At 39.9% G+C, this 72,089-nt stretch overlaps 1 protein-coding gene across 1 annotated transcript; it reads right to left on the bottom strand.

The window, feature by feature from the left end:
* Nucleotides 1–30,096: 30,096 nt before the first annotated feature.
* ICOS (inducible T cell costimulator) lies at nucleotides 30,097–50,325 on the bottom strand (the record flags this gene model as incomplete). The annotated part of the gene is made up of 5 exons (XM_082841127.1): nucleotides 30,097–30,137; nucleotides 32,461–32,545; nucleotides 33,823–33,929; nucleotides 34,650–34,988; nucleotides 50,268–50,325. The coding sequence occupies 5 exons, from the start codon at nucleotides 50,323–50,325 to the stop codon at nucleotides 30,097–30,099; spliced, it is 630 nt and encodes a 209-aa protein (XP_082697253.1).
* Nucleotides 50,326–72,089: the final 21,764 nt, after the last annotated feature.

Below are 72,089 nucleotides of genomic sequence, written 5' to 3'. Positions count from 1 at the left end.
TGAGATAACGTGTATAAAGTACCAAACATTGCATTTGTGTGTAGTCTAAGTGGTGGATCAATGTCAATTGCCATCCTTTCCTGGTCAGGGCTTTTTGGTTTTAAACTTTGAGAGATCCCTCCCAGGGAACTGACCAAAACTCATAGTGTTCCATTGCTTCCTCCTCTTCCAGAGCAAGGAGATGGGTTGGTCACCTGGCTGCCTAGGGTTACAACTCCTTTTCATGAGTTGCAACCTGGGTGTCAGTTATTGCAATGCCAGACTGAGCCTTGCTGGGCTGTAGTCCTGAAGCCAGTAGTCATGTCAATCTCTGTTTTGGTTGTCCCACCCTAAGAAGCTCTGGGAGACTCCAGGGAAGTATTTTGGATGGAAAGTAAAAGTTTATTTTTCCCGCTTTACATTTCCCAAGGGTGAGAATGAACCTAGAATGAAATCTGAACTCCCTCTTTGGCCCTAAACACATTACACTCTCAAATGCAAACCACTACTTGTAACTGAATCCTATTACTTTCTGTCACAGTTTTCCCACTAAAAAATATTGTCTTAATTTTAACTAGCATGCTTACGTTCAATATCTAGCTAAAAACTTTCCATGCTACCCAAATGTCCTAACTAAACAAACATGGAAGCTTGCGGTAATGCTTGTTCCAAACTTTTTCCTTTCCATAGATTATTGACCCAGGGTATTTTCACATTTTGCTACTCTCCCAGATATGGGTCTAACTGGATTCTGAAACATGTTTTCCTCATCTTACAATCTTTTACTCCACACTGGCAGGCCTACTGTTCTAGTACTAACTCCCCCTAAATCTCCTCAAGGCTGTTCCAGAGCCCACCCCAAAATTCTGCCTTCTCATCATTTCTGCTTCAGCCACTTGGAGGAAAGACAAAAACCAAAAGTTGAATTAATTAACTTTTGGAGGAGCCTATTATATGTAAAAACCAAGCAAAATGCTGTCATTTTATAGCTGACCTAATGCGAACTACTTAATATTTCTAAGCTTCAGTTTCCCCATCTGAAGAACAGCACCCATGATATTGGGTGGTTTTGAGTAATAAGAAAGAAAATGAATATAAAGTATTTGGTATATATCTAGCACACATAAGTAATCAACTAGTATTGGCTCTTAATATTGTTGTTGTTGTTGTCATTAGATAACAGAGAATACTATGATACATAAGACATATTGCCCACCCTTAAGAAGCTTACACGATACTTGAGATGACAAGACATGATCATGTGACAAGACAACAGTATTAGCAATATCCTAATAAAGAATGTGGTGCTATTATTTGTCAGGTGAGTGAGGGACAGAATACTGTGAGCTAGAATACAGCCTGGAAAGACTTCAGATTGATGGAGGAGTAATGAGATAGGCCTTGAAGGATGAAGTGCACTTAGGTAGCTAGTGAGGGAGAAGAGCATTAGGGTAGGACAAACAACATCCTGAGATAGGAAGGTGTAAGTGTTTAGAAAGCCGTGAGTAATGGGTTAAGTAGAGTATTCATGCCAATGTGGGTAAATATACAATTGTGTAAATTGTATATTGTAGACATTTGAGGTTTTAAGCCACAAAACTATGGAAGTTTAATGTGGTGGTGGTAGATGGGGTGGGTTTGCAGGGAGAGACTTCAAAGAGAGTGAATACAATGTTAAAATCATATCAGTTTAAGGTGAAGTGCAGAGATTCAGGTGACTGTCTAGCACCCGATGGAAAGGGAAGCCAACTCTGAAAGACGCCTAAAGGGAAGAATTGTGTCCCGATAGAATAGGCAAGGGGAGTGAGGGTGTTATGCAAGGAGAAGGAAGGCACAGAGCACTGGAAGGTTTTAATCCCAGGAGGCAGGGAGAATGGGGCATAGTACCATTAGTGAAATACGAAGGTCACACATTTAGTCATTTGTTCAATAATATTCTGCACTCTCTATGTCAGACCCTGTGCCGGGTCACTGGGATCCAGAGCTGAACACAGCAGTCCCTGCCTTCCAGGAAATAACAGTCTAGTCAGAAAGGGAAACTAGCTTGGGGAAGAAAGATGAACATTTACTCATAAGGTGATAGATCTGAGAAAACTTAAATGTCATCTAGAGTACTCCTCACTCTACCCCACCTGAAGCAAACTGTAAAGAGAAGAAAACAAGTCCAAACGGAGTAAAATTCATACCTCTAGTTACTGTCAGAGCCACCCCAGAATGTGAGGCCAGAATTCTTTTTTTTTTTTTGAAGGGGAAGTGGTTGGTGAAAGGAAGTGGGAAGATGGGGTTGCAAACCAGCAGGTGCCCTTCATGCTCATGTGATTCCAAAGGAGAGCTGGACCTTGATTTGGCCTTGAACTTGACCTGTGGAAGGGATAGACCTTGAATGAGGGAGTCTCACAAGGTTATGTTGGGAGTAGGAAGAGGGGCACGTGGAATCCTCTTTTCCAGGTCCACTCTCCCAGAACCTTCCTTTGAACCAACTAGGCTCTAGAGAAGGGAGGTGACTGAAGGTGTGAGGTGATATCTCATTGTGGTTTTGATTTGCACTTCCATGGTGATTATTGATGTTGGGAAATTTTTATGTAGCTGTTGGCTGTTCATACATCTTCTTTGGTAAAATATTTATTCAGATTCTCTGCCCATTTTTAATCTGGTTGTTTGTTTGTTTTTCTATTGTGTTGTATGACTTCTCTATGTATTTTGGATATTAACCCCTTACCAGATATCTGATTTGCAAATATTTTCTCTTTTTATGGCTGAGTAATATATGTACCACATCTTCTTTATCCATTCATCTGTTGATGGACACTTAGGTTGCTTCCATGTCCTGGCTATTGTAAATAGAGCTGCAATGAACATTTTGGTACATGACCCTTTTTGAATTATGTTTTTCTCAGGGTATATGCCCAGTAGTGGGATTGCTGAGTCATATGGTAACTCTATTTTTAGTTATTTAAGGAACCTCCATACTGTTCTCCATAGTGGCTGTATCAATTTACATTCCCACCAACAGTGTAAGAGGGTTCCCTTTTCTCCACACCCTCTCCAACATGTATTGTTTGTAGATTTTTTGATGATGGCCATTCTGACTGGTGTGAGGTGATACCTCATTGTAGTTTTGATTTGCATTTCTCTAATGATTAATGATGTTGAGCATTCTTTTATGTGTATATATGCAATCTGTATATCTTCTTTGGAGAAATGTCCATTTAGGTCTTCTGCCCATTTTTGGATTGCGTTGTTTTTTCGATATTGAGCTGTATGAGCTGCTTGTAAATTTTCAAAATTAATCCTTTGTCAGTTGCATGATTTACAAATATTTTCTCCCATTCTGAGGGTTGTCTTTTCGTCTTGTTTATGGTTTCCTTTGTTGTGCAAAAGCCTTTAAGTTTCATTTGGTCCCATTTGTTAATTTTTGGTTTTATTTCCATTTCTGTAGGAGGTGGGTCTAAAAGGATCCTGCTGTGATTTATGTCATACAGTGTTCTGCCTATGTTTTCCTCTAAGAGTTTGATGGTGACTGGCCTTACATTTAGGTCTTTAATCCATTTTGAGTTTATTTTTGTGTATGGTGTTAGGGAGTGTTCTAATTTCATTCTTTTACATGTAGTTTGGTGTTAGGGAGTGTTCTAATTTCATTCTTTTACATGTAGTTTTCCCAGCACCACTTATTGAAGAGGCTGTCTTTTCTCCACTGTATATTCTTGCCTCCTTTATCAAAGATAAGGTGACCATACGTGAGTGGGTTTATCTCTGGTCTTTCTATCCTGTTCCATTGATCTATATTTCTCTTTTAGTGCCAGTAGCTTTCTGGTATAGTGTAAAGTCTGGGAGCCTGATTCCTCCAGCTCCGTTTCTCTTTCTCAGTATTGCTTTGGCTATTCCGGGTCTTTTGTGTTTCCATACAAATTGTGAAATTTTTTGTTCTTGTTCTGTGAAAAAATGCCAATGGTAGTTTGTTAGGGATTGCATTGAATCTGTAGATTGCTTTGGGAAGTAGAGTCATTTTCACAATGTTGACTCTTCCAATCCAAGAACATGGTATATCTCTCCATCTATTTGTATCATCTTTAATCTCTTTCATCAGTGTCTTATAATTTTCTGCATACAGGTCTTTTGTCTCCTTAGGTAGGTTTATTCCTAGATATTTTATTCTTTTTGTTGCAATGGTAAATGGGAGTGTTTTCTTAATTTCACTTTCAGATTTTTCATCATTAGTGTATAGGAATGCCAGAGATTTCTGTGCATGAATTTTGTATCCTGCTACTTTACCAAATTCATTGATCACCTCTGGTAGTTTTCTGGTAGCATCTTTAGGATTCTCTATGTATAGTATCATGTCATCTGCAAACAGTGACAGCTTTACTTCTTCTTTTCTGATTTGGATTCCTTTTATTTCTTTTTCTTCTCTGACTGCTGTGGCTAAAACTTCCAAAACTATGTTGAATAATAGTGGTGGGAGTGGGAAACCTTGTCTTGTTCCTGATCTTAGTGGAAATGCTTTCAGTTTTTCACCATTGAGGACCATGTTGGCTATGGTTTTGTCGTATATGGCCTTTATTATGTTGAGGAAAGTTCCCTCTATGCCTACTTTCGGGAGGGTTTTTATCATAAATGGGTGTTGAATTTTGTCGAAAGCTTTCTCTGCATCTATTGAGATGATCATATAGTTTTTCTCCTTCAATTGTTAATATGGTGTATCACATTGACTGATTTGCATATATTGAAGAATCCTTGCATTCCTGGGATAAACCCCACTTGATCATGGTGTATGATCTTTTTAATGTGCTGCTGGATTCTGTTTGCTAGTATTTTGTTGAGGATTTTTGCATCTATGTTCATCAGTGATATTGGCCTGTAGTTTTTTTTCTTTATGACATCTTTGTCTGGTTTTGGTATCAGGGTGATGGTGGCCTTGTAGAGTGAGTTTGGGAGTGTTCCTCCCTCTGCTATATTTTGGAAGAGTTTGAGAAGGATATGTGTTAGCTCTTCTCTAAATGTTTCATAGAATTCTCCTGTGAAGCCATCTGGTCCTGGGCTTTTGTTTGTTGGAAGATTTTTAATCACAGTCTCAATTTCAGTGCTTGTGATTGGTCTGTTTATATTTTCTATTTCTTCCTGGTTCAGTCTCAGAAGTTGTGCTTTTCTAAGAATTTGTCCATTTCTTCCAGGTTGTCCATTTTATTGGCATATAGTTGCTTGTAGCAATCTCTCATGATCCTTTGTATTTCTGCAGTGTCAGTTGTTACTTCTTTTTCATTTCTAATTCTATTCATTTGAGTCTTCTCCCTTTTTTTCTTGATGAGTCTGGCTAATTGTTTATCAATTTTACCTTCTCAAAGAACCAGCTTTTAGTTTTATTGATCTTTGCTATCATTTCCTTCATTTCTTTTTCATTTATTTCTGATCTGATATTTATGATTTCCTTCCTTCTGCTAACTTTGGGGTTTTTTTCTTCTTCTTTCTCTAATTGCTTCAGGTGTAAGGTTAGGTTGTTTATTTGAGCTGTTTCTTGTTTCTTAAGGTAGGATTGTATTGTTATAAACTTCTCTTTTAGAACTGCTTTTGCTGCATCCCATAGGTTTTGGGTCGTCGTGTTTTCATTGTCATTTGTTTCTAGGTATTTTTTGATTTCCTCTTTGATTTCTTCAGTGATCTCTTGGTTATTAAGTAGTATATTGTTTAGCCTCTATGTGTTTTTATGTTTTACAGATTTTTTCCTGTAATTGATATCTAGTCTCATAGTGTTGTGGTCGGAAAAGATACTTGATGAGATTTCAATTTTCTTAAATTTACCAAGGCTTGATTTGTGACCCAAGATATGATCTATCCTGGAGAATGTTCCATGAGCATTTGAGAAGAATGTGTATTCTGTTGTTTTTGGATGGAATGTCCTATAAATATCAATTAAGTCCATCTTGTTTAATGTATCATTTGAAGCTTGTGTTTCTGTATTTATTTTCATTTTGGATGATCTGTCCATTGGTGAAAGTGGGGTGTTAAAGTCCCCTACTATGATTGTGTTACTGTCAATTTCCCCTTTTATGGCTGTTAGTATTTGCCTTATGTATCGAGGTGCTCCTATGTTGGGTGCATAAATATTTACAATTGTTATATCTTCTTCTTGGATTGATCCCTTGGTCATTATGTAGTGTCATTTTTGTCTCTTGTAAGAGTGTTTTAAAGCCTATTTTGTCTGATATGAGAATTGCTACCCCAGCTTTCTTTTGATTTCCATTTGCATGGAGTATCTTTTTCCATCCCCTCACTTTCAGTCTGTATGTGTCCCTAGGTCTGAAGTGGATCTCTTGTAGACAGCATATATATGGGTCTTGTTTTTGTATCCATTCAGCCAGTCTATGTCTTTTGGTTTAAGCATTCAATCCATTTACATTTAAGGTAATTATCGATATGTATGTTCCTATTACCATTTTCTTAATTGTTTGGGGTTTGTTATTGCAGGTCTTTTCCTTCTCTTGTGTTTCCTGCCTAGAGGAACTCCTTTAGCATTTGTTGTAAAGCTGGTTTGGTGGTGCTGAATTCTCTTAGCTTTTGCTTGTCTGTAAAGGTTTTCTTTTCTCTGTCATATTTGAATGAGATCTTTGCTGGGTAGAGTAATCTTGGTTGTAGTTTTTTCTCCTTCATCATTTTAAATATGTCCTGCCCCTTCTGGCTTGCAGAGTTTCTGCTGAAAGATCAGCTGTTAACCTGATGGGGATTCCCTTGTATGTTATTTGTTGTTTTTCTGTTGCTGCTTTTAATATTTTTTCTTTGTATTTAATTTTTGATAGTTTGATTAATATGTGTCCTGGCATGTTTCTCCTTGGATTTATCCTGTATGGGACTCTCTGTGCTTCCTGGGCTTGATTAACTATTTCCTTTCCCATATTAGGGAAGTTTTCAACTATAATCTCATCAAATATTTTCTCAGTCCCTTTCTTTTTCTCTTCTTCTTCTGGGCCCCTATAATTCGAATGCTGGTGCATTTAATGTTGTCCCAGAGGTCTCTGAGACTGTCCTCAATTCTTTTCATTCTTTTTTCTTCTCTGTGGTAGTTATTTCCACTATTTTATCTTCCAGGTCACTTATCCGTTCTTCTGCCTGAGTTATTCTGCTATTGATCCCTTCTAGAGTATTTTTAATTTCATTTATTGTGTTGTTCATCACTGTTTGTTTTAGTTTTTCTAGGTCCTTGTTAAATGTTTCTTGTATTTTCTCCTTTCTATTTCCAAGATTTTGGAAATCATGTTTACTATCATTACTCTGAATTCTTTTTCAGGTAGACTCCCTATTTACTCTTCATTTGTTAGGTCTGGTTGGGTTTTGCCTTGCTCCTTCATCTGCTGTGTGTTTCTCTGTCTTCTCATTTTGTTTAACTTACTGTGTTTGGGGTCTCCATTTCGCAGGCTACAGGTTCATAGTTCCCGTTGTTTTTGGTGTCTGTCCCCAGTGGCTAAGGTTGGTTCAGTGCGTTGTGTAGGCTTCCTGGTGGAGGGGATGGGTGCCTGTGTTCTGGTGGCTGAGGCTGGATCTTGTCTTTCTGGTGGGCAGGTCCACATCTAGTGGTGTGTTTTGGGTTGTCTGTAGCCTTATTATGATTTTAGGCAGCCTCTCTGCAAATGGATGGGGCTGTGTTCCTGTCTTGCTAGTTGTTTGACAAAGGGTGTCCAGCACTGTAGCTTGCCAGTCGTTGCATGAAGCTGGGTCTTGGTGTTGAGATGGACATCTCTAGGAGATTTTTGCCATTTGATATTATGTGGAGCTGGGAGGTCTCTTGTGGACCAGTGTCCTGAAGTTGGCTCTCCCACCTCAGAGGCACAGCACTGACTCCTGGCTGGAGCACCAAGAGCCTTTCATCCACATGGCTCAGAATGAAAGGGAGAAAAAATAGAAAGAAAGAAAGAGGATAAAATAAAGTAGGATAAAATAAAATAAAGTTATTAAAATAAAAAATAATTATTAAGAAAAAAAAATTTTTAAGTAAAAAAACAAAACAAAACCGGACGGTCAGAACCCTAGGACAAATGGTGAAAGCAAAGCTATACAGACAAAAATCTCACACAGAAGCATACACATACACACTCACAAAAGGAGGAAAAGGGGAAAAAATAATATATCTTGCTCCCAAAGTCCACCTCCTCAATTTGGGATGATTCGTTGTCTATTCATGTATTCCACAGATGCAGGTACATCAAGTTGATTGCAGAGCTTTAGTCTGCTGCTTCTGAGGCTGTTGGGAGAGATTTCCCTTTCTCTTCTTTGTTCGCACAGCTCCTGGGGTTCAGCTTTGGATTTGGCCCCGCCTCTGCGTGTAGGTTGCAGGAGGGCGTCTGTTCTTCTCTCAGACAGGACGGGGTTAAAGGAGCCGCTGATTCGGGGCTCTGGCTCCCTCAGGCCGGGGGGAGGGAGGGGTGCAGATGCGGGGCGAGCCTGTGGCACAGAGGCCAGCATGACGTTGCACCAGCCTTAGGCGCCCCGTGCATTCTCCCAGGGAAGTTGTCCCTGGATCACGGGACCCCGGCAGTGGTGGGCTGCACAGGCTCCCGGGAGGGGAGGTGTGGAGAGTGACCTGTGCTCGCACACAGGTTTCGTGGTGGCGGCAGCAGCAGCCTTAGCATCCCATGCCCGGCTCTGAGGTCCGCGCTGATAGCCGCAGCTCGCGCCCGTCTCTGGAGCTCCTTTAAGCAGCTCTCTTAATCCCCTCTCCTCGCGCACCAGGAAACAAAGAGGGAAGAAAACGTCTCTTGCTTCTTCGGCAGGTCCAGCCTTTTTCCCGGACTCCCTCCCGGCCAGCTGTGGCGCACTAGCCCCCTTCAGGCTGTGTTCACGCTGCCAACCCCAGTCCTCTCCCGGTGCTCCGACCGAAGCCCCAGCCTCAGCTCGCAGCCCCGCCCGCCCTGGCGGGTGAGCAGAAAAGCCTCTTGAGCTGGTGAGTGTCGGTCGACATCGATCCTCTGTGCAGGAATCTCTCTGCTTTGCCCTCCGCACCCCTGTTGCTGTGCTCTCCTCCGTGGCTCCGAAGCTTCCCCCCCTCCACCACCCGCAGTCTCCACCTGAGAAAGCGGCTTCCTAGTGTGTGGAAACATTTCCTCCTTCACAGCTCCCTCCCACTGGTGCAGGTCCCATCCCTATTCTTTGTCTCTGTTTTTTCTTTTTTCTTTTACCCTACCCAGGTACGTAGGGAGTTTCTTGCCTTTTGGGAGCTCTGAGGTCTTCTGCCAGTGTTCAGCAGGTGTTCTGTAGGAGTTGTTCCGCATGTAGATATATTTCTGATATATTTGTGGGGAGGAAGGTGATCTCCACGTCTTACTGTTCCACCTTCTTGAGGCTCCTCCTTTAATCCATTTTGAGTTAGTTTCTGTGTGTGGTATAAGAGAGTGGTCCAGTTTCATTCTTTTGCATGTGGCTATCCAGTTTTCCCAGCACCATTTATTGAAGAGACTCCATTGTATATTCTTGGCTCCACTGTCATAAATTAATTGAACGTATATGCATTTATTTCTGGGCTCTGTATTCTGTTCCACTGATCTGTGTGTCTGTTTTTATGTCAACACCTCATGTTTTGGTTACCATAGCTGTGTAATATAGTTTTATTATTTATTTTATTTATATTTTAATTTTTGGCTGCATTGAGTCTTCGTTGCAGCAAGCGGGGGTTACTCTTCATTGCAGTGCCCAGGCTTCTCAATGCGGTGGCTTTTGTTGCAGAGCACGGGCTCTCAGCATGTGGGCTTCAGTAGCTGTGGTATGCAGGCTCAGTGGTTGTGGCTCGCAGGCTCTAGAGGGCAGGCTCTGTAGTTGTGGCGCACGGGCTTAGTTGCTCCGTGGCATGTGGGATCTTCCCGGACCAGGGCTCGAGCCCATATCCCCTGCATTGGCAGGTGGATTCTTAACCACTGAGCCACCAGGGAAGGCCTGTGTAATAGTTTTAAATCAGGAAGTGTGATGTTGCCCACTTTGTTCTTCTCAAGATTGTTTTGACTATTCAGGGTCTTTTGAAGTTCATACAAATTTTAGGATTGTTTGTTCTATTTCTGTGAAAAATGCCATTGAAATTTTGATAGGGCTTACGTTGAATCTGTAGACTGCTTTGAATAGTATAGACAGTTTAAGAATATTAGCTCTTCTAATCCTTTTAGTCTTGGTAGGTTTTATGTTTCTACGAATTTATCCATTTCTTCTAGATTGTCAAATTTGTTGGTGTATAATTGTTTGTAGCAGTCTCAGGATCTTTTGTATTTCTGTGGTATCAGTTTAATGTCTCCTCTTTCATTTCTGATTTTATATTTTTGAGTCCTGTCTCTTTTTTTCTTGGTAAGTCTAGCTAAAAGTTTTATTTTTAAAAAAATCTTTTCAAAAACCCAGCTCTTAGTTTTATTGATCTTTTCTACTGTCTTTTAGCTTCTGTTTCATTCATTTCTGCTCTGATCTTTGTTACTTCCTTCCTTCTACTAACTTTGGCCTTAGTTTGTTCTTTTTCTAGTTCCTGGAGGTGTAAAATAGTGTTTATATGAGATCTTTCTTGTTTCTTAATGTACACATTTATCGCTATGAACTTCCCTCTGAGAACTACTTTTGCTATGTCCCATACATTTTGTTATGTTGTATTTCCATTTTTGTTTGTCTCAAGCTTTTTTAAATTTCCCTTTTGATTTTTCTTTGACCCATTGGTTTTTTTGGTAGCATGTTGTTTAATTTCCACATATTTGTGAATTTTCTAGTTTTCTTCTGGTAATTGATTTCTAGTTTTATACCATTCTGGTAGGAAAAGAATGCTTGATATGATTTTTAATCTCCTTAAATTTATTAAGATTTGTTTTGTGGCCTAACAAATGATGTGTCTGGAGAATGTTCCATGTGCACTCGAGAAGTATATTCTGTTGCTTTTGGATGGAACGTTCTGTAAATGTCTGTTAAGGTCATCTGGTTTAATGTGTCACTTAAGTCCAATGTTTCCTCATAGATTTTCTGTCTGGATGATCTGTCCATTAATAGTCCCCTACTATTATCATATAGCTGTTTATTTCTCCCCTTAGGTCTGCTAATATTTGCTATATATATATAGGTTTTCCTATGTTGAGCACATGAATATTTACAAATATTGTATCTTCTTGTTGGATAGTCAAGAATTCTTTATGTCATACCATTTCTACCACACAGCCCTCACTGTCAGGAACACATGCTTGGCACTCAATCATGCATTGCCTTGTGACATCATTCACAGGGTATCAAACAAGGGAATGGAATCCATGGCAATCTGTATTATGTGAGGGAAGGTAAATTATTGCTAACTCACTTCTCATGTGCTGGTGACTTTTTGCCCCCAAAATATTCTAAGTTACTTCCAATGACCATGTATTCAATGTCTGTGAGAATGAGGACATGATCTACCATCCACAGGAAAGCCTGCCTCTTCTCTCTCCCCCACTGGCTGTACACAAACAGTCTGGAAGTCATGTCGCTCTGATTCTTCAGTATTGCTCAGATTGGTTATTTCATTTATACCACTGCCACTATTGCCTTAGTGCAGGCGCTCACTGCATCTTCTTCTAATTTTTTGCCTCCCTCACTCCAATCCATCTTTTTCACTCTGCCATTACGTGTCACTCCTCTCCTTAAAAACCACCAGTGTTTCTTCACTGACTACAAGATAAAGTCCAATCTCCTTAGTATGACCAGAAGTTCTTTTCCTTCCAGAAGTTCCTTGCCACTCCTGCCACTCCAGGTGCTCTATGATCCCACAAAAACCTACCTACCTTTATCTGAACATCCCAAGATTTTCATCCCCTTGTGCATTGGCACATACTGTATATTCTGCTGTTTTTTCTCCTCTCACTGTTGAGAACATTGAACTCCATGTTTCAATGCTTACCTCAAAAACCACCTCCCTTGGGGCTTCCCTGGTGGCAGTGGTTGAGAATCTGCCTGCTAATGCAGGGGACACGGGTTTGAGCCCTGGTCTGGGAGGATCCCACATGCTGCGGAGCAACTAGGCCCATGAGCCACAACTACTGAGCCTGCACGTCTGGAGCCTGTGCTCCGCAACAAGAGAGGCCATAACAGTGAGCAGCCCACGCACCGCGATGAAGAGTGGCCCCCGCTTGCCACAACTAGAGAAAGCCCTCGCACAGAAATGAAGACCTAACACAGCAAAAATAAATAAATTAATTTTAAAAAAAAGATTAAAAAAACCCACCTCCCTTAAATATATACTTCTATTAATTTTATTTATTTATAACACACACCATGACAAAAAAATAAGATGATATAATGTCACATACAGAGATACATACTATATAGCAAAGTGAAATATAGTCTAAAATTTAGCAAGTGATAGGAAATTAATACAAAGACAGGAGTCATGTTAGGCCACAAAGTGCTTCTCAAACAATCCTACACATCTGATAGCCCCTCAGAGTTATTCACTTCAGTCTCTGGGGGTCTTTATGTGTTTATGTTTCTTCCTTCTCTCCTAGATGTTGAGTCCTTGAGGACAAGAAATTCATATTATTTATTTCTCTATTTTCAATGTCTCGAACAATGTAGCACTTGTTAAGCACTCAGTAAATGGTTATTGGATAAATGAGTAAATGAATGCTTCAGGGGCTGTCATACTCATCTTTATTCCCTCCCACTACTGAATAATTTATATATAATGTATAAAATGATAGAATTCAAAGAAAAATATCCAAGTACATGGAAATACAGTCATCCTCTTTGGAGAAAATAGATTAATTTGGGGGAATGCACTGAATATCAAGAAAGAAAACTTGGAAATAAAAGAAATGGAGAAAGGAACCAGTGAAAGAGAACAAAAGAGTGTCAAAAAGGAAGGAGCAGTAAGGAGGCAGGGAAGACAGAAAGAGTGATGAGTTAATAACTACGAATGTTCAGGCTCAGTGAGCGCGTCTTGAGCCTGATATGTTTTGCATTCACTCTGCCCTCTACATATTTTGTACTAAATAAACATAGTCGTGTCAGAAGTTGGGCAGAGAATGTTAAAGTCCCAAGTCTGAAGCACAGCAGGGTGAGTGACTTCCTTGTGCTCAGATTTAGTCTGTGCCCTCATGAACACATCTTCATACTATTTGCTATGTTTATATTTACATCAGCTTTAACCACCTTTGGCTACCTTTTCCTCTAGACCCTAGAGCTGTCGGAAACAACCTGTTTGTCTACACTTACCCACCCTGCTTGTTGACTCTTGAGGAATAGGCATTCTTTCCAGATCCTGGTTGATTTCTCATCTGCCTAGGTATTCCTGACTTCCTCATGCTCTGGGATGTAACCTATGGGTCTTCCTATGCAGTCCTGAGTAATCTCACCTAACCCTTCAAATGTGCGTTTGCCAACCTGGGCAAATACATGGCTCAGAAATTCTCATCTTCCCCATTCCCAGCCTTGACCTCTCTTGGCTCTGACGGACTCAGAGATTAAAATGTTCTTTGTCTCTTGGACTAAGTTTTTGAATTTACTGAAAAAGAAGACTGTTGCTTTGGTTTTTTTCCACTATAGCTTTACTGAAAATCACTATAAATTCTTAAAAGACTGACAGCTGGTAACAAAAGACAGTGATTACATTGAAATACTCTGTATAAAATCTGTACCATGTTTTGTGAGAAATTTCATCCAACTGTTTCTGCTTTTGAAATTGCTCACTTGTAATTTGCTATTTAAGTCCAGGAAGCATTTAAATTGCCGTCTATAACATTTTTAGTTTTTCTCTTTAAAATCACTTAAAAGAAGCTTTTACCACATATATTCATATTCTGCAAACCTAAAAATTAAGTGGTTGCTAATTCAAACATATTACCCACATAGAATTGCCACAAATAAAACTGCTTGTTTTAGTTTGCAAAGTCATTCATTTCCACCCATTCTAATAGGGGCAATCCTTTTCTCTCCATCTAACTTTCAAGGGGGAAAATACTCACAATATAAAAATACTAAAAATGGGGAAATTGGCACTTCCAGATTGAAGAAAACCAAACTACCTCTTCTCTAAACAAGTTGTCAAAGGGTAGAAGGTGGAAGTAGAAAATATCTTGTGATTTGGGTGATTTCTGAAAGCTTCGGAGCTTTCAGAGTTTCCCAGAAATTAGAGAAGTAAATTGCAGAATGCCTGACTATACAGCTTTAAGAAGTACAAGGCCTTACCAAAAAAAAAAAAAAAAAAAAAAAAAAGGAATGCATCTTGCCAATGTAATTTATGATGCTTTACATACAAGCATGGTCATCTCACCCACCTGAGGAAAACCAAGAGCTGAAATATACATTTTCAGCAGTGAACTGATAGACTCTGATAACTTCCAAAATGATCACCACAAAAGGATTTTAAGAAATGCTGAAATTCAAGTGCTGGGGATGGAGCTAAAGATTCTAAAATGCTAGAATAGTAAAATTATAGCAATAGAAGAGACTTCAGAAGCTATTTTGTAAATGAGGGAAAGGAGACCTTGAGTGTATTTGACTGGCAGTAAAGTGACTACTCAGTCACTTTGAAGATAAATGCACAAATAAAAGACAACACGCTTTGAGTAATAACAAAAATTATGTGCGAAGGTTAAAACTAAATGGGATTGGGTAAAATTGGGGTGGGATACGGTGGCTTCATCTGCAAAAACCCCAAGCTTCAATCCAGGATCACCTATAGCACACTCTGAGCTTCCTCCCCCGTGAGTACAAAGAAGTTGGCAACAGTGAAAGTGGTAATATAAAGAAACTGAAAAATTCAAAGCTAGTGATAACTGTGAGAAAATGAAGAGGTGTGAGGTATGAAAGCCAAAAAGCTCACAATAATTATGAGAAGAGAAAATTGACTAATTTTAGACAAATTATTAGTGAAAATTGTATAATTACATTCTAAACTTTCTTTCAATCATGTAATTAAAAAAGGTGTCCTCACCTACTTTTTAAGGGTCATTTTTGAATTCAGGTTTGTCTTTTTTAAAGATTCTTATGTGAATTCATTCTACAGCAACACTAGGTACCACTTCTTTAGAAAAGCAAATTATACTTGGAAAAAGTGCTTAGCAAGAGCTTCTGTTTTGTTCTTTGTGGCGGTGACAACGTTTGTAGATCATAAGCACCAGAAGTCAATCTCATTTCCTCTCTGAGCACGACGGGGTCTGAACTTTGCTCTGCCTTTAAGTAAATATGGTTCCCAAATGGCCCCAAAAGCCACCGTGGTTAAAGGTACTTTACAAGTAAGCTGGGTGGGGCGCTTGAAATTGTAAAATTCAGTGCCTCCAGGCACCAGAGATTGCTGTTGATAATGAAGATAATAAAAGGAGGGGAAAACCCAGATGACTTCAAATAAGCCTAAACTTCAAATGTTCAAAACCTAGAGGCTGGTAATTTGAGTTAAGGATCTTCTGTGGGTTGACCCTGACTTAATTAATGCCCTGGCCCTGCCTTAACCAATAATATATTCAAAAAAGGAAATTGAAGTTGTCTTTTGGAAATCAGAGGAAGGAAAAATTAGGTCCATTTGGCCTAAGAAGAGAAGGTGGAGAAAAGGTTTACTAACCACCTTCAAGGATATAACATGATATCATGAGAGGGTTGGTGGACTTGTCCTAGCAGGCGTTCAGTGATAGTTACTGAATAAGTTATTTTCATTAATGGCAGGAAGAAATGAGTTTAAATTTCAACAAACAAATACATTCTAGTGAGAACTAATGAAAAATAACTATATGGGAAACATCCACCTCGAATATTTTAAGAATAGAGTAGAAGGCAGAAGAATAGATTACATGTTCTCAAGATCATATCATACTTGAGCACATCAAAGTTCATCTTATGTATTAATTGCTCTTGTAATATCTCTAGTATTATTTCAAGGGAAATTAATGTATTTGTCTGTGTGCTCCCAAATTCCTATGTATAGGTTTTACACAAGGAAGAGAGAAAAGCTTTCTGAGGCTACATGCTTACCTTGTTAAACCTACAAGCAGCAGAGAATGAAGGAGGTGGGCTGAGAAGCCTGGGAGGGAAGGAGAGATGAGAATGCTCAGAATCAGAGGACCATCTCAAACCCAAGGAAGCACATGACTGCTGAGTCAAAACAGAAATCAGGGATTCCACTTCCACCAGAGCCCAAGCTGAGGGATAGGCTTCTGGGAACACTGATTATAAGGTGAATATAGTAGCTACCAACTCGGACTGTCCTACACCATGTTAACTGAAACCAAGTTTGTAGAACTCCTGTCAACCCCTAGGAGATCACCCTTCCTTGAAACATCCCAAGTCAAGACAGAAAACAAAGTTTTCACAGTTGATTCCTTACTAAATTGACCAAGATATATCAATATTTTCCAAACTTCTCCATCTCTTCTGAAGCTACCAGACTTTCTAAAACTTGGGAAGAATAATATCTGACGAAAACTCTCAACTATCAGTTCTCTAGAAGATCACCAGAAAAACCTGTAAATCAAGCAAAGCTAAATATACTAAATGTATTGAAGTAAGGGAGGACACCACTTTGACAGGCTCAAAATAGAATACTGAGACAGGTTATCAATAGTGTTTTAGGGCCTAGACTAGATGACTTTAAGGTAGGTCTTCCAAGGCAGGAAACTGGTTGGGATTGGAGAGTTTATGACAAAATAAGTTGATTTAGTAGGCACAGTATGCAAGGTCGTGAAAACAGGTCTTGATGAGCAAGCAGTTAGAAGTAAGCTATAGAGTTGACATTATAGGTTGGGCTCTCCATGAAGCAGATTCTGGGGCAGTTTAGTATTTCAGATGGTCATTAGGGTGTGCCCTTGAGGTCAACACCTGTGAAATGGGGAGTGGGGGAGGAGAGCCAGAATGGCCAGGAGGAGAAGTCAAGCTGTGATGCAGGCTCCACAATCCCAGCCAATCCCCCATAGGGAGCTCTATGCATTTTAAATGACTCATCAGAAATGTCCCTCACTGGGCCATGTCACTGTACATAGCCTACCCCTGGAAAGAAGTCATGGTTAAGGCAGTTTTGACCAAGTAATTAATGGTCAATTGCAGCTGAGGCAATCTTGGAAAGGAATGACAGATAAAGACATTTAGCCAACAACATTCTCCAGCAGCCAGGGGAGCAGTCTTTCCTTAAAGAGGGATCTGGACTGGGTGGCCCACAGTCTCATCATACATGAGCACACACTCCCTAAAAAGCAGCCATTGTTATTGCTTGGTCTCAGCACTAATTAGCATAGGAATAGGAAAATATGTCTCATCCCACTATTGTTTAACACAGGAACAAGGAATTAGGAGAGTTTGTTTTCAAGACAAGTTCAGCTTCTCTCCTCCCCACATGAAATTTGTCTGGATCTCAGAAGAGGAAGTACCCTTCCTTTGTATCAGTTGGGCTCTCTATCCCATCCCTCCTCACCCACTTTTCTCCACTCATGTGTTACGTGTGTTATTCCTTTATCCTCTGCGTATCCCATTGTCTTTCACCATTGATAACATTTCTGCCAAAAGTTTTCCTTATAAATGAATAAAATTTGATTTATTTGGGCTTGTAGATCTCTATATAATCACCCATCTTCCTTTCACCATCAAATGGCTTCACTTAAAAAAGAAAGAAAAAATAGTTCTTATTGGTTTCATTTCTCTTACCAACCCTTCCCGTTCTAACTTTGCTATTCTTTGGAAACTACTCTTTGGGAAGTCATCGGTAATCTCCCTTGATATTTACAGTATTTGTTCATATTGACCACCTTCTTCTTAAAACTTCCTCTTGACTTCTTGTATTCTGCAAGTTTTCCTTCTGCCTCTAACACAATTCTTTCTTTGTCTTGCCTTTTCTTCCTCTTCGTCATTTCTCTCAAAAATGAAGATGGTTCCCATTTCTATCTTTCCTACTCTAGCTATACTTTCCTAATTGTTGATCTCTACTCATATAAACAGCACCTTCATGTGAATACTATATCCCTGTTTTTCTTCAATCTCCATTTGCTAGAAATCTAGAAGTGATTCATTTGTGAGTACTCCAAACTCATCATTTCTATAAGTAGACTTGACGTATACTCCTTCAAGACTACACTTCTCGTATTTCCTATCTATACCCCATGTATATCCTTATTCTATACAGAATATAGTACTGTGTGGATCTGAGTTCAGTGAGGGAAACAGAAATCACACCAATTATTCCAATAGAGAAAATTTAATACAGGAAGTAATTTAAATAGACTTTGGAGGATTGAAAAGGCAAAGTAAAGGGGAATATTCTGAGGTAACTCAAAGATAGTAATTCCAGGAAGCAGCTACTACTCAGTAGGGCTGTTGGAACAGAGGGAAGAAGTTAGGGTTATTAGAACCTAGAACCTTGGATCTGAGAAGAGGTCTCTGCCTGGCTGGCACTGATGCCTCAGGAGCTCAGAAGAAGATGCTCGTGTTGCCAAGACTCACGTCCCTGTGGAGGGGGTGCCAGGCAGCGGGTGTTCATATCTCTGAGGCTGGTCCTAGGAGTGTGGGAAGAAACTGGAAATCAGAACCCACTGCAGCTTCCAGGGTAAAGAACCATTGTAATGGCCTTGATGGGAACAGCAAGCAAAACAGGAAGGAGTGTGTCCCTTCTCCCTGCTCCCGACCTCACAGAGAGCAGCAGGCAAAACAGAAAAGTGGTTTGCAGAGTCCCAGCGCCAGCATCCCAGGAGGGTGAGTTTACAGCTCAGAGGTGATAGCTTAATTCCAGCACTGGTGCCATAACCTTCTAAGCCAGGGATCAACAAAGCACAGCCTGCAGGCTGCATGTTTTAGTAAATACAATTTTACTGGAATACAGCCTTGTTTGTTCATTTGTGTATTGTGTGTGGTTGTTTCATGCTACAATGGCTGAGTTGAAAATTGCCATGAAGACTGTATGGCCTGTGGAGCCTAAAATGTGAATCTTGTCCTTTACAGAAAAAGGTTGCCAACCCCTGCTCTAAACTTCCAAAGCTGAACAACTGTATTATTTTGGCAACTACACTTCTTTCACCCTCAATAGAGAATCATCTGTCAAGCTACACTTCTATGATATTATTCTTCCTTCTCACCCCTGTTTCCTTGGCCGTTACCTTCCTCTTTTTTTTTTTTTTTTTTTTTTTTTTTTTTTGTGGTACGTGGGCCTCTCACTGTTGTGGCCTCTCCCGTTGCAGAGCACAGGCTCTGGACGCGCAGGCTCAGCGGCCATGGCTCATGGGCCCAGCCGCTCTGCGGCATGTGGGATCTTCCCGGACCGGGGCACGAACCCGTGTCCCCTGCATCGGCAGGCGGACTCTCGACCGCTGCACCACCAGGGAAGCCCCATTACCTTCCTCTTGGTCATCTTCTTTCATCCGTCTTCAGTCTATTTGCATGCAGATTATTCTCTGGAAAATTCATCTCGGAAATGTTTCTGCCCTGCTCAAACACCTCCAATGCTTCCTCTTTTTGTGAAAAAATATAAGTCTAAAGCCGTACCCATGTTTGACCCCAAAGTACATTTCCTGGCTTGTTTCCCACCACTTTCATGCATAGTCAGATCACTGACTTGTCTCTAACAAATTCTACTCTTTACTCTCTTTGTGATTTTTGCACTGATACCTCTGGTTTAACAGAATCCAAAAAAAAATAACACCTCTACCCCACACCTGAGTTAAAAACCAATTGAGAAACCCTCTCAATTGAAGTCAGGAAAAAGGAAGTCAAAATGTTAGACATTACTATGAAATCTACGGTGGAATATGTGGTTTATTTATGCAAGAAAAATGGTGTACCGACACTCTCTACTATACTACCTCCCATTCATACCCCAGTTAGACCTTAGGAAAGCCAACTCAAGGGGAAAACTTTGCAAAATAAAACAATATCTTTGTTTTATTGTTTGCAAAATAAAACAACATCCAGTATCTCTGTCTCACACTGATCCAGGATGGAGAGGACATAATAGAAATTAACACCACAGTGCTTGGAACTGTGTGATAGATCAGCTCCATTAAATAGATCAATGTGGACAAATGGATGTCTCCTACCACCAGAAAGGATGGAGTAGGAAAGAAGATGGGTAAAAGATGAGGGTGTTAGTTAAGGACTCCCATATAAAATTTGAAAACAGAGTAGATTGAGAAAGGAGGATGAGTTAGTTCCCCCCAATATTTCCCATGTTATTTTTCTCTCATCCTTTGGGATTCATCATGAATTATATCAACCAAAACAGTGACTAACCTCCGAAAGGGAGGAGACCAGCTGTTGATCAAGGCAGTCTTGTTTCCACCTTCATGGGTTGCTTCCTCAACACCACCTATTGCTCCTTTGGTATCCTCCTGTGGAAACATAAAAATGCTCCCAGACAGTATATTAATTTGATTAACTCCAAATCTACACAGTATCCAAGGCTGAGACTTTGCTTCCTCTTCTATTTCACATCCCAAATGATGCCCAACTACACTGCCCACTACAGCTCACCAGAGGTTAGGCAATACAATTAAAATGCTACACCAACATATTTCACTCATAAATTTCCAACAACATAAAGATGCCTGAACTTTGCATAGAAACTCCCTCCCATTGTGAAATTCCCAGAAGAAACTGAAGTCCAAAGATTAAATTCTCTTGCCAATTAAGGTCCAAATAATTGAACGTGCAAAAGAATTAACATCCTTAATTCTTCCTCCCCAAGTTCTTATTCTACTTGGGCTCAGCTAAAGGATTTAAGCTCAGATATCTGATGGAGTCTAGGTTCTTTCAACCACTACTGCCTGCAATTTTTATCACTGAAATGAGCATCATTTTTGTTGTTCCCCCACGTTTAAAGAACCCAAAGTCATACTAAGATTATTGCTGCTGCAGCACTGCACTAGTGAAACTGAAAACAAGACAAAACCTAGAGAGCTCATCTCAGGCAAAACTGCTCCATGAACACAATACTTAGTCTAGACTCACATTCATGTGGCCAAAGATCATGGCAGTGAATCAGTGGTATTGAAGGGCAGCCAGAGAGGAGACGTTCTCAGTTTTAGTCTTGCCAGGATGTCAGTCAGCTGATGTCAGTTATCTAAAGTTCATGACTATGAACTTAAGCCCACCTGGGAGAAATTCCTCATAAGAGGTTAATATCACATCTGAGGAAAAATCCAAGAGCATACTCCCTTTTTCCTCGGAGAGAGGCGTTGAAGATTCAGTCACAAGGTCTTATTTCCATTTCCCTTTTTTAACTTTAATTTAATTTTATTTTATTTTATTGTGGTATGCGGGCCTCTCACTGTTGTGGCCTCTCCCGTTGCGGAGCACAGGCTCCAGACGCGCAGGCTCAGCGGCCATGGCTCACAGGCCCAGCCGCTCCGCAGCATGTGGGATCTTCCCGGACCGGGGCACGAACCCGTGTCCCCTGCATCGGCAGGCGGACTCTCAACCACTGCGCCACCAGGGAAGCCCTCATTTCCCTTTTGAGTGTTATATTTCTGGTGCCCTAGAGATATGGTCTCAGAAGTCAGGGATCTAGCCCTCATTTCCACTGACCTCTTCATTCAAAAACAGTTTTTGGCCAGACTTCTCATGTATGGTTAGAAGGAGAAGGATCTTGGATGAAGAAGAGGGTTACACCAGTGTCTCTTGGGTCAAGGGCAGAGTGCGATATTGGGAGGACCCTGGCCCTGGAGGGCAGGCAAAGGACTTGGAGGTGGGGACAAGTCTTGGTGAAGAGGGAGGAGAATGAAAAGGAAACTGGAATTGACAAAATGGTCCCCATAGAGGCTCTCCACGGGCTGCCCACGCATCCTCCTTCCTTGTCTTTTTCAGTATCCCTCCAGGGGCGGAGAAGATGGGAGATAAGAGGGGTGAATCAATGTATAGGGAGAGGATATAGGGTCTATGAAATTGGGTTGTGTAAGATAAAGCAGGTGGGAAAACAGATAAGCAATGGTGTCAAAAATAAGAGGTGTAATTTCTAGTGCTTTCCTGATACTCACTAGGAATGTAACCGTGAGAAATCATTTTACTTCTTTAGCCCATCTACAAAGTGGACAGTGGTTGCAGAGCCTGTGGAGATTCTGTGGTTGTTCTTTTTTTTTTTTTTTTTTTTTGAGGAAAGCTTCCACAATTTATTACGGAAAATGTACAGTGACCGAAGCACAGTGATGCAGCCCAGCCGGCGTCTGCCCCTGAGGAGGATGTAAAACGACATTGTTCTGCCCTCAATCCTTGGAGTCCCTACTTCATCCATAGGTGCCCCTTTATTGTATTGTAGTTTAGTGGTAAAAACTTGGGTCAAGAAGAGCTACGTGAACATTTATGTTTAATTCTGTGGTTGTTCTGTTGAGCTTTATAAATACCTTTTCTTGTGATCAGATTTGATACCTCAGACCTGGCCTTCACACACATAAAATTGAATATTCTAGACATTTAAAAAATCTGGACAGTTGGATTTCTATAACATTGTGCTTAAAATCCAGAATTTTACATAAAGTTCCTTTAAGATGACAGAGTGGGATTAGGCAGGGAAGAGAAGGGTGGAGGGAAAATTCTGACCCCAAACAATTTAATTAAGTCTAGCCCACTTCCCACATTAATAAAGTGAACAGACATTAAAAACTAGTGTCAATTTCTTTTAGGATTCTGGCAGGCCCTGCCAGAGGACGCAAGAAAAAAACTTTATTTCACAGTAATGGGGACAGAGTGACACAAAGAACAGGACACAGTCCTGGCTCACTGAGGCAATTGTGTCTTTTCTTAACCTGAGTTTAAACTGCACTGACTCCCAAGTATAGTTTGTTCTTTGGGGATGTGCTTACTATAATGGACCAACGAGTAAACAAACCAGTAAGTCAGCAGTCCCTGTTGGTGAATGTAATGGAAAGGAAACTGGAATTGACAAAGCTGCCTTCACCATTGCCCACTGGACTGAAACCCCTACCGGCCTGTGTTCCTTCCATCTCAACACCTGTTCTGCTAAGGGTAATGAGCCTCAGCCTTCCAGTGGGTTGAAGCCTAAAACTAATCACAACTCTAGGACTTAGACTTGGAACACAGTCCACTGGATGGGGAAAGAAACTAAAGGAGGCAATAACTGGAGCTTTGTCAAAGAAGGACTTGCAGTCTTAGAGAGAATAGAGAAAGGGTGAGGCATCCTAAATATAGAGACCCAAGTTGGGAGTGGAAGGAAAGTTTCCTAAGGGGTTCCCCACCACCAACACCCTGATGGTTAGGGGACTATGGTAGACTGAATAATGGGCTATGAAAGGTATCCCAGTCCTAAGCCCTGGAATCTGTGATGGACTTTACGTGGCAAAAGAGACTTTGCAGATGCCATTAGGGAAGGATCTTGAGATGGGAAATTATCTTGGATTATCCAGGTGGGCCCTCAATGTAATCACAAGTGTCCTTCTAAGAGAAAGGCAAAAGGAGATTCCACAACAATGTAGCTACAGAAGCAGAGATTGGAGTGATGACGAACCAAAGATCACCGGCAGCCGCCAGAAGCTTTGGAAAAGCAAGAAAATGGACTCTTCCCTGGAGCCTCCAGAGGACCAGCCTCGGTCCATACCTTGACTTTAGGCCAGCAGAACTGATCTTGGACTTCTGGCCTCAGAACTCCGGTCAAGAGAATAAATCTGTGCTGTTTTAAGCCCTCAAGTTCATTGGGATTTGTTACAGCAGCCCCAGGAAACCAATACAGGGACGAATGTGAACTAGGAAGAAAGAAAGAGCTATTTTTTCAGGCGCTGTGCATGGGAAAATGTGGGGAGGAGATGGAAGAGATGTGCAGGCTGCTGGGAGAGGGCTCTAGGAGGAGAAAGGAGGGGCTGCTGCTTCCAGAGCCACCTCCAGGCATGTAAGAGGCACTGATGATAAGGACAAGGGTATTTTTAATGAACTTTTGCTGTGCTTTGTGAATGAAACCCATCCCTATTTGGGCATGTTCTCAAAAGACTGGGAAGAGGTATATTTTCAGTTAACATTTACTTATGATGGAAAGTCATTTTTTTTCAATTAATTCTGAGTAAGCTCAGAGATATCTGGATTCTATACTGTGGATTTTAGGAGAACTTATCTGATGTTTTGGACTTGAAATGGGGGGTATTCAGCTGCATTTTGAATTTGTCGTCTTCCGAGCCTAGTTCAAGAGAGCATTTCACTATGACTTCCAAACTTAAGGGATAATAATTGAAAAGAGTGTCGTGTCCATTAGACACGCTGCAGTCATTTTGGACTATGGCCATAAAGCCAAAAGGATATAGCAGAGAGAAACCATACTGAGGAGAAGTCACAAATAGGATTCAGTGTTTTTGTCAAAGAACCATACTTAGATGCCATTATACTCTTCATTTACATGAAAATTAAAAATTCTTCGATGCGAAATGAGATTCATTTTTAACCCAACCTCAGTGGAGACCCTTTCTTTCTTTATTTATTTAAAAAAATATTTATTTATTTATTTGGCTGTGCCCTGTCTTAGTTGCGGCACCTGGGATCTTCATTGCAGCATGCGGGATCTTTAGTTGCAGCATGCAGACTCTTAGTTGCAGTATTTGGGATCTAGTTCCCTGACCAGGGATCAAACCCAGGCCCCTGCATTGGGAGTGTGGAGTCTTAGTCACTGGACCACCAGGGAAGTCCTTGAATACCCTTCCTTAATAAGATAGGTCCGTGGCAGACATCCTGGTTTGGTTGAAGGCTTTTGTCCAGCTCTACCGGCAGAGACCAGGTTCCTGGAGAATCTCCCTGACAATAGCTATTAGCTTCTTGAAAATGAAAAAATTCATAGGAAGCACTATGCTAAGGAGACCTGGGGACAAAGGATGATGTTTAGTCATGGTTAGAGCAGTCCCTGAAATGAGACAAGAATGAATAGACCTGGAAGACAAAGTGAGAGTCTGCAAGCGTTGCTTTTAAGGGTTATTTCTAGCTTTGATGATAGACTGTCTCACTGCCTTTAGATGGACTATATGGCAAGGTGGAGAATAGCTTAGAGTCATACACTGAATCATAAATACTAATCAACAAGAGAGAAATAAAAGGTGGCATATAGTGAAGGACATCCAAGGGTAGCTTGCCTTTATGTAGGAAAGACTTGAATTATCTTCTTACGGAGAACGTAGACCCTGGAAGGGGTATTAAATGTTGATACTGATGAGGTCAACCTCTTAGAAAATTTCAAATTTCCCAGTTCCTCATTTTCATAGAACAAAGGTTGACAAGCAAGTAGGCTGAGCATAGCCTATCTTCCATGGCGCAAAGAAAAATCTTATCCACCCAGTACAAGAGAAAAATTTTTAAAGGGAGTAGGCTGGAAACGGGAAGAGGACTTGGATTACACAAAGCTGTGGTCCCGTCTCATAAAGAATGTGAATTTAGGGCTTCCCTGGTGACACAGTGGTTGAGAGTCCGCCTGCCGATGCAGGGGACACGGGTTCGTGCCCCGGTTTGGGAAGATCCCACATGCCGCGGAGCGGCTGGGCCCGTGAGCCATGGCCACTGAGCCTGCGCGTCCGGAGCCTGTGCTCCACAACGGGAGAGGCCACAGCAGTGAGAGGCCCATGTACCGCAAAAAAAAAAAAGAATGTGAATTCAGCAAAGAAAAACATGTAACCAGATGGAGAATTGTATTCATCAGAGTTCAAGATGACACTCTTAAGCAAGGAGGTCAGATCCTAGGAGGACCCTGTGTCCCAGGGTACTGGACGCAAGAGAAAGGGACCAGAAGGAGCGATAGGTAGCAACTTAGAGGCTAAGTGAAGAGGGTGATGACAGGATTTTCCCAAAGGTGTAGGCAGATTCAAGGAGCAAACAAGGGAGGATGAAGCACCAGGGACGAGCAACAGTGGGAAACCAGGCTTTCCCCTAGCGCTGGTAGGAAAAAAGGGTGTCTGAACTGGAGTTACTGGAGACATAAGGAAGTGAGACAGGGAAGGAGCAGCTGGCAATAAAGGGTATCGAACCAGTAATCACTGTAGGCAATCAGAACTTAACACAAAGGGCAATCTCTGGGAATCAGTACAAAACACAGGCCATAGGTTAGGCATCCCAGGCCAAGGGAGCCACTGTGGCCCCCAGCTGAGGATGAATGAACCACCCAGCCTGGGCTGTTAGAGCCCAAACAGGGTAAAAAGGGCATACATGGCGTGGGAGCACGCAGAGTGGGGAGTCAGAGCCCTGGCAGAAAGAGGAAGCTATCATGGGGGGCAGGGGATGCCACCGAGATGGGAGATTGGTTTCATACTGAGGCATTGATCAAATAAGTGAACATATTAAGGATAATAAGAGGCAGGTTTCTCAATGTCATAAGAGGAACAAATAATAGAAAGGAATAAATCTAGAATGACCTCTGTAGTGTTGTATTAGAATTAAAGGCATAGGTATGAACTCATGGATTTCAACATATACAGATATAGGTACAGAAATCAATACAATTGTAAATGTGTATGCATATATATGTATATACATACACACATTTACATCTATACTTAAATATACATATTATATATACATGTATATTTAAATCCACACGCATACACATATGCACACACATTTACCTCTGAATTTGTGTGTGCGTGGTTGTGTGTGTCCCAGTTCTGTCCACTGAGGATCCCGGAGCAGGGAAATCGCAATAAGAATGAGCATTTACTAATGCTTAAATCTTGGCTTCTAAAAACCATTGTTCACTCAAAGAAACCAGGACCCCTTCGGAAAACAACTGATTCCAGCACTGGGACAGGGAAAAACACGAGCTGAGCCTGGAGGATCTTGTTCTGCCAGAAAGCAAGGAAGTGCTGAAAGAATGATGGGGCCCTGGTCAAAGGATACCAGAGCCAGTTTGAATAGGCTCCTGCTGGCCAAGGATGGGACAGTTTAAGCATCAAAATGGATCATGGGCTCTAACTCCCAGGACAATGCTTGACAGTGAAAGGTGGATTTCTTTGTTCACAATTTTAGCATGATCTCCAAAAATAGCCTAGAACAATAACAAATGTTTTCCCTTTGAATAAAATAGGAAATCATACATACATATATATATATATATATATATATATATATATATATATATATGGACAAATGAATAACTTGACACTTTGCTGAGGGACAGATGACTCACAAAATTTCAAAGTACCTCCCTATAAACTGTTACTATAAAGAGGAATAGAGTTGGGAGGGTGGGAGGGAGGGAGACGCAAGAGGGAAGACATATGGGAACATATGTTTATGTATGACTGATTCACTTTGTTATAAAGCAGAAACTAACACACCATTGTAAAGCAATTATACCCCAATAAAGATGTTAAAAAAAAAAAAGAGAAATAGAGTTACTTTACAGAGGAGAAGCTTGACAGATACTAACTTAGTCAAGTGATCAAAATGAATGTTATCAGTAACATAACAAGTTGAGATTTTGAGCCACCTGATAAGATGTAATTAAAAGAAAGTAGCATCGTTTCTGTGTTATTTTGGCTAAAGATCAATAACCTGATTTTAATTATGGAGAAACATCAGACTGATACAAATCAAGGGACCTTCTGCAAAATAACTGCTTGTAATCTTCAAAAGAGCCAAGGCCATAAAAGCCTAGGCTGAGGAACTGTACAGACTGACATTCACAACAGAGATGTGATAACTAAATGCAAAGGGAGATTCTGGATGGAATCTTTCACATAAAATACATTATAAGGACACCTGGAAAAACTTGAATGAAGTCTGAGAATTAGGGGCAGCAATGTATCCATGTTAATTTTCTGATGTTAATGATTATATTGTGCTTATGGAGGAGAGTGTATTGTTTATAAGAAATATATACCAGTCAGAGGTGATAGGGCCTTTAGGTCAGAAACTTAGAAAAATAAGTCCTTCTGCTGGCCTTCCAACTTTTTTATATTTGTAGTTGTCTCAAATTAAAAAACAAAAAAAGGGCTCCCCTGGTGGCACAGTGGTTGAGAGTCCGCCTGCCGATTCAGGGGACATGGGTTTGTGCCCCGGTCCGGGAAAACCCCACATGCCACGGAGCGGCTGGGCCCGTGAGCCATGGCCGCTGAGCCTGCGCGTCCGGAGCCTGTGCTCCGCAATAGGAGAGGCCACAACAGTGAGAGGCCTGCGTACCGCAAAAAAAAAAAAAAAAAAAAAAGAAAAGAGGAACTGTTCCAAGCAGTGTAACGATCTTTAAGAACAAGGTCAAATTTGCAAGTGCTGGCTGCAGTAATCATTTCCCTCCCCCAAGAAAACAGATATTTTCAGCTGAACATCAAATGTTTATTCTTTAGTTTCCTACTACTACAAAAATGTATTTCATAATTAGCTCCTCTTAAAACCAGTTTTTATTTCACAGAAACTGTAATCTTTAATAATTCACTTTGAAATGTACAGGGCTAAGGATGAGGATGCTTCAGGGCACAACTTGGACAATCAGGAGACGCAGACCACATGAGAGTGGTCCTCCCCACTTGACACCCACGCAGAAACCCGCAAACAACTCAGAGAACACCTCTGCCAAGACAGCCAGGTTGCCCAAGTCAGCGAAACACCGTACTTGATTCAAATTACACGTTCAGTACTGTACTGTACATATCCAGCATTACACATGCTTAAAATAAGTATGTATAATGACATATCAGGTCTCACTTTTAAAGTAAACTATAAGCAGGCAACTACAAGTTTTAAAACTACTAAATAATCCCTTTTTTACCTAAGTTGGAAATATCGCTGCATACACATTGGCTGCTTCAGAAGCCTTGGGTATGCAGACAGGAAGTGGAGAAAGTATTTCAGCTAAGAATAATCGCATGTCACATGTACTTAAGAATCCTTCCAGCTAAACCAAATTCAAAGGAAGACTGCCTTGAAGGGCCAGGGTCGGTTTCCAGGCTGAATGGTTTCTAGGAGACGGAATCATACAGATGTTCCTTGACACATCTGTGCTTCTTCACAGATCCTGGAGGAAAAGGCAGGCAAACCCACTCTGGTCCCCAGGGTGACTTCAGCCTTTGGGGGCAAGAGCACCTGTTTGTCCTGGCTAAGCGGAGTTTCTCAATTCTGGGAATTCCACCCAGGTCTGGATGGCTGCTCCAGGCTGATGGGGGCTGTTTCAACCTATACAGCCCAGAGGCAGCGCGGCTACAGTTTGGCAGTGACCTCTAGGAACTGCAGGTTTCATGCTGAATGGATCATGGGTTCTATCTCCCAGGACAATGCTTGACAGTGAGAGATGGATTCCTTTGTTTGCTTGCAATTTTAGCATGATCTCCAAAACTAGCCTAGCTTGTAATTAATAGCACCATGAAAACACAGATAACGGTAGAAAAGAATATCAAAAAATGAAGTCACTTTTGATTCTGGGCAATGTTTCCTACTACTGGTGTCAAAGAGTCAGCAAAGTAAACCATTTGAACTGAATTTGGGAAAATAAGATATCTTTCTGGAGCAAAAAATATGCTTATTTAGGGAGAATATAGGCAAGTTATATTCACTAGGCTGCAGCTATATATATGAAACTAAGCAGCAGAAGGAAAAAATGTAGACATATATCCCAACTCAGCGTATCTGTCAAGTACTTATGTGGAAGTATTTCTAAAAGGAAAATTGAGGGCAGAAGAAGGCACCTAAATTGCTTGTGCAGTGGTCAACTGGGGTTCAGAAGTTGGAGAAGGGTACTGTGTTCCACTGTATTAGTAGGCTATCCTTACATAGCCACACCTCAGAGATAAAATTACTGCAGTTTTGAAGCATCTCCCTCTACTGCCTGATTATAAAAGGAATGCTCCTCCCTACAGAAAGAAGAGGTAGTCTGTTAGTGAAATGCAGACAGACTCTGGCCCTCAGCTGTCCATTTGCTTTGCAGATTCCATACCCTTGACATCTTTAAAACATTTTTATAGATGTGTTTGTTCTCCTGGCTGATGCATTGCTTAGAAGCAGATCTGAAGACAGGGTTTCCATCCCAGTGGGGTCTGTTTGTTGAGCACACACAAGCTGGGCTTTCTATAAAGCTAGTTGCAAGAGGGTATTTGTTTTGAGAGAACTCTAACGGTACTAAGGCAGTCTGTTAAAACCCCTATTGACTGATATAGTCACTGGTCCAGACGGAACAAAACATCGGCAAAAGATGTATGTAGTCAAATCAAGTCAGACTCTCTGTGGTCCAGGAAATAGAGAATCTTGCTCTTCAAGTTGGAGGGAAATGGCCAGTGCGGCTCATGCCTGGGTGCCAGAGAGTTCCAAATTGCGGGTCACATCTGTAACAAAAATTTAGCATAAATTCTTTAAAAGCTCTCCATGTGCCAATCCCCTTCAGCAAGGCTTCCCCTTTCCTCTGCCTCTTGTAAACACGCACACACGCATGCACACACACACACAGGCAAACACATACCCCGTCCAAACTCTTCTTTATGCTTCAATACCGAGCACCATTTCCACATTTTCCATGGAGTTTTACCCAGCCCACTCTTTTATTTTTTTTTTTAATTCATTCATTTATTTATATTTTTGGCTGTGTTGGGTCTTCGTTTCTGTGCGAGGGCTTTCTCTAGTTGCGGCGAGCAGGGGCCACTCTTCATTGCCATGCACGGGCCTCTCCCTGTCGTGGCCTCTCTTGTTGTGGAGCACAGGCTCCAGACACACAGGCTCAGTAGTTGTGGCTCACGGGCCCAGTCGCTCCGTGGCATGTGGAATCTTCCCAGACCACGGCTCGAACCCATGTCCCCTGCATTGGCAGGCAGACTCTCAACCACTGCGCCACCAGGGAAGCCCCCCAGCCCACTCTTGACTCTTTTTGCAAACTTTGTCTGAACTCTACCGCTTTGCAATTAATTGAGGACTTTTAACGCTATCACGTGACTCCACCCTCCATGCAAACATATTACCTCTCCCAGTGACATTATAAACTGAAGACAAGGACTGTCTTAGGGCTTCCCTCCCTCTACCCTCTATACACATTACTCAGCACGGTGTTATTCACATAATAACAAATATTTGACAGAGGTGCTGAGTCATGCTCTGCCTGGAATTGTTTATGTGTAATGCTGTCGGAATACAGAAGAAAGACCCTGCCTACCCTCAAGAAGGTAGCCCTACACGAGAGCTACACTCTGGCCTACACTCTGGCCATTTTCAGTTACTATTTGTTTACATGTAATTGCAAGATATATGCTAGGCTTGGTAGATCGGGCATGAAACTACCCCTCTCTGATTTCAGCTGCACCACTTCTGAGTATGCTGACTATTCTAGCAAAATAGCCCCACCCTGCATTTCTCTGCTTTTCTGCCTCAGGGCTTTCTCTGAAGGCTTAAGAGCAGCCTCATGGCATGCACAGAGCAAGACTCAGGAACAAAGGAGATTAATGCATCCTGCAGGCAACCCCAAGCCAGTGGGGATGGGAGCCGATGGATAAATGCCCCATTTGCCATCCTTCAGAAGAACAATTCTGGGAGACATCTGTATACTTCTCAGAAGTCCTGTGGCCTCTAGCTGAGATCTTAGTAATGCAACCTTCATCTGCTTTTCTGCCTTTCCTGTCTCCCTCTCCCTGTTCCCTCACCCCTTCTTCCTTCCAAATAAACTACTTGCATCCAAGTGTCTGTCTCAGGGTCTGCTTTCAGGGACCCAAATTAAGAGAGACACATTATTACAAGCACAGAGATTGAGAGAAAAGATTTTTTTTTTCCAATAGCAGAATAATGAAACACAAGCTCTTTGCTAGTGTCAAAGCTATGGTATCAACTCTCTGGAGAACCAAAGAATCACTGAACACCAGAAGAAACATCAATTTCTTTCATCTAAAAAAAAATGAGGGCTAAAGGAGATTTAGCCCCTGCCCGCGCTTTAATTCCATGGTTACAGGTGTTTTGTGCATCCCTTTTATACAAGTCCTTTACCACTGAGTGGTGGCAGAAATGCAGTGGCTTCTGTCTCATTATACACCTTCCATCACTGCAACCTCAAAGGCATAAGATTTACAAGAATGGATATTTCAGACTTTCTGGGATGGTCCTCAACTTAAGAACACTGCAGTTGACAACACTCACTCTGAATGAAAAAGGTCAAAGTCCCACCTAGCTGACTTCCACAGCCATCCAATTTCTCTAACCATGCACATTTTTTACGTTGAAATAACAATAGCTTCACCAATTTCTCCTTCTTCCCCTTGGGAATACCAGCCCAGATCTTTCTTCCAAATCTCAGTCGAAAACCTTCATATCTTTGTATCCCCCACAGTGCCTCACTCAGTAATTTACACTAAAATGATATTCGATAAATCTCATCGTATGACTTAATGAACTTTTTAACAAGGAAGACTTAGAATCACCCCAATTTTTAAATATCGATTGGAAGATTGCCTTGATACCATAGGGGTTTATGAACTTTTTGGTTTTTTTAATAGTGGTTTACAAACATGTTTTCAATGAACTAGAGAGAGCATAAATTCAGTTAAAATGAAAATTTGACTTTTTACAGAAAATACTAGAGACATTTTCCCTTCCTTTAAAATAAAAAATTAAAATTGTAGGCTTCATGTAAAGAACGCTCTTCCCTTCCCAAGCCCCCATGTGTCACTGTACCTGTGGGTCCAGGCTTTTTAGCAGTGTTCACTGCTGCCATGAACATGTATTCACTATTAGGGTCGTGCATGCTGGAAGGATACTTCTGCAAGAAAAGTCAGAAACGTGGTTTGTCATCTGCTCTTCCCCATCTCCATTCCTGTGGGGGATGTGTTTGTGTGTTTGTTCCTGTTTTCTATTCTTTGTTGAAGCAGTATATGACAAAGTGTTATAATGTGACTTAGGCTCCTGACTTTAGGCTAAGTAGGAGAACAATATGAAAAGGGCTTTAAATAAAAACTGTTTCTGCTCAATGTCTTTTCTCATTTATGCCTTTACTGTTCCTTCCCCAGTAGACTTAGACCACGGGGCTTATCTTCCTCTCTTCCTTCTTTATCTCTCTTTTCAAATTCCCTTCTGACACAGATATACACACTGTATGGCCAACCGTCGCACTATGGATATACTTGAGGATGCTAACACCCTTGCATAATATGCAAAATGGTATAGGTTCTTTGATTGAGAACCCGTTTTGTGATAGACTAAAAAGAATATCCCCTGGCACAGAGAGATTTTGGTTGTTATCGGTGTTGTTATTCTTTCATCTTTCTGCCTAGCTTTTCAGTGGTTTTCTTTAAAAGCAAGGAGTCCTAATAAGTTACCATGTAAAGAAGCTGTCAATTTCCTTCTCAACTACTGATGGTGCCCTACGAGACTTTCTCACTGACTGTTTTTTAATTGACTGGTTGTGGAAAATTTTGTTTCATCTGCCCTGACTTTGGAAACTTAGAATCAAATTTGCAGCCCACATGTAATAATTTTTAAAAGTCAGAAGCATCTATTTTTATCTTTTAACCCTCCTCCCTCCTCCCTGCCTTTTTGTCTTTCTGTGGCCCCAATTTCCTTATCTTTTTTGAATAATAATAATGACATATCTCTTTGTAAGCCACTGAATTCCTTTTGGAATGAAGTGGCTCTAAAGTAAAAGAGCTTCTGTTCCAAGTTAGTAGTTTAATTAGTAGGCATATCTGGAGGAAAAGAAATCATCTACCTGTTGATCAAATTACTCTGGCAAAAGCAATACATACTTTGATGAGTAAATAACTGCTCATATTCCTCAGTAAAGCCAGTGCAAGAAAAGATCAATGTTGCTCACCTTTTTTTTTTTTTTTTTTTTTTTTTTGCAGTACGCGGGCCTCTCACTGCTGTGGCCTCTCCCGCTGCGGAGCACAGGCCCCGGACGCGCAGGCCCAGCGGCCATGGCCCACGGGCGCAGCCGCTCTGCGGCATGTGGGATCCTCCTGGACCGGGACACGAACCCACGTCCCCCGCACCGGCAGGTGGACCCCCCCACCACTGCGCCACCAGGGAAGCCCTGCTTACCTTTTTTGTAAGCCAACATGTAAGGACACATCCAAAAATGCACACTACAACAAAAGCCGCACATCCTATGGGTAACCAGAACTTCAGCTGGCAACAAACCTGTGATTCTGGGTTGGAAAAAAAATTAAGGTGAGGAAAAACTCTCAGAATCAAATCTTCTCTTTCCGTGCTGAATCACAAGTTCACTTAACAAATTTAAAAGAGCTGTTTAAATTAAACAGCTTGCCATAAAGCTTGCCTTCGTTACAATCATGAAATCCAGTAAACAGTAAATAAATAACATCATCTCAGTATGATAGCAAGGATCCAGAAACTAAAAACGAAAAGACTCTATGCACGTATATGTCTATAAATGTGGTTAATAGAAAAGACTTCGCTATCTATGTTTTTGAAAAAGAATAAGTAGGAAAGTAAAGGTATAAAACTATTGTTTTCAATCATCTCACTTAATTCCACGATTCCCAGCACAAAACCCAAACCTTAAACTTTAGGTGAATAGAAGCACAGCCATTAAGCCATGGGTTTGGATATTTCTCTTAATTTTTTTTCCTGATTTTCAATGGCATGTGTGTTTTAGAGACAACATAACCTATTTCTAACTCAGCAGTCTATATGATTAAATTTCATATTACTGATTAATATAATTATTTTTATTATTAATAAACATCCTTGTATTGATATATTTCATCATAAATTATTGCCTTCAGTTGCACCGAAATGAACTCCAACACAAGAGATATTTATTTGTTTAACTGTTTTCATTAGTGAGAAAAATTTTTTAAACGCCTATATACTCTTAAGTCTGGAAGATTAAAACAATGTCTTACCGTAAATATTCAAATATTCTTTGCTTAGAATATCTACTTGAAAAGGAGGAGGATCAAAAATTGATAGTTTGCAGATGTAATAGCTGGCATGAGAACTGTCCAAGTTATACAGAAAAAAAGAGACACTGTTATTGGATAACTGAAATTGACAGACGTTCAGATTCGTGATGGACACCTTGTCTCCGCTTCCCTTTGTTTTAGTGAGATCACAGAGTATATTATTTCCTTTCAACAACTGCATTTTAAATTGTTGGACAGTATCAGGGTATTTGCATAAAATTTGTACACCTCCATTGTGAAATATAAACATCTCAGACGTGGCAGAAGCATTGAATTCTCCTGGATAAAAAAAAAAAAGCAAAAGTGACATTTTATGATTCTGTTGACCTAATCATTATATTTGAGCACAAAAGTCATCTCTTCTCTTCATAAAGTCACCTTTATTGCAACAAAATGAAGGAACTTCACAACCAAAAAATAGAACATGAAGGTAAAACTGTGTCTTGGGAAAAAACCTAACCGGAGACTTGTTTATCATATATGAATATATAATATGTAATATATTAAATAACATATTTACATAGTATGAATCAAACAGAAATTGTTCCTGCCTTTGGGCAGATTTCATATTGGAGACAGATGATGGATAAATATGAAGTTATGCACCATAATTCATGCTAGGAATGGAGTACTATTCAAGTAAATGTAGATGGATTCACATTTTGATTGGAGAATCAGATAATGCCACTTGGAGAAAGCGACTTTGAAAATTGAAATTGAAGGAGGATTAGCACTTTAGTCAAACAAAGAGAGATTTGGGGAAAGACATAGTTTAGGGAAGAAACATTTTAAAACACAAAACAGCTTAAACTAAAAATGAATGGTTATATAAGAGTATATATTTACACTATACCCTCCCGCTAGAGAGTGAAAGAACAGATGAATCATTTTCAAATGATAGAAACATGCCTTCTCTGAACCTCATCCATTGAGAACTGAATCAAAGTCTGATGATAAAGGTAAAGACCCAGATTTTTGTTTACTTTTTCATTTTTTAAAATAAATTTTAGCTTATAGGAAACCAAGGTTGTTTTTACAAGCTACATGGGGATCACAGAAGAAGGAAACTGAAATGGATTTGTCCTGGTTGCAGATTCTGAGTTATTCAGTTACAAGTTCAAACAACGCTATGCCTTCCTTTTTCTTTTTCTTTTTTCTTTTTTTTTTTTTTTTTGCGGTACGCGGGCCTCTCACTGTTGTGGCCTCTCCCGTTGCGGAGCACAGGCTCGGGACGCGCAGGCTCAGCGGCCATGGCTCACAGGCCCAGCCGCTCCGCGGCATGTGGGATCCTCCTGGACCGGGGCACGAACCCGTATCCCCTGCCTCGGCAGGCGGACTCTCAACCACTGCGCCACCAGGGAAGCCCTCTTCTTCTTTTTTAATATGACTTTTAATAAGTCTCATGCTGAAATTGTTTGGGAAAAATTATTAGCATGACAGTTTTTAGCTTAAATTTTGAAATTCCTGTTTTTATTCTTGAGAAAACTATGTAACAAGTACAAAGAAGTTTTAAGGAAAAATATTACCTACTCCTCCTTCTCCAGTGAAATAGAAATACCATTTGTGCATTTTTGCTCTTTACCTTCCAGACATATACTTATTTTATATAGCAAACCTATTCCTTTTGTTCTTCTGTTGGCAGTTAATGTTATACCATAAACATTCCATTTTTTATGTAGTCATCATACTTATCCTTTTTAATGGCTATATAAAAGGGCATAATGTTCATCTATCATAACTTGTTAAAGCATTCTACCAATGTTGACTGTTGGGGTTATTTTCAGCATTTTGATTTTATGTAAATATTTTGACATGTGGGCAAAATATTTAAAGACTCTGAAAACACTCTGTACCGCCATGTTGCTTTTGGAAAGAACTGTTCCACTTTATAACAGGACTAGCATTACCCTCCTGGATTCACTTGTCATGGCTCTGCTTACACCAGTGCGTTCATTTTATTTAAAATTTACCATAGTTACTTATTTTTCCTAGTACCTGTAGGCTTTAATTTATATCTCTCATATTGCTAGGGAATAGATTTCAACTTGGGGATTTGACTGTGAAAACACAAGCTTTCTAGTTTTCAGTATGGTGGTCCAGATTATTCAAACTAATTCCCACACCAAAACAACCAAAAATGCTGAATGAAATGTCTAAAAATATTAATGTAAAGGATTAAAGAGCTGAAAAAAAGAAGAAATTACTAGATTAAATTTGAAGAACCAGAATCCAGAGAGATAAGCAAAGGTTAGAAGTTGCTTTTACTTCGAGAGCATGTGCTGTTCTCCCAGATTCACACTTCTGTTTTCATGTCTCAACTCCCAGAGTCTGAAAGTGAGAAATCTAGTAAAAGACATTCTCCTCAATAAGCTCCTCAAAATCCCAAAGGACTACATCCTTGGAATACAGGTTAAACTAGAAGTAAACCGGCCTTCATGCAGATCATAGCCCACCTTCAAATCACTTCACTGGTCCAGAAAATCTCAATAATTGAACTTTGTCTAAGGTGATTTTGGATTATTATTACCCCTAAGCTTTTGAAAGTAAAAATGCAAACTATTACAGAAAGAAAAGGTTTACATCCTAGGCTTCAACTCATATCTACAAATAATAATTATAATGACAAGCATACCATAAAAAATAATCAGACATGCAAGGAAACAAAACAGCAACAGAAAAAACAGACTCCAAAAACAAATACACAATTATATATTTAAATTATCAGATCCCCCAAATAAAACAATTGAGCCTTCTGTGTTTAAGGAAATAAAAGACAAACTTGTAATAATATCTATAGATCACAGGAAACTTAAAGAAAAAAAGTCAACTAATTTGAAAAAGAATCAACTAGAATTGGCAAAAAAACCCACACTGAGATTAGAAACTCAGGAGATAAGTTAAGAGCATATTAGATGGTTAAACAGAGCTGTTGAACTGGAAAATAAAACACAAGCAGATTTTTAAAAAATATGCACATCTAGACAAATCATAATAAAAATCCTAAAAACAGCCAGGGAAAAGAGACTGACTACCTTCTAAGAAGCAACTGTGAGACTGACAGGTGGTATCTCAACATCAACAGTAAAAGTCATGATACAGTATAATTACACCTTATATCTTTAGAGTACTGAAAGAAACTGTCAACCTAAAAAACATTGTCTAGGAGGGTAGAAAAGGTGTATGTAACTTGAGACTTTGATAAATGAAGTATGCATGTTGTGATTTCTTGCATAATGACCAAAAGAATAGAAACAGAATATATAACCCAAATGAATATCTCAAAATTCCGTATGATGCTTCTGTATAAAGGGGAAAAGGAATTGGAATCAGGAAGGAAAACACAGGGTGGAGAGGCTTCTGTGGGCTGACAATGTTTTACCTCTTGACCTGTGATAATTGTAGGAGTAAGGTAGTATGTTTTGTAACTATTCGTTCAATTGTACATTTATATTTTTTCACTTTTGTGAGTAGATGTTTTGTTCTAGAATAAAATAGTTTTCAAGTATAAAGAAGAAAAATAATGCTTGTTTCATTTAAAGAACTGAAAGTAAATATAAGCAAAAGGGAAAGGGGAAAAACTCATCACATGAGAATAGGTGCAACCTACATTAGATTAAAGTGAAAGATAATTTGCATGGGGACTTATTTGTCTGAAAGTAAATTATGTTGCACTACTATTGCTTTGATGCTTGTCTTTACTGTCTATTGCAGAAGATAAAATCAGTGAGCTGGTTCACAGTTCCTTTAGAAACGTTCAGAGCAAATTTCCCAAGGACTTTAGAATGGCAGCGTGTAAACCACAAAGAGATCTTGGAACAAAAGTGTCTGCGGCCTCCTTGTGCACACACAGACATAGAGGCATTGTCTTCTGCTTCTGAAGATGATTTTGTCAGCAGCTTTTTCTCCTTTGGGGCCCACACTATGACCTATAACCCAATGCAAGATGAAATATAATGGTTAGCGGTGCAGGGTGATAGAAGTGCAATGCAGTGGTTCCCAAGGAAACCAGAGGAAAATTCTGGCTTTGCCATTAGCAAGTCTCTGTGACGAGGATACCTCTCTAGACTTTAGTCTCTTCAGCTGTGAAATAAGGAAGTAAGACCAAGACATCTTAAAGTTCTTTCCAACATTTACTCTCTATGGATTCAGGATGAGAACATATCTAGATGAGACCATGAACAACTAAGAGAGCTACTAGTTTGCTGTTGGGTTCTCCAGAGGAGAAACCATGTTTCCATAATACTCTCTCTGTCCCAGCATCTTACTGGGCTTTTCCATGAAGTCAGGAGGAATGAAAATTAATGAGACAATCTTCCTGGTCCATAATAGCATTTAGGTATGGCAAGGAAAACACTCCAAGTTTTTCTTGAGTGACAGTGCCATTGACATCAGAGGAGTAACTGGAGATCCCAAAGTGTCATTTCTACTGGACACTCTTAGTTATTCATTTTACCCTTTTTAATCTAAAAACTGCCTAGGTCACCTTTTTATTATTAAATGTGGTGACAAGAAGGCTGACTTAAGTGTCCACATACCCGATGCTTAAACTTTCCATCTGGAAAACGATTTGGCAATTAGTTGAATGTTTTCAACTAAAGGAATCAGATAGGGGATTTAATCAATTGCTTCATAATTATTTTGGCACCTGTAGAACAGATATGCTCAAATACCTAATCACAAAATCTCCTTAGTCTTTGATGATATTTGAAAAATAGTATCAAAAGGAGATCATCCCTATAATCATGACTAAAACATTTAATGGATAGACAGACAATTTAAGGAAAATCTGAATATGTTCGTTCCTTATAACTGCTGAAGCAGCTAGAATCTTTTCTACACCTTCCCTGGATGTTCTTATCTCCAAGTCTAATATTCAGTCAGGAGTACTGGTACGATAGCACCATTTTTTATACCCTGTGTCTGCTTTGATTGGGTGTCAAATCTCTTTGGTCAGTTCCCCTGTCATACCAGTAGTTGAAAATTGTGACTATTCCCCTCATCAATCTCTTTCTTCTTGTTCTTTCTTCCCTTATATCAAGCTTAAAATCACTCCACATACCACTTTTTAATATAAAATTATCCTCCAAAATATTCTCTCACACTATCTTTGATATGTTCCTCACTCTCCCTACCATAACAGTCCCCATTTCCAATCCCCATAAGCTCTCATATACAGTCTGTACATGTTTCAGACATCCTGTAAACACCCCTACCTTCACACTTGTGTTTCCTGTAACATGATTCAACTTCTGCCCAGCGTCATACACAGTCAAGCCTAGCAAACACACAAATCATACAGCAAGTCCAATTTTTCCACATACAGACAGCTGATGACCCAGACAGATTAGATTATTTGTCCGAGGTCACACAACTTCTTGGGCAGATGAAAGATTTGGGGTACAGTCTGAGGTTGAAGTGTCGCTAGCAACAACAAGAGGAAGTATAAAGGAAGCAGGAACCACGTGAAGCTACAAAGTGGTCACTATAGACTGAGTCTTAGAGGATCACTGTTGAAATCCTTCTACAGGAAGAAAGTCTAATTTCCTGGCCCTCTCTTCTATTTCCAGTAGAATCTACCCATTTCTCCATCTAAGCTGCAACTGGTCCAAACCAGCATTATCTCTCTCTGGGATGAAAAGAGCTTCCTAACTTTCTGCTCTCACTCGTGCCCATTCACCATCCACTCTCCTCAGGGGAACCAGAATAATCTTCTTTATAATCAGATAGTGTACTTGCCCTGTTTATAAAACACCCAGGGCCTTCCCATCTCATTTAAAAGAAAATCTAACTCTTTACGCTACTTTCCATGACTTGCGTGATCTACCCTGTCCCCCTAACACCATTTTATACCAGTCACTCACCACACTGCAGTCACACTGTTCTCCTTTCTATTCCTCAAACACAAGAAGTTGGTCCCCAGGGCTTTGAATGTGTTGTTTCTTTGTCTAGAATGTTATCTCTGATTTTCACATGGCTGCTTCTTACTTCTCCAGCAACCACTGACCACTCAATCCGAAACACACCACAAGTCATTTTCTAGCATGTTACCTGAGGTTACTGTCTGCTTTGTTTTCTTGTTTACTGTCTGGCTACCCCACTATAACATAAGCTTTAAAATGAGAGACCTTGTTGATTTTATTCACAGATTCATCCCAAGTATCTACAATAGCACCTGGTAAGTAGTAAGTCACAATAAATATGTACTGGATGGTTGGATGGATGAATGGATACGTAGATCTCAGTGATGTTATAAATCTGGGGAGATAAAGCATAGACTATAGAATATAAGAATCAAAAGGGCTCTTAAAATTATTCAGTTAAGTCTTTCATTTTAAATTGTACCCTTAAATTTATCAAGCTAAACTGGGGCCAGAAAACTGAGTATCTTTCCCAGGATTACATAGCTCATAGCTGGGACACGATCCCAGGGTTAGCTACGGCATGTTGCCTTTCTTCTGCAGACAAGTCCGTGCAAATATACAATCAAGTTCAAAAGACACCTCCTCGACTGGGATGTCAGGTTCTAATGAATATTATCTGGCTGAGTTATAAAGAAGCACGTTCTTTAACTATTATAAATATCTACCAGGTTCATAAAGACTTGTTTAGATGGTTGACTATTCTCTTGGCTCTTTTGTGTCTATAGAAGGGAAGACAGGTTTAAACCTGGTTATTATTTGTATCCTCTAAAGTGCAGAATCATTAAATTTGCCCAATGGATGTCCAGGACAGGTGCCTCTGAACCAATGATTGTTTTAATACATCCAGATGTTTCATAACCAGAGCATGTTAGTGATTTGCAATAGAAACACCATGCTATAAAATTTAGCATTTAATGCGTTGCTAAAAACACAAACAGGAATATGTTCTCTTGAATCCTGGTGATGAGTCTAAAAATCTGAATATTCAGACTTCATTTTCGCTTTGCTACCATATCTGTTTACTTCTTGCTGGTGCTCCTAGATAATTAGTACTCTAGAAAATAGCTGCTATATCTTAATCACATTGACTACCATGTCTAAGGGGTGCAATCTTTCCAATAGAGGTTCAAACCTGTTAACTGCTGCTATGATTTTTATAACATTACTGTTGATATCAGCAGACTAAGGTTTCAGGAGTAAAATCAGAATGTTTATATCAGATGATTTCTGTAGATCTTCAAAATTTTTAAAAGATAAAAGCATTTGCGTATTCTTTGGTGGGAGCTGTTAAGAAAAAAATCTCTGAAGAAAAGGGTCATTCAGCTGAGAATCGCATTATGATTCAGAAGTTTATTTACAAATTGATTCTTTTACGTCTAAACTATTTCATTTCTTCAGTGTAAAATTGCCTTGATAGAACCCATCCTGCCAGGACTCTTTATAAGCAATTGTGTCATGCCTGGTTGAAAATCTTTTAGCAAAAGCACTTAGAAAACCCACACAGTGAAGGGGATATGAGACCGATCAGCAATTTCACTTTATTCTCCTTAACTCAGACTTCTAACCACAAACCTCCACAAAGGTCTGAGTGATCGAAAGATAAGAGTTCCTGAGTTTGCAATTATTGATAGTGTTTATTAAAAATATTTTCTGTAATCCAACAATCATAAGCTTTAGCTTAGCACAGCACATGAATGTGACATAAGAAGTGAAGTTCTAAAAATTGCAATGTTTATATTAGGGTTTTGTTACATTTGATCTTTTCCTAAGAAATTCTGGCATTTAAAAAATATGCTTTCTACCACTTTTTTTTTTACCTCTCATAAAACCACTGTCATTTCTTATGCGTCTACTAGCTAAAACTTTTGGAATCCTGATTAGCATATTTTTATATATGCATAATTTCTATATTTACATTATTATTCAAAGGCATCCATAATCTAAAATAGTGATTGAAATCGGTAGCGAGGGTAGGCAAAATAAACCCAATCCCAAGTCTTAACATTTGCCGAAAAGGAAGTCAAAAAGACATGAAGAAAAAAAGTAAGGAGAAGGTTAAAAAGGCAAAAGACCCTGAGCACACCTGCACGTGCACATGCACGCAGACACACACACAATGTGTGACTTTTTTATTCTCCAAGGAACTCTGTAGAGGGGGTAAAACAACCTTTGATGCTCTAAAATGCATAATTTTTTAAATGAATGATTGATTTTTTCCTCGTAAAAACTGATTTTCTTTGTGAAAATGGAAAAATCCCAAGGGTGTTGTAAAACTTTGTAGCGATATTTACAAAGTAATTAGAATAAACTCTACTCTCTACTCCAGTAACCCACACCTTCATCTCCAGCCCACTCCTTCCCTTGGCTTAGTCCCTTATTTCCAGTTTCCTTTCAATATCTCTACCTGGATGTGTCCCCTGACACATCAAGAGTAACATTTCCAAACTGAACTCAGCATTCACTCACCTAACCCAAGTCCTGTCCTTTAAGGCATCAGGACCTCAGAGTCTTCCTCATTACTCCCTCTCTCTGACTGTCCTGATCCAATTGGTCACCAAGTCCAGTTGACTCTAGCTCATGGATGGTTTTTCCCCATTCCTATTGCCAAACTAGGACTTTTTCACATCTTCCTTCATCTGTTGAAGCATCTTCTTGACTGGCCTTCTCAACAGCAGTCTCTCCCTCCAAATCCATTCTCCATGCTGCTCGCAAAATTGTGTTTATAAAAAGCATTTCACTGCCCAGTTTGAAAATATTCACTACCTTCTTGCTTATGAGGTAAAAAAATAAATCAGTTTTCTTGGAATGACACAAAATCCTTTCACAATCTCAGGGACCATATAGCTTCAAGCTACGCCATACTTTTTGGCCATTACTTTCTCATTGTTACTTCTGTCCCCATAGACTAGAATATCCCATTACCCCTTTATTTGCTTAGAAATCCTCATTCATTCTTTAAGAACCACTTTAAAGAACCGCTTTGTCCCTGAGACTCCCAGACAAAGACTCCTATCTCAATGATTTCAATAAAGCTTTGTTTATACCAATATATTTATAATGTGTATAAGCTTAGATCATAATTATTTTTGTCTGTCTTCCTCACTTAAACATAAACTTCACAAGGATAAAGACTGGATCATGGTCACAAATAATCCTAGGACCTGGAATATATTAGATGCTCAGTAATAATAAATGAATGAATGAATAGAAGAATATCGAAGCTGAGCATGGTTGGTAAATGTCCTGCAATGAGGTGAGGAGGTGAGCAAGAAAAACAGAGCAGGGGATCCCATTTACCGGATAATGGAGGATGCTTGTTTCCAAGTCCAAAGGCAAAGTCTCACACTGAATGATGCCCAACCAACTGTCTGAAGCCCAATAGTTCTGGAGTTATATAAACATCTAAGCTTTCAAAAACTTCCAAATAATAATAATAATTGCAACTTACAAGCATTTGCATGTTTCCCGTGTATTAAGGTTTCCAATTCATTACATGCAATATATCATTTGATGTTCATAACAACATTTGACATCAGATTTTCTATTTTTATTCCTATTTTACAGGTGAGGAAACTGAGGCTTGAGTAACTGGCCCCAGGTCATAGAGGCAAAATGTGGTGGAGCCATGATTTGAACCTAGACAATTTGACATCAGAGTCCACATTTCTAAGGAGCCTCTTAGTCCAATGATCTAGTCCAACCCCTTAATTTTATAGAAGCTGAAGCACAGAAGCTGAAGAGACTTGCTAAGAAAAGAGAAGAAAAAGAAAAAGAAGCTTTTAACATTAAGCTAGATTTGGAAGTTATTTTCAAGTATTTCTTTTCCTTCAAGATGTATTGGGTGTATAATTGTCCCAAATACTTAAAGTAGTATTTACATTGGTGCCACATATGTATTCTATGACTGAAAATGTTATTAGGCACCAGAAAACATATAAAAATTATTTATTTGATGTGAAAATACATTGTTTAACATACCTGTTTCCCTAGACAGCCTCATTCATGGATCATTGTGTGTTGAGCTGCCCTGTGTACTTAAACCTGCAACAGAGTCTGGGTCCTTGCTCTGATGGGATCTAAATTCTTGATAAGTGTTCTGTAAATTATCTGCCTGTAGAAATGTAAAAAGATGTATTGACATCTACAAGAAACTCTATTATAGTTAAATGAGAGCAAACAGGAACTACTAGGAGATTTTGCTTGTCTTAGTACAAAATGAACAAAACTTGAATTGTGAGTGCAGTAGAGGTTTTGTTTCTTGCTTTTTTCATGAATGAACTTTTTTCCGTGCTAAGCCCTAGGAGAGTGTAAATGGTGGCTATAAAAGTTTGATTTCTCGGGCTTCCCTGGTGGCGCTGTGGTTGAGAATCTGCCTGCTAATGCAGGGGACACGGGTTCGATCCCTGGTCCGGGAAGATCCCACATGCCGCGGAGCAACTAGGCCCGTGAGCCACAACTACTGAGCCTGCGCGTCTGGAGCCTGTGCTCCACAACAAGAGAGGCCATGACAGTGAGAGGCCCGTGCACCGCAATGAAGAGTGGCCCCTGCTTGCCACAACTAGAGAAAGCCCTCGCACAGAAACGAAGACCCAACACAGCCAAAAATAAATAAATAAATTAATTAATTAAAGTACCCTTAATTAAAAAAAAAAGTTTGATTTCTCATATTCAAAAAGGTTCCACTTAAGTGATTCTTTGTTGCCTGTTGGAAGTGCCACGTCTATGGCAACACACTCAGAAAAACAAAAGACTTTCAGAACTAGTGGTTGACTGACTCAAAATTCTTGAGTCCATCACCTTCCTTTAAAGACAAACTGCTTCTTCTTAGCTTTTCCTCATGCAAAGTAGATGCAGCCATCAGTATGTTATACGAGAGCCAGAGGACGTTCGTAGCCCAACTTCTGACTCTCTCTTTAAACTTGCAAATCTCAGTCTGGTTTCAATCGACCATACAGGCCAAACTGGAAAAAAATTTCTTGTTGACCAACAGCTTTCATTTGTGTTACATGTTTTCTACAAATTTAAGTTCCACTTTCCAAAGTATAATTCTGAATTTTCCTGAAAAGGTATTGAATGCCACATTCTTAGTTTACTTAGAATGACGAAAACGTGTCATTTAATAGACTCAATTTATTAGAAGAGCAGTAGCACAGAGATGCCATTTATGGAATAAACGGGATCTTTTCTTTGGGTATTGAAGGCTACAAATGATTGGTATATATGTGTGTGTGTGTGTGTGTGTGTGTGTGTGTGTGTGTGTGTGTGTATATATTTATATATGTATGTGTATGTATATACTGGGCTTTGAATTTGCAAAGCCCAGCACATCCTTTTTTTTTTTTTTTTCCCCTGTACATCCTTTTATGTATAAAACTTATATTCTTAGGTTAGGGAGACAGCATAAGCTGTGGGTTTTGCTCAGTTTACAACTGTGAATGCTGAGGCCAATTTTTTTTTACATCAAACAAGTCTATGGATACACAGTGAGCAAAGCTCAGATGAGAATGGAGGTCCTCCCTACACACCTACATTTTGTTTCTACCAAGAATGGGAATATACTGCTAGTAATTTAAAAACTATAATATTCCATCTCATCTGAGGGAGTTGTTAACAGCCATGGCAAGTTATGAAATTCATTTTGCTCACTAATGATGAAAAAACAAGGATCTCGAGCTCTTACATAAAAATAATAGGCATGTCTAAAAAGAAGGAAAAAAGACAAAGAAAAAGATACAACTAAACAATTACTGGGAGAAAATCTCCCCGAAATTTAAAAAAACCCAAACACCTGAAGTCTGCGGATTGAAAAGACTCACTCAATCTCAAGAAATGTTAATGGAAACACTCACAGAATTAGGCATATCCTAGTGGAATTCCCGAATTCCCTTGTTGAAATGAATAACAAAATTCTAGTGATACTTTGTAATCTACTTGCAAAGTAATGAGAGGCAGACTAACATGGAACTACTCACGTGCAACCCTAGAAGCCAGCATACAGTGAATGAATACCCAGAGACTATTAAAAGAGTGCAGTCCAGGAATACTACTCCCAGAAAAGATATTAGTCACCCAACAGAGTAAAGGAAGACATCTTTACCCATGCTGGAATTCAGAGTTTGAGGTATCTGAAGAAAATAATGGAAGTCTTCTGATCATTGGATCGGAACAAGGATGACAAGACAGGAGCAGATGGCAAGAGTGATGCTGCCGCTGAAAAAAGGTGAAGTGAGTGTAAAGAGTTCTTGAACCAGAAGAGAAACACTGTCAGAGGAAACTTAGCAATGATCTGCAACTACACGTTTTCAGTTATTTCAACAAAACCCATGTATGGGGCAGGGGTTCACTAAGGGGAAAGCAAGAGAGTGAAAAGAGAACATTCCAAAGTTCTCACGTCACTGCGGGGGATGGGAGGTGGGGTAAACACGTCAAGCAAGGCTACTGTCATTATTTACTTTACTACAATAATAAATAGATATTCAATTAAGCTGCTCTGAACATGATAATGAATTAGTCAGCTAGGACGTGTGGTCAACCTTCCAAATTACAGAGGGAAAGAGGGGAGTTAAAAGAAGCTTCCTCATACCGACAAAAATACAAGAGAATACCACAACCAAGGAAAATAGAAATAAACATAATATTGAAGGAGTGAAATCAATATAGTCTTCTTGTGCTGAGTGAGAATGCCCTGAATTCATCTATTGAAAGAAAAGATGGACAATGTGGATTTTTAATATTCAGCATGAACACTAGAAGGAGGTGCTGGGAGGGGCTTAAATGTCAACTCAGCTCCGCAGGACTCTCCCTGAGCTCTGGGGAGGGGCAGGTGCTGGAAGCGCCAAAGGGCTGGGTTTTTTGGAGGTGATGGAGTTCAGGAATCACTGCTTCAATGCCTGGGTGACAAAATCAAGGCTCAGAATGAGCCTGAGGGTTACCCTTCCAGCTTCCACCCTGAACATATCATTAGACATGCACATTTATTAAACACCACCCAACCTTGGTCATTCCCACTCCACTGCTTTTAAAGTGGTCTTTCCCAAACCAGAATTCATCGGGTCACCCACGTGGTCTCCACTGCCCATAATGTCTAGAAAGAGTGTCTTCTAAATGCAGACAGAGTGTCTCATTTTTCTCAGATCCTTTTACAATTAAGAGCCTCCTATTGTTCCAGAATCATTAAATGAAGATGACTTTGTTAAGTTTTACACTGAGATCAATAGAAGACTGAGAACCACCAAGATTTCTTTCCTCTTAACTCACCAACCAAATAACAAAACTGATGAGAATTTCTCTCCTTTGAGATTCATGTTATATCTCCACTACTTCAACATGGTGTGGAAAGAATGTGGATATTGGAATCAGACATATTTGAATTCTAATCTTGGTTCTGCTACTGATTACTAGGTAACCAAACACTTAGCCTTTCCTGGTCTGAGATTCTTCAAACATTAACTGAAAGTAAGAATGCCTACCTCTTCATGGAATGAGAAAGACTACATAGTTGGGAGGATTAAAAATATGTCAAAGAAAGGATCTGCAAGAGCTTAGTTGACTTCAGTTTGGTTCTTTACTTTGCATTTAGAGCCTTTCAAATGGTAGTTGCTGGATACATGCATTATGGTGATATTTTGAATATGAAGATCGTTCAGCAGTTTACCATCTCCGTCTAGCCATTTGTGCGCCAGTTTTGCCACCTGTCAAATAGGATAACAGCTTGCCCATGGCATGGTTTTCTGTTGATGAGGGTGAATGTTGGTTTTATTCCATTAGAATCCAAGATAAATATCATTCCAGAAGTACAATTTCTTCATCAGCTTTATCTGCCAACTAGAAATAATTCCACCTAGGCTGGATCAGTCCTTCCACAGTGGTAACACCATTGCTAATTCAAATCTCCTGAGCATAATATCACCACCATAAGCGCCTAAATGGGTTTGGCATATTGGATGCTTTTTAGCAGTACAAACCCTTCAATGACTTCAACCAACGTTCTTGGAAGAAAATCCACAATCCTTCACATGGTGCATATGGTCTGAATGGTCTGGTCTCTGCTTTCCTTTCCTGCCTTATCTTGCACCATCCCCAACCCCTTTCCTCTCTGTACTCAGGCACATCCACTTTCTTCCAGCTTCCTGACTTACTTCATGCCTTCCAGCCACAGGTCCTTTACACTTACTCTTTTCATGATATGGAATGTTCTTACCCACCATCCCACCATTCTCCCCATTTATTCCTATTTGTCCCCCAAGGCTTAGCTCAAGTGCCACTTCCACAAGAAAGACTTGGATGAACCCATCCCCCAACCACACCTCCACACCCACCAGTCTATGCAGGTTTCTTTGTTACATCCTCTGACAGAACTGAGTTCTGCCTGTAATTGTCATTCATTCATGGGATTATTTGATTAATGTCTCTCTCCCAGCCATTCAATTAGCTTCATGAGAGCAGGGGCTGACCTGGTTTTGCTTATCATTGTACACACAGCAGCTGGCACAGTACCTCCTGCATGGCAAGTGCTTGGTGCTGAAAGAATGGATGAGTGAACGAATGAATGGTTATCAATTCCAAAGCTATTCCTTTGTTGCTCATGCAGCTAAAGGATTTCATTGGGTTGTATAAAAGCCGTAGTTTAACAAGCAAGTGGCCCCAAACTGCCCTTGGGACCTTAAGTAGATTCTAATTCCTCATTCCTCTTTCCTCTTTATTTAAGAGCATTGGAGCCACCTGGAGCCACCACAAGATCAAATATTTGACCAATATATTTTTGTTTTTTAATTCTTTGGAGAGAAAAATAAAGTCTATTTTTGGTACCACTGCAAAACTTATTTCTAAATAAAGTTACACCTACTAAAAGTTCTCTCTGCACTTTTAGTGTTAGTAGAACTTCCCAATGTAATATAATTTCACTTTGCTTTTTCTCAGCCTCAAGAACATGAGGCTCAGACTTAAAGAAGAAACAAAAATAATAGAAAATGTACCAAGTAAGAAGCAGCAGAAATACATATTAATTTCATTGTAGGTAACATTATTTAAAGTATTCAAGTAGAGTGTGATATATACCATGTAAGAGAAAGAATTGAGGACTTCAGAATGATTTTTTTAATGTCTACAGAGGCTAGAGAGTGTTTTTACATCATCCACTACTCCGTAGCCTTTTAGAAGGACCTTGACATTAGTGTCGAAAAAACTCTGTGGCAGCCAGGGCGTTTCTGACAAAAGACCACCCAGATAAGATTAAAATCAAAATCCTTCTTTTCAAAACCCTTCCATCTTATTTTCTCCTTCAGAAGGAATCCCCAGCCCAAATGCCAGGACTACTTAATTTTCATTCTGTTGACACAAGTCATTTTGCCTTTCATCTCTCTCTGAGAACAGTAAGACACTCTTCTACTTTATCCACTAAAAAGTAACTTCAAGCAGGTAATTTAAAGTCTTAATGATCCAATGAGACATTTTTCTTCATCTTAAAACAGTGATATAAACGTCCTTGGCCATGGACTTGGGCTCTTCTGTAATCGTTCTTACTTTCTGAAAACAAACAAAAAAAACCTTTCTATTTGGTGCCTAACTTTTCCAATTGGTTTTTCTTAATGTTCACTTGAATTATAACTTAATAATAAATATTCAGTAGGTCACTTACCTGTTAGAACTTCAACCTGGAAGCAGAAGAGAAAGAAATACCAGAGATCTGACTTCATGTTTGCCAGAAACAAACACAGTTTTCTCCTTCAGTGCTTAAAGCTGCCAGTGAATTCATGTCCTCTGCTGTTTTCTGTTTGCTGGAAAGGAAGTGGGTTTTTTGGGGGTTAATGAAGTGTCACACTTACCATCAAGGCAGGGTGGTGTCTCTTAATTGATGTCAGTGGCTATATGGCATTATTGCTCATGGAGGTTAAGCTTAATCCATGGATTATTAATGATTTTGAAGACAGAGGAAAACTTTACCCTCATTTCAGTTCCATGAAAAGAAGTGAAAGAGACAATGCCTATTCTTTTCAGAACCACCCTATTCCTCTGAATCTATAGTTTTGGGCATAACATGATCTAAAATTAACCACATGATAAATAGCATGTATTTTGACACATTTCTATCTTATGCTATGTGCTCCAGAGAGAGAAAGCCTTTGAAATAAGACAAGGAATAAAAACAATTGCAACAGAACTTAAAATGATGATACTGAAAGAAGAGCAACATAGGAATCTAGGAAAGAATATTTACATGGCATTCATTGTAGATGGTAATTTTCCAAGTGTTAAAGTTGGTTTTAATCTTAAACCTTGCCTTACATAGTACAGCAGAGTCTGTAGAAATCAGGGATTCTACACCTATAGCCTCAGATGAAAGCAAGAAAGCTGAAGAGCCTACCCATGGTCTCTCTATCCATGCAGGGAGATGGAGTAGACAAAAACAACAGTAATAATAATATAAATAATTATGTTTATATGTATATAAATGTTTTACATGAAATAATACATGTTAATGTAAAGCATACATAAAGTTAACTGTAAAATAATATATATTTAATATGTATAAAATATGTGAATATAGCTAATATTATATTTATATTGTTTCACATTTATGTAGGTGGATTATTTGTATATGTTTATATGATGTCTTATACATGTATTAATTCATTTAATCCTCTTAACCATCCTATGAGATGGGGACTGCTAGTCTCCCCATTGTACAGATGAGGAAAACTGAGGCACAGAGTGGTAAATTACCTGGCCCAAGTCACTTAGTTAGTAAGTGGCAGTGCTTGGATTTGGAGTGTGTGCTCCAGAATCCTCACTCGTAACCAAGCAGGTGAAACCAGTCATGCCAAGGCCTGCTGAGCCTACCACTCAGAGGTCTGAACTGGCTTCCAGAATGCTGGATCCAGGTTGGGTTTCTGGGGAGTAACAGGGCAGGATAGATTCTCAGCCTGCAGAGCTGACATCTAGGTGAGAAGCTGGAATCAGCTGGGCAGGGCAACCAAGATGTCAGTCCAAAATGTCCAGGCTCTGAAGCAGAATCCAGGATGGTCCGTAAAAAAGCAATTAAAGATACTGGAGAGTCAAGGGCTTCCAAAGGTAAGGTAGGAGACTGATCCTGCAGTGATTTCCAAGCTGCTGAGGCTTCCCAGGTAACTTTTTAGGGCTCTTGGGCCTCCATAGTGGATGTGAAAGAAACCATTTGAAGTGTAGAACCTGAGCGGTACAGACTGGGTCACGAGGTCCCCTGGGAACCTGCTACCCGTATTTCCTTCCTTTCCCTTCTACTCTGCCCTGACAGCATCAAGAGTCCCACTGACATTATACTGGAGTCCTTTCCCAGCAAAGACAGGCAGTAGAGAATAACTGACTTCTTCTAACCTAGTTGTGGCCTAGCTCTGGAACTGAGAATAAAGAGATTTTACTTCATGTGATAAAAGCTGCTACAAATTCTAGAGCTTGGCTGCAGTTATGCAGAGGAAAATGCGGGAGGGAATCTAATAACGAACATTTATTGAGTGTGTACTGTGTGCCAGGTATTGCACTTCACATGAATTGCCTCATTCAGTTCTCACAACTACTCTCTGAAGTAAATCTCGTCATTATTCCCATTTCCCAGATGAGGAAACTGAGATTTAGAGAGATTAAATAGTAGCTCAGGATCACACAGCTGCTAAGTGATGGAGCCAGGTCAAACAAAGACAATGGAACTCTGTGAATTCCATGCTCTTAATTACCACAATAAACTCACAGGCTAGCCTTCATTTATCTGGCCAGAAATTACCGGTGACATGATGTTTTGGCCTCAGATTTTGGTGGAAGAAGGGCACTTAGGTCCTAGATGAAGTTCCCAAATATCTGAATGCAAAAGAGACTTCCTAATAAAATTTAGGTGCAATGATTCTATCTTGGGGGAGAAAAGTTACACAATTATGGTTGAGCTCGCTTTAGTTCAATTGGATACGCGTGTTTTTGTTTGATAGGGATCTGTTTGAAACTGATGTTGAAGTAGAGCAGTCCCTGTGTCTATGTAGACGGAGCCTTATGTCAAGACCCCTCTAAGGGATCCTTCCCTTTCCTCCTTGTCTCAAAAATCTCGGTTCAGAATACAATTACTTGTGGTTTTGATTATTCAGAACTACTCTTCATGTGCCTGGAAAACAAACTGGGCAGAAATTTCCATTCACCCCACAGGAAGCCCTTTTTGTTTGCTTTTATTTTTTTCACTTTTTCATTCCGTGACTTAAGAGGGTTTTGATTTGTGTGTGCAGATGCCTAGGGTGAGGGTGGGAATGGAAAGTCTGCTACATTAAAGATGCTGTGTTTATTATTACTTGCTTTGCGGGCACCGGAGTTGGGGAGGCTAAGTGCTTGCTTGTTTGAAGTTCTACAGGTGAATATCTGTCTTCTGCTTCGCTTGAAACTTGTTGAGACCAATAATCGCAGGTGTAGGAGAGCCCACACACCAAGGCCACTGAGTCCAAACAACAGGGCTAAAAGGACCCCCAAAGTATCTCTGCTTCACCTGAACTTGGCTTGCCCATCTGAAATAGAAAGGCATTGGAAGAGAAGGGTTCTTCCTAATCAAAATTATTTCTCCTCCTATGTCCCCAGTTGTTGGGTGACACCATCATCCAGTCAGCCAGGAACCTGTGTGTCGGCCCTCCCGGCTCCACGAGTTCACCAAGGAGCCCTATGCTTCTACTTCCTCCCTCTCTGCCAGGTCGTTTTTCTTCCCCTCTTGTCTCCAGCATCTCGCCCCTGCTCTTTCTGTCCCACTCTTGCCCGGTTTCAATCTGTCTCCGCACTCTAACCAGAGTAAGTCATCTTTGTAAAATGTAAATCTAATACATCTGCCCCCCTGCTTCGCACCCTCCCCCGGCCTCCTGCCAGATAGATAAGGCACCCAGACCCTTTACAAGAGGGTTCCCGTGAGCCCCGTCTCCTGCCTCATGCGTTCCTTCTCCTGCAACCACCAGGAGCCCTCCTCTTGTCCTCACTTCCCCGCCTCACCACCCAAGCCTCCCTTCTTCTGCAGAAATCTTACCAGTCTTTAGGTCTTTGCTTACATGCCCACCAATTCATCGAAGAGGCCTTTCCCGATCCATTTACTCCATAGCTAGCGTCCATTGGGTGCCTTTTCCTCAACCCCATAAATCCCTCTGTATCCCCCATCCTAAAGCTCATCATGCTACTGCAATGGCCTGTTTGCTTCCCTACTGGGCTGTGAGTAGCATTAGGAAAAAGACGGAAGATGGTTGTCTGTAGCCATGTCTTCACCGCCCCACACAGTGCCTGGAGCAGAGCAGATGCTCCAGAAGTATTGGTTGAATGAGTGAGTGTTGGAAGAATCCTTGACTTTTGAAGGAACCATGTTACCTCAGGAACCATCACCAGTTAACACTTTGCTCTTTGAATGGTTAATCTGAGGGCATAAAATAGTCAAATTTGTTTGTATTTCACATTGAAATTAATTCAATAATATAATCACTAATGATACTGATTTATCTCTTATCTGATCATTTGTCCAGCCCTAATCATCAAACAAAAGAACATTCCATTTTAACAGCCAAATAATATTTTCTCATTTAAAAGTTATTAATCCATCCTTAAAGCCCAGAAAACTAATTGCACGTTTCCATTAATGGTGAAAAAAATCATAGTGTAAGATGTGACTATAAAGTGATATAACTGATATTTTTAACAAAAATACCTCAACTTGGTCACTTTGGCAGCAAGGCCTCCATTCTAATGATGGTGCCATTGCTCCAAACATCACAAAGCACCTCTCTGGATCCCATTCCCTCCAGAATCTCCAGGGTTCTGGTTCCCTCAGCCCCACCTTTTACTCCTGCCTTTCAATATCTCTTTCCCTTCCGTTTATAAACATGCTAGAGGCTCTTCGATCATTAACACATACAAACACATTTCTTCAGACCCTGCAACCCTGCCATCAACTTCCCTCTCCTTTCTTAGTAAAGAGAAGACCACCCTCAGTCTCTACCCTTCACTGCTTCCTAGATGTTCCTCAACCCACTGTATGTTGGTTTCTGTTTCTATCATTTCATTGGAACTGCCTTCCCTAAGCCCAGCATGGCCTCCACATTGCCAACTGCAACCAACACTCTCCATCCTTCCCTTCCTTGATTTCTCTGAATCGTTTGATGCTATGCTTACTTGGTGTTGATGTTACACTTACTCTATCTTGAAAACAGTACCACCCAGTCCTGATGGAATTATCAGAACTAAGAGCCATTCTGCTCCTTTAGTTTATTTTGCTGCCTCTACTGTGATCTATTCTGTGTTGAATAAGGTCTAACTCTCAGAAGGGAACCTTTATCCTCCTAATTTCAAACATTTCATCAAAGCCCCTCTGTGGTCTGCATCAGAGTGATTGGTCAGATCATTGCTCCCTCCTTTTTAACCTCCATCTCTCAGACCCCTTTTCTTCTTAGCCAGTTCTTCTAATTCCTCTCTCCTCCTAAATGTTGATGTTGACATTCCCCAGAATTTGAGCTTCATCCTCTGCTTTCTTCATTCTATATACTCCTCCTAAGTCGTCAAGCAGATAATGCCGCTGTTAATTAAGAAATTAAATGGGCTAACATACAAGCACCATTTTTCTTGTGTGACTTTTTTCTTTTTTTTTTGAGTGGCTTGACACAATAGAAATTTATTGGCTCACAGTTCCAGAGGCTAGAAGTCCAAAATCACGGTGTCAACAAGGCCACGCTCCCTCTGACACTCTGAATAGAACACTTCTTTGCCTCTTCCTAGCTTCTGGGGGTTGCCTGCAATCCTTGGTGTTTCTTGGCTAGCAGCTGTGTCACTCCTGTCTCTATCCCTGTCCTCATATGGCATTCTCACAGTGTGTTCTTACAGTGCGTTCGTGTGTGACTCTTAACCTGATTCTGAAAGCTTCCAAAAAAGACTTTGAACTATAATACAATTGTTGAAAGGAGTACATAACCTTTCCCGGAAGACTGAAACACAAAAGACTTGCAAACTCATATGCAAACAGGGGGCCAGGCAGATGAAAGAAACGAATGAAGTGGACCTGGTATAAGGAAATAGGGAGTGGTGGAAAGTGGGGCAAGTTGGAGAGCACACAGGAGAAGCAGCCATTCAGATCCAGCTGTACATTGCTACAAGGGAATACAACTCCAATGTAGCCATACCTTCTGCTTTTTTCCAAATATATATGAAAGTCTAGTCTTTGTGGGAAAGGTCCCAATTTTAAATTTTACAACTTATTCAAAAAATTTAAAATACAGTCTGAGCGAGTACTCTGGGAGGCAAATAGAACATATCTGAAGATCCAGTTTGGTCTAACCTCTGCTTTAAAGGATAACGCTCATTTGGCACTATATACGTATGCATACAAAGTCAGAAGATCCTTGTTCAAGACCTGGATTCATCATTTACCAGCCATGTGGCCCTGAGCAAGATGCCTAACCTCTCTGAACAAAAGTTTACTCATTTAGAACCTTGGAGGATTCTTGCGAGGACCAAAAGGTAATGGGTATAAAATTTCTTAAGAACTGTTACATGATACTGAAAAGTATAGTCATTATAATTTTTAAATTTCATAACTTTTTCACAGTTTTTTGATATTTTTTAAATATATCATTATATTTTGACTCATCTTGCATTTTTATACACAAAATCTGGATTGGTGACCCTCATTCAGAAAAAAAAAGACAATAGCATAATTGACCTTATTTGGATGGCTAACTCAGAGTAAGATTTTAACAACCTCTTCCAAGTAATTGATGTATTTTTAGGATATAAAATGATAAGTATAAGCTTATGAAATTCATTTTATTTCAAAACTGTTTTTTTTTTTTCTTCTTCTTTCTTTGCAAGCACCTTAAGGGCAAAGGTAGCATCTTCTCCAATTTCTATTAAGAACCTAAATGCTCTTCACCCAAGGGACTCAGATAAGCTAGAACACAACACTGGAACTTGATAGAAATTACAGAGGTTAAGTCAAATTACATTAGGTTTCCTGCGTTGTGCTTTGTGTGAATGGATGACACCTACTGGCATAAACTGAAAATTTGCTTTTTCTTTTTAAGAACAAAAGTAAATGTTCATCTTTTAAACCAAAATAAAGAAAAGAAAAAACAAACCCGACATCCAGTAGAGTCCATGGAATCATGAGAAAATGTTCATGATAGAGTAAGTGAAAAAAGCAAGTCACATGTATTACATAGGTATAAGGTTAATGTTTAAATTTTTATATAAAAATTTATAAAGAAAAAATATATAGGGGCTTGCCTGGTGGTGCAGTGGTTAAGAATCTGCCTGCCAGTGCCGGGGACACGGGTTCGTGCCCTGGTCGGGGAAGATCCCACATGCCGCAGAGCAACTAAACCCGTGCGCCACAACTACTGAGCCTGTGCTCTAGAGCCCATGAGCCACAACTACTGAGCCCGGGCACCACAGCTACTGAAGCCCACGCGCCTAGAGCCGGTGCTCAGCAACAAGAGAAGCCACTGCAATGAGAAGCCTGTGCACCGCAGAGAAGAGTAACCCCAACTCGCCGCAACTAGAAAAATCCCATGCACAGCAACGAAGACCCAGTGCAGCCAAAAATAAATAAATACATAAATAAATTTATTAAAATATATATAGAGAGAGAAACTATACATTAAAAGTTGAAAGGATAGGCAGCAAAATATTAATTTGCTTGCATTACAAACGATTAGTTTTCCTTAGTGTTTTGCTGCACTTTTGCAAATTTCTCCTATGGCCATGTATCATTCTCATAACAGTAATAAACAAGCACAGTCTGTGTGTGTGTGCATGTAATTGTTTTTTTCTTTCCTAAAACTTTTATGAAATTACCTTATGCACGAGGAACCCGAATACCTAAGGCACAAAGGACGAAAGTGATTACAAAGCTTAATAATGAGCTTTAAATTTGGGCCAGGCAAGCCCTCTGATTTGTTCTTCTTTTTTAAAAATATCCATTGTCACCTAATTGTTTTTCCAAATGAACCTGATAGTCACTGTCAAATTTTTATAAGTTCTCCCTGTCTAACCTCCCCAACCCTCAAATTCCATTGGGATTTTGATTTAATACAGTATCTAGTGCCCAGACTTCTGTGTTACTACTTCTGATCTCCGGAGCATCCTACAGCCTAGTAATTCAAAGCTTTCGTAAACCATTTTATTTTAAAAGTCAAATGAAAGTTTAACAGATATAAAACTAATCTCATATCCTTATCAATGTTCATCTTTATTTCTTAATCACTATTTCATGTCTTGAGTAGACATCGGTGGCTATAAGAAATTAACATGTGGTGAGAGTTTTCCCCATTCTTAAGAGCTGAACTACTTGAGAAGAGGGGCAAGGATCTTGCAAAAAGGTTAGTGGAGTCACCAAAAAGTAAATGAGCAACGATAACTAATATAGGTAAATGAGTAGCTGTTTGGGACTCATGATAGGTCAAAAAAATCAGAGTTGGCTGAAAAGTTTAACGGAGAAGATAGGGCAGAATGCATTGATGATTAAAGAAGGTAAAAGAGACAAGAGACAGAAAATATATTAATTCACATTTGTATGGCATGGGACAGTTTACATGATACCTACACATACATTTTATGTTAAAAACCAATGACTTGCCCAGAACAGCTACTATCATTCCCATGTTGTAGGAATGGAGACCTGAGTCTCAGAAGTTAAATGTTTTGCCCAAATTTGCTAAGCCAGAGTCAAAACCCGACTCATATATGCCCACTTCTAGATTAGTGCTCTTATAAGTGTCTAGAAAGAACGAGAGAAACAAAAGTACTGGGCCTATAGAAGGTTATACTGGAGTCTTGGTTGTATTTCAGTCTCTCAGAGTTTAAGTTTTCCTATGCGTAAAGAATGCAGTTGTAGGGGCTTCCCTGGTGGCGCAGTGGTTGAGAGTCCGCCTGTCGATGCAGGGGACACGGGTTCATGCCCCGGTCTGGGAAGATCCCACATGCCGTGGAGCAGCTGGGCCCGTGGGCCATGGCCGTTGTGCCTGCGCATCCGGAGCCTGTGCTCCACAGCGGGAGAGGCCACAGCAGTGAGAGGCCCGTGTACCACAAAAAAAAAAAAAAGAAAAGAATGCAGTTGTAAATAATCTTGGACCCAGCCTCCCCTCACAAAAAACCATTGATTATTCTCTAGATTATAGATTCGCTGAAGTGTCCAGACCTATTTGATGTTAGCTCTTCGTAAGTCATTTGACATAAAAATATAAGCAAAGTTTTCTCTGGTACAGTTGTAAAGCCATGAAAATTAATTTTGCATTTTATTATCAAAACTCCCAACTTAAATTCTTAGAATTGCATCATGAAAGTTATACTAGGTTTATTATCAAGACACTGTGGGCCCAGCGGAACCCCCAGCTCAGAGGATGAGCAGTTTCCTCAAATGGCATATTGAATAACCATCCTCAGGGAACAGGGGTGAGGACCATGAGGAAGTGGTCAGAGTGATACTAAAGTTCATCCAAAAGAATAAATTTTTTATACTAGACCTGCCATATATTAAAACATATTGTAAAGTTATAATAATTAGATCCTTTTATACTGGCACGAAGGTGGACAATTCAATGGAAAGGAGTATATATCCAGAACTAGACACCTGTGTATATAAAAATTTAATATTTATTTAAAAGCAGAAAACATACTGAATAGACAAGAAAATTATAAATAATTAATAAAAGTTCTGTTTTTGGCTTTTTTTAAAATAAATTTATTTATTCATTTATTTATTTTTGGCTGCGTTGGGTCTTCATTGCTGCACGCGGCGGGCAGGGAGCTACTCTTCGTTGCAGTGCGCGGGATTCTCATTGCTGTGGCTTCTCTTGTTGTGGAGCACAGGCTCTAGGCACGCAGCCTCCAGTAGTTGTGGCACGTGGGCTCAGTAGTTGTGGCACACGGGCTTAGTTGCTCCACGGCATGTGGGATCTTCCCGGACCAGGGCTCGAACCTGTGTCCCCTGCATTGGCAGGCGGATTCTTAACCACTGCGCCACCAGGGAAGCCCCTCTGATTTTGTTTTTTAAAAAAACTTTATCTTGAGCAAGACTACCTTAGCATGAGAAAATGTTAGAAGAAAAGAAGAAAATACAGATACTGATGAGATTTTAATTTTGAAGAAAATACAACATCCAATATGGGTACCTTTTAAAAACATGGTTGAAATGGCCAGTTTTCTGGGATACAGAAAAGTGAAACAAATAGAAAATTGAACATGCTTATAACCTTGGAAGAAAATGAAAATGGAACAAGAGACTAGCCCGTACAAAAGGGCTGAACCCAGACTATTCTACAAGTGAGTTCTTCAGTGACTTTCAAAAAGTAAATAACACTCATGGTCTGGACCTCTAGAGGTAAAGACTGATAGCATTTCAGTTTATTTTGTAAAGCTGAGATAATGCTAGTAACAAAATCTAACAAAGTTGACTCAAAAAAGGTCCACAGACCAATCTCAGTTATGAATATAGATACAAATATTCTAAGCTAAATACTAAAATATCTAACCCAGTGGTTTATTAAGGGAATAACCCACCAAATGGGATTTACTCCCTAAATGCAAGAATTGCTTAATATTAAGAAATCTAAATCTCAATAACTCAAAGGGGAAAAATATACAATCATCCCAATAGATGCTGAACAGAACTTCAATGAATTCATGATTTTTAAAAAGAAAAATCTGTAAATATATTAAAACTAGAAGGATACTTCTTAACCTAATGAAAAGTTTCTACCCCATATTACTAGACATTATCATCTTAATTACAAAAAGTTGAAGGAATCCCCTAAAGTTTGGAGGAAGACATTATGCCTGCTGTTTTTCAATATTTAGAAAGGCATTTAAAGAAAATAAGTGCTACACATTTTTAAAAAGAGGAGAAACAATCACCAGATATTTGTTCTGATGTAATCGATTACCAAGAAAATCCAGGAGAATAAACGGAAAAGGTATTACGATTAATAAGAAAGTTTAGTAAGGCAGCCAAGAACAAAATAAACATAAGAAAACATATAGCTTTCTGTAAGTCAGGGGGAAAAAAATGAAGGGTTAGAAAACTTTAAGGAAAAAATAACAATAAGTACACACAGTCTATATCCAGAAAGCTATGAACCTTACTAAACAACCTAACAGAAGATCCAAATTAATGGAAAGGCACATAACTCTTCTGAATGGGAAGACTCAATGTAATAAAAATATGAATTCTCTCAAATTAATTTATAAATGTAATGTTTTTCCACCCAAAACGTCAAGTGGATTTTCCAAGTGGAACACTTTACAAAAGGATCCCAGCATTTGGGGGGAATAATTTAGTTGAGAAAAACAAAATTAATTCACAATTGACTGGAATGTGGAGTGACAAGGGGGTTGAGCCCTAAGAATGGGTGTAAGAATTAGCCAAACTGAATACAAAATCCAAAAGCAAATCCACACAACTTAGGAATTTAGTAAAATGATAAATACATAGAATTTCAAGTCAGTGAGTGAAATATGTATTTTTCAGTAAAGAGGTAGGAATAGTTAGCCAAAAATTCAGTTAAGAGCCCTAAGTCATAGAATAAGACAAATAAAATTCCTGATTCAAAATTAAATGTAAAAAAATGAAATCATAAAAGAATTTGAAGAAAATTTAGATTAGAAAAGTATACCCTAACTGCTTGGAAAGATAAACTCCTGCACAGTTTTTTCTCAGGTATTCTCCTCATCTGTATTGTTATTCTTTAAAATCAATAATCAGGTGTTAGAAAAAATAATGACATTTTTGAAAAAATATATAGATGACTATTTGCCTGATCTCAGGGTAAAGAAAGTATTTTAAACCTCAAAACAGGGCTTCCCTGGTGGTGCAATGGTTAAGAATCTGCCTGCCAATATAGGGGACACAGTTTCGTGTCCTGGTCCTGGAAGATTCCACATGCTGTGGAGCAACTAAGCCCGTGAGCCACAACTACTGAGCCTGCACTCTAGAGCCCATGAGCTGCAACTACTGAGCCCACATGCCGCAACTACTGAAGACTGCACACCTAGAGCCCGTGCTCCGCAACAAGAGAAGCCACCGCAATGAGAAGCACACGCACCACAACAAAGAGTAGCCCCTGCTCGCCGCAACTAGAGAAAGCCCGCACACAGCAATGAAGACCCAACATGGCCAAAAATAAAATAAATTAAATAAAGTTTTAAAAAATCAATATTAAACCTAAAAACAAAGGAAAAATAAAACATAAAGGAAAAAATCTTAATAAAATTAATTCATAAGAACTCACAAATTTTCATGCATCATAAATCTAAAAGTCAAACAGTGAAGGCAGGAAAACTATTTGCAATTTAAATGACAGCAAAAAGGCCAATGTGATAAATATATAAAACTTCTTACAAGTCATCCCTAATTAGATGAACACTCTAACTTTAAAAGGCAGATAAGAGGCCTAAGTGGGCAATTCACAGAACAAGAAAGGCAAAAGCCCAAAATCCACATTAAGAAAAACAAGTTCACGCTCACCAGTAAGCAAAGAGAAATGAGATACATGAAACCATGACATACTTTTTTGTCCTACCAAGTTTGCCAAGATATTTAAAAATAGTATTTAAAAGATATTAAATGATATCTTAAAGATATTAAATAAAATCTAATGTTCAGTTTTGGTAAGAAAATGGGCATTTTTTTCCACAGCTGGTGGGAGTGAACATTGATACAACCTTCTGAAGGGCCATTTGATAATAGTATCAGAGGTCTTAAAGTGCGTTACACAGTCCCACGATCAACCAGCACCTCCTCAGGAGGCCTCTCCTTCCATTTTATCAGACATTTTGCAACCGGTCACGGCCCTCAGTGAAGCTCCAATGAACCCCAAATCCATATACAGATATGCATCCCCATTATAAATTAAAATAGGTCTTCATAGCCATTTAAAATCATCCAAATGATTGGATGAATTTTATTCTTTCAATTATTTAGTGTTAGATGGAAAAAGCCTGAACAGAAATGTGGCAGAATACATACCTATTCCAGCTTTGAAAAATTTCTCTGGCAATAGGCTTGGAAACATATTTATGGCCTGAAAGAGAATAATAGTAAAACACACAGAAAATGTAATAAGAACTATTCTGCATATCCTTCCCAGACCGAGGGAAAGAGGCCTTGGAATATAGTTAACGTAGCTTAAAAATTTATAAGAAACCAGAATAGTTTTTAAGTGTGTTGTATCTTTCATTGCTCTAGTAGCCTTGTCGCTATAAACGAAAACTAAAAATTATTGTTCTGTATTCCTCTGGACGGCCCATGTCTGAATTTTGCATTATTTCATCAAACAAGTGATGTTCTTTATCATTGTTAGGTGGCTTCTATTCTCAAGAAAAAAAGTGTCAGCTGACAGCCTGTAAAGTATTTTATTTTTCTGCTGACAAATGTATTTTTAACAATGCTAACCTACCTGTCCCTCCCGTGCGACACTGGAGAACAGAAGTGAACCCATGCCATTTGATGATGAACAAGATGTGTAGAACCCAACATAAAGCAATATATTAGCCAGGAATTTCCATTATAAATGACAGAAACCCAAATTGTCTTAAGAAAAGAAAAAGAATTGTGGCTTATCTAAGAATTATAAGTCATAATGAAACTAAAGTAAGTCCAACAGAACTTTAGGTACAGCTAGATCCAAGAATCTATCTTTATTTGTATCCCCTTCCTGCTGTTTTCTGTGTTGGCTTCATTCTGAAGCAGGTTATTCCAAGGAACATTGGTGTTACATTCTCCCAGCCTTGCAAATGTGACAGCTTATAAAGGGTTTGCAGCACTAGCAGAAGCCCTACCTCTGATGCACTAGGCCGATACGGGGCACGTGCATGTTTTTGAAATAGTCCCTTTGGCAAAGGAGATGCAGAGCTCTGATTGGCTTGGTCATGTGCCTATCCCTGGAGCCCAGGGGCAAGGTCAGTCCCACCCCAATGACCTGAACTGAAAGTTGGAGGAAAGTGGCCCCTAAAGGCAAATCAAGGTACTGTTACTAGAAAAGAGGAAAAGGAATGTTGGTCGGACAAAAACAGCTGAAAGTCTGCACAGGCACAAACGGAAAAATGCTTCCTTCATCTTGATGCTGGGGGTAAAATAAATGTCCAAGGCACAGTGTGAAAACTCACTGTGGTAGGATGAATAATAAAACTTTTAGGGACTTCCCTGGTAGTGCAGTGGTTAAGAATCTGCCTGCCAATGAAGGGGACACGGGTTCGAGCCCTGGTCCTGGAAGATCCCACGTGCCGTGGAGCAACTAAGCCCGTGAGCCACAACTACTGAAGCCCGCGTGCCTAGAGCCTGTGCTCTGCAACAAGAGAAGCCACTGCAATGAGAAGCCCGCGCACCGCAACAAAGAGTAGCCCCTGCTCGCCGCAACTAGAGAAAGCCCACGTGCAGCAACGAAGACCCAACGCAGCCAAAAATAAATAAAATAAATAAATTTATTAAAAAAAAAACTTTTAGATTAAATAATTGACAGTGATTAAGAGAAGCTTTTTCTTAGTCATTTCAACATTCAAAATAGAGAAGGAGAAAAATGGGGGCCTGGAATTAGCACTCATTGTTTGACTGTTCTAAGGCCTTGAATAGCTACCTCATGTGCAACAAGAAATGAAACACCTGGTGTGAGAAGGACCTTTTCCACCCTGCTCTGTAGGGAGACTGACCCTACAGACCACATCAACTTCCTCAACCTCTGCCTTCCATGTGCTTCCAGCTGGGGGAGATTGTAGGGAGGAAAGTGAAGCTGAGTACTTATTCCCTAGACTGCTTCCCTTCAAAACCATAGCTTCTATCTGGGAGCCCTCTCACAGCTACCGCTATCCCTGGCTCTGCTGGGTTCTGGTAAGCACTCTTTCCCCTTGACCTTCAGATCTAGAGGTGGTAACGGCTTCCTGCTGTTGCTTGCCCTGGGATGTTTCTCCATCTCTTAAGGTTCTCTTTAACCCTGCTTACACCTTTGCAAATAGTCTCTTTATTAAACTTTCCTCAATTACTCTTGCTTGAGTTTATCGCCTATTTCCTTTGTGTGTATGCTGGGGGAGTTGGGGGGGGTGATGCCCCCACTGATCCGAGAAACAATTTTATAAATAGGTGAATTTAGTAGGTGTCTAGCTACCTCTTGTTATTTCAGGGGTGAGACAAGGAAAATCTCACCTCCCCCCCCATACCACCTATTGATGTACTCACTGATAGGTGAATTTCCTTTAAGTGGACACAAAGCCTTTCACTACATTATTCTGGAGAGGACATAATGTGCAAATTGCCCTGAGTTAAAATTGCTTCGCTATATCAGATTCTTTCTCGAGAGATAGCATAGCATTGATGATGGAGGGAGACAGAGGGTGAGGCAGAGAATCTGATTAGGATAAAGAAGATGCTGACAACACAGTGGAGAAAGGATCCAGGAAAAAAAATAAAAAGACTGTATACCAAAGATAGACTTTTTCAACTTGTAATTTTGAAGGCTAGCTCTAAAGCAAAGGATCTCTCCTCTAACAGCCTGGAATAAATGAGGTTATCCAGAGTTAGGGGTTGGATTGCATCTCCCTTATAAATCATGTGTTGAATTACTACCCCCAACACCCCTGAACATGACTGTATTTGGAGATAGGACCTTTAGAGAGGTAATGAAGGTAAACAGAGGTCAGATGGGTGGGTCTTAATCCAGTATGACCAGTGTTCTTATAAGGAGAGGAGATTAGGACAGTGACGTGCACAGAGGAAATAGCCTGTGAAGATATAGGGGGGAAAAAAGAGCTATCTATCAGCCAAGGAGAGAAACCTGGAAGAGATCCTTACCTCACGGCCCTCAGATGGAACCAGCCCTCCCAATGCCTTGATCTTGGATTTCTAGCCTCCAGAATTATGAGAAATTTCTGTTGTTTAAGCCATCCAATCTATGGCCCTTTGTTTAGGCAGCCCTAGCAAACTAATACACGCACCCCGAAGGCTCCTAAAGTAAAGACTTCCAGGGGGAAAAAACATCTCCTCCACTACACCAGGAAAACCAGATCAAACCATTGTTTTAGTATCATGAAACCGCAACTTACATATATAAACCCTAAGGTGACTTAGCCATTGTGTTACCTATCTGTCCATAGATATATGCTACCAGAGCCATCATCTGGGGCAACAGAATGGTCAGTGCATTTATTTGCCAGACATTCTGGGGAATTAGCCTATGGCTGCACTACTGCCCAACCTATCAAATATTGGGATCAATCTCCATTTCTAAGTGAGGACTTGGCATTTTAGTACTTAATGTGTGATCTCTTCTCACACAATGATATTAGGCAAAAATATCCTGGATAAAGAGGTGTCGAAATTCAAATGATATGAAGAGTAAGAAATAAAGTAAGGTTAGATAAAATCCCTGGATTGCAGAGGTCAGCACCTACCCAATCCCTAGGTGTTGCTACTCCAACAAAGGGTATTTATAAAGCCTTTTCTGAGACTGCCGGGTCTCCTTGAGGCCGTACCCTCACCTAACCCAACTCCATTACTTTGCAGGATTTGCTTGTTAAGGATTAGTAGTCTATTTAGTTTGTTACTGGCCACTACTATATATGAACAAGGAAAAGTCTAAACAGCAATGGAGAGCAAAGCAAAGAAAGAGCCCCAGGCAATCCCATTTATTTTTTCTCTCTATAGGACTAAATGCTTCCAGGATGCCCCCTACTTCTATTGCAATTATTAAGAAGTAATAAAATTCTCTTTTGAAATTTGTGCTTGGGAACCCATTGCCTTAGAAATGAATGTAAAAGCATCAGGTAGGTTTGGAACTGATTAAAAAACAAACTCAAAGAAAATCAAAACCAAATTGCTAAAGTCTTAGAGACCTCGGCCTCAAAAATTGAATGTCATATGTGACAGAAACCCCAGTAATGGAGTCATTTGTTCTATAACGTCTCATCTTAGTTTCGAGTTCCAGAGCTGTTCATTTTTATTTAATTTAGTGAGGCTCACTGTTCTTCACAATAGTTTATACGAGTGAGTTTTTTCATCCAAGTATATAAAATTAGAAGTTCTGCTGCATTCTCAAACGTGATGTTTATTACACGCCAGGGCCCAGGAATTTTTCCAGTGGAATACAATTTGATTTCAGAACAGAAAAACTGGATTTCCTTCACAGACTGTTGTTGGCTCCAAACTCTGTTGGAGCAACACAGCTTCACCCAGAATGCCCAGGGCTTGGTGCAGGGATTAAGAGCTGGGCTTCTGGAGCCAGGCCTTCTGGGTTTGAACCCAAGCTCCCCACCTTAGTAGCTGCAGGCTCACTGGGCAAGTGCCTGAACTTCTGGGTTCAGTTTTCTCATCTGTAAAATGAAAATAATAATGACAATACCTGCCTCCTTAGTTTGATGTGGTAATTAAATTAACACAGTAAATGTATTTCCATCTAATATATTTTGTTTGCTCAATAAGTATTAGCTGCAGCTGGTGTTAAGCACAGAGAAACAGCTTGCGACTCTCGCCTCTTTTCCACACTGCTCAGGTCGGCCTCCTATTTCAGTCAAACAGCCAATGGAAAGACCAAGGGTGCCTGTGTGAATTGCACAGTGACCCCGTGGTTAGCTGGTAGATGCCTCAAGCTGTCTTTTGGGCTCCTGAACCAGGCCTGTGGTGATGGTGGTGAGGTTTTGTGGCACAAGCTTTCTTGGTGGGTTTTGTTCTGAAGATGCAGAGGTTGCTTAATTACCACTAAAAAGAACCACTTCAAACTTTTTCTTGCTTGACCTATAAGATTTAGCCAAAATTTAAAGCTATTCCTTATTATGTGCGCTCCAAGCTGAATATAGAAAGAAGACAACTAACGTGAAATGTGAAATGTGAGAAAGGAAGAGAGGTGTGAAGAAAGCTAAATGCAGAATTTGAATTTGAATTTATTTTCAGGTCTGAGGTGGAAAGTTTTCTTATATTATCTCATAGTGGGAAAAAGTTCCTTGAAGCTTTCCTTCCCATCAGACTCCATCCATAACAATGATGGAAGAGAAGGAAATAGTAATTACTTTCCCAAAAATAATTTCCAAGTTGACTGCCTTGTTGGATATATCTAGTTTCACTTTGGCAGTGTTTTCCCTAAATACCCCCAGAATTTAATGCAATAATACCAGTTCTTTAAGGACATCAATTATCCAAGCCAGATCCATTTTGATGTCCAAACTGTGCCTAAAATAGATAAAACAGTGTGCTCCATAACCTCGAAAACCCACCTGTCTGGCCCAAGGAAGTCTAGGGTGACTGCATCATGGGCAATGCTGTCATTGGGGCATAGTACCCTCCAGGTGCCCAGAATTGGAACCCAGAAATTGTTAAAGTAACCTTAAAGGGATTCAAAATATCCAGGGAAATTTCTGTGTGTACGTTGGTCTTCTTTTGAAGATATCAGAGGAAGCCGAAAGCAGCACCCTGATTGGTCAGAGGGCAGTACATGCCCCAACAGAGGTGGGCGGTGATTGGTGGGTGAGGACAGCCGAAACTTTGGTGGGAGATGAGAGGAAAACGTGAGAGGGAGTAGCAAAAGGACTCGAGGGTTGAGAAGTAAAGTGAAAGGGAAGGGAGAGACAACAGCTAGAGGAAGAGAGGACTGGGAGAAGGAAAGCAGTCTTTCTAGGGAAAGATTTAACAAGGGAACTGATTTATTGAGAACATCCCACTCCACCCCGGCAGGCTTAATTGGCTTCTTAAAGGCTTCTGTAAGAGGGCACCTCTGAAACTAAGCACTGAGCTACAAGCTCCCCAAATTTTAAACCTTCTTGTAGTCACCAGACGATTTTTGGTTTCATTTTTGCTTTGGGGTTTTATTTCTGTTTTCATTATTTCCCAGTGCCACTTGGGCTATGATTACCTTAAGATTTGTATTTTTACTAAATTTGTCCTTTTATTTGTATCTTTATTTTAAAATTAAAGGAATTTCATATCAGTAATTAAATGGAAAGCCAGTATTATTCGCCATAAATAAAAGGTGATGACAAAAATAAATAAAATAGAAACAATGCAGTAAATTCTAGCCAGAGAGTGAGTGTGTTTGAGATTAGCAAATGTTAGGGGAGTGGTAAAGATATAAGAGGACTGCATGAGACTTGTTCTTAAATGTAATCAAAAAGAATGAAAGAGAACTGAAATGAGAAAAAATATTCTCACTTTGTGTGTCAATGTGATTTTTTGTCATGTCCAAGGTCTATCTGAACTCATTTTTTTTTCTTATACCCCCTAAAGCTAGTGGTATCCACTAGCTTTGAAAAGCACTGTGGCTGTGAGCATTTTATTTTCTAGAAGGGACCTTGCTCTTTATAGATTAATACATTTTCTCCTTAGAATAGTCATCAGTGTCACCAGACTTTAGTTAACCTGAGCCCCCTTCTAGGAGTTAATCACCTCTGGGAGTTCTAAGAGTTTATAAGAGGAAGTCCAGGATCGGAGCTGGGAGAAGCACCACCCCAGAGAAACACTGCCAAGTAGTCACTGGATGCCACTGGATGACATCCCATCACTGCATCCACCCCTGCACTGTCCAATGTGGCAGCCTCCAGACACACGTGGCTACTGAGTACTTGAAAATTGCTAGTCCAACTTGGAGATGCACCTCAGTGTAAAATACACACCAAATTTTTTTAGGACAGTAACCAAAAAGAGGTAAAATCTCATTTAAATAATTCTACAATGAATACATGTTGAAATGATAATCCTTTGGATATATTGGGTTAAATCAAAATGTTGCTAATACTAAACTCGCTTGTTTCTTTTTAACTTTTAAATTATTTTATTTTGAAGCAGTTTTAGACTTACAGAAAAGTTGCACAGCTGTACGGAGTTCCCGTGTATTCTTCACCTAGCTTCCTCTCAAGTCAGTGTCCTCTATAACCACAGTACAATTATCAAAAGCAATAAATTAGTATTGATACAGTACCATGAACTAAACTGAGAACTGTACTCAAATTTCACTTTTTTCCACGGATATCCTCTTTTGTTGTTGTCCCTGGATCCAATCCAAGATACAACATCAAGTTTAGTTCCCTTAGTCTCTGGCATCAGTTCATTCAAATTCCACAGCTCAAGATTTACCAACTGTAAACTCTGTTTTAACTTTTTTTCTACATGACATAGAGTGGGAGAATTGACCTTTATTTAAGCTTCCATACACTGCGCTAAGATTTTAACAAACATTATCTCATTAAATGCTCACAGAAGTTCTATTATACAGATAAGAAAATTGAGGCTCGAGAAAATAACAACTGGCAGAGGCTGGGAGTCACATATTTGCCCATCTTCCCATTATATTCACATGTGCTCCAGTTAGCTCAACTGCCTGAGTGTTTTATTTTATCAACTTTTTAATGTGTTAATAATTTTGAAAAATTGGTTCTCTACTGTAGGGATTCTATCCATCATCAGGTTTTATGATGACTGGTAATGACCCTGATGTTCAAAATGGAGCTAGCTCCCTGTGGTTGAATACAGAATCCATTGTGTTCATCAATACGCACTCCAGTGGCTGAATGACAGACTCTTCCTTAATAAAGGAGTAGAACTGGGCACCACTTCCTGGGGCTGTGCTCCTTAAGTGGAGACAGGCAGAGTGTGGTCCAAATGGAATATTCCAAGGACTCCCAAGACCAAAGCAGAGAAATGCAGTTGTTTCTATTTGTTCAATTTGGCTGCCTTTAAAAAAAGGTAATTAGGTGATTTTTTAAAGTCCGGTGTAATTAAACATACTTGGATCAGTTGTGGGTGGCTGATATTATTAGGTATTAAAAAGAAAATATTTCCAAGGGTGTCCTACTTTGACATCGCAAGAAGTCGCAGAGACTTCTACAATTCCCAAATATAGCCGCTAGGGGATGCTGCTGAATCATACTTAACTAGCAAAACCCACAGCTGTATAAATGCTTTTGTTCCTTTGCTGCAACCAAAAAAAAAAAAAAAAAAAAAAAAAAAAAAAAATCAGGAACAATTTCCACAGGTTTGCGTGCAATTCAGTGTAAGATTTTGTTTGTTTGTTTGCTTTTGTTTTGTTGTTTTAACAGTTTGCAGTACAGGCCTATAGAGCAACTGCAATGAATTCCTGTATTGCCAACAGATGCAAGTAAGTCTCAGCCAGATGGCCAGATTGATGTGGTGATACCTGCGCTTGAACTGTTCTCTTAAAAGAATTTTGTATTTGCATTGAAGGAGATGACTGCCTGAAAACCTGTGCGTGTTTTGTCGTGCTTTGCTTTGGGGCGTGAGGGGGTGTGGCAGGGTAGTGGGAACGCTTCCACACACAGAGATTTGAGAAGGAAACTGAGACGTCCTTGGAGGATTGCGATATCCCAGTGAAGGCAAGAAAACCAACTGAAATTGCTATGCATCCCGTCAGGCTCATCTTGGTCCATTACTACCTCCTCTAACTGTAAATACACTTCATAGTGCTTGCCTGACCAGCGGTAGATCTGCACCCCACAAAACAAGATGAGTAACTTGAAACAAAATTCGTATTCCCACATGCAGGGAGAAAACAAAAGGAAGGGCAAAGGCTGAGAACAGAGCATGACCCCAGCGGCCGCTGGGATATGCCATGAACCAGTGAAGGGACAGTCAGGACTCAGGTATGCCCCAACTCACTGAGAACATACACTCTGGAAGTTCACTGGCAGGCCCACGTTTGGAATTGAGGAAAGTATGAAGGACAGTTAGAGTCCTTAGGCTGCCAATCAAAGCACATGCAATCCGTAGGCTAGACCATATCAGGAGCAGAGGGAAGCAGCCTGCACTGAGCACTTACTGTATACACCACCAACCATACCTTTCCCTATTTTATTCTCAAAGCCAGGCCATGGGGCTGCAGAATAGTTGCTGTGGAACAAACAACTACCCAGGGCCCCTCAGCAAATGCTCAGGCACTGGCTGAGTTACAAATCCTCTGGCTAAAGGCCATGAGTGCCAAAAGGGAAAGAAAGGGCGTTCTCTCCCTGTACCAGGCATGAAATTAAGTAACATTTGTTTAGAGCTTATTATTTGCCAGGTCCATGTTTAATGCTTTATATTTATGATATCATTTGGTTCTCACAGTAGTCCTGGGAGGAAGGAATAATTATCCTCATGTTTAGATGGGAATACTTGTGCCAGAAAAGTTACTTAACCTACCCAAGGGCATGCAATTAATAACTAGCAGAGGCAAGACTAAAAATGTAACATTTGTTTAACTTGGAGGGATTTCCATGAAGTATTATTGAATAAAAAAAAAGCCAAAGCCAAAAATTACCTAAAAGATACATATGTAAAGAATTACATTAACATGGAAAAAACATAGGAGGAAACATCTGAGGTTGTTAATCTAGGTTATAAGAGAATATGTGTAGTGTTAATGTTATTTTTACTTATGAATGTGATTTCTAATTTATTAAAAGGCTTTGAGACACGTTTGTAAATAATGAAAGAAAATGTTCACTTTACAGAATTGTAAATGTTTAATTA

Source organism: Leucopleurus acutus (assembly GCF_964270905.1).
Source record: "Leucopleurus acutus genome assembly, chromosome: 6".
Classification (NCBI taxonomy): Eukaryota; Metazoa; Chordata; class Mammalia; order Artiodactyla; family Delphinidae; genus Leucopleurus; species Leucopleurus acutus.
The sequence above is the reverse complement of the archived record's forward strand: the minus strand, read 5'-3'. Positions and strand labels throughout refer to the sequence as shown.